Source organism: Balaenoptera borealis, assembly GCF_965194805.1.
Source record: "Balaenoptera borealis genome assembly, chromosome: 1".
Lineage (NCBI taxonomy): Eukaryota > Metazoa > Chordata > Mammalia > Artiodactyla > Balaenopteridae > Balaenoptera > Balaenoptera borealis.
The window spans coordinates 90,794,178-90,864,818 of record NC_138860.1 but is presented as its reverse complement, the minus strand read 5'-3'; the positions used below and the strand labels follow the sequence as shown (position 1 = coordinate 90,864,818).

Below are 70,641 nucleotides of genomic sequence, written 5' to 3'. Positions count from 1 at the left end.
AGCTCAGCTGCAGAACGGGGTTCCCAAGAGAGTGCGAACACCTGTGTCTGGGGTCTCAGGGAGGTCGCTGAAGCCTGCCCCTCGGGCCAGCGTGGCTGAAAGACTGGGATGCGGAAGCCTGCTGGTGGTGAACTGGACTCAGCTGTGAGGAGCTGGACAGCAGAGGTGACAGAGGTGGCAGTGGGGGTGGTGATGCCTTCTGATTCAGTGTCTCCCTGCTCCTTGGCTACGCCTCCGGGAAAGCATGCGATGGAGGCAGCAGGTGAAGCCATTGGCCAGAGCACGGAATTGGGGCTGGCTGAAGATGCTTGCCACCTGGTGTCCCTGTCCGCAGGCAGAGCAGTGACACAGCCGCGCCCAGTGACCGAAGCGGCAGGTTCTGTCGGCAGGAGATGTTTCTAAGGCTCGCTTTTGAGTGCAACGGCTCCCACACTCCTGCAGAGCGTCTCCGCTCTGCCCTGGCTTCTGGAACACCGGGCTCACCTCGCGGTGGGTCCCGAATCACCATTACGTTGCATCTGTATGACACCGGGGCTTGGGGAGGGAGGGGACGGCCCTGACTCAGGTGGAGCCAAGAGCAAGCCTGGGCACGCTGCTCCTAAGCGGCCGGTTCCGGGCCGTTCCTGAACTCCTCTGAACTTCCTTTTGTGCATCTAAACAAAATGAAGACGCTGCTTGTCAAGTCCTTAGTTGGAAAGTTCAGTCAAGGTGAGCTGGTTATGAAAATTCATGAAAAACCTGTCACATCGATGACCTCATTTCACCCTCACGGTAAAGCTGCAGTAGGTATGAGGCAGTCATCGCTATCCATATTTTCGGAGGAAACAAAAGTTCAGAGGGTTATGGAGCCGGCTGGATGGCACATAAGCCCAGGTCTTTCCACCTCGAAGCTGGAGCACAGCGCCCCAGGCTAGGGGTCCCCAGAGAGGCCCTCTGGCTGCTTAAGGTTCAGACGGTGTGAGGTGGGTGAGAGGCGGTGCCCCCCCAGACAGTGGCCTGAGGAGCATTTATAAAGCTGGGACTAGGAGGGCAGAGGCCGTGCCCCCTGCCCGCAGCTTCTAACGGAGGCCGCCGCACTCACGTCCCTCGGGAGCAAAGGAGCAAAACTGCTCACCCTGGGTGAATGGTGGAAACTTCTCAGGGGGGATGTCTGCTTCCCTCCAGGCCACAGCATTGAGCTCCAAGAAAGGAGGTGGAAAGGGGATGTGCCCAGAGCTGCTCAGGAGGTGTCTGGAGGACACCCTGCCCTTGAAAATTCTAGAAAGGCATTGCTCTTCAATAGTGGCCAGCTCCGGAGTTGGATGGCCTGGATTCGAATCCTTTCTCCCGGGTTACCAGCCCTGTGGCCTTGACACGTCATTTAATCTCTCACATCAGGTTTTCCATGTGGGACAAAAGATCCTCCCTCTAGGAAACAGCCCTTGGTACAGCTGCTGGCGCATTAAACAAATGTGAGCTACTGTTAGGAATATCGTTACCATCAACTCCGGCAGCCTCTCCTCCTTTTCAGCTGCTGCTTCTCCACAGCTTAGAGCCAGACCCAGCCAGGAACAAACAGGCACAAGGGTGAGTGTGGAGAAGAGGCAAATCCAACAGAAGAGTCAGGCCAGCTTCGCTCCAAAGCTCTGTAATCCCCCCTCTCCCCGACCCTGCAGAGCCTCTCCTTTCATCAGTGTGACCCATGGAAAGCTGGCCAGATGAAGGGACAAGCCAGGTCAAGCCCTCACCCTCTGACTGACATTGCCAAGTGCCATCTTGGAAACGATGGCCATTAAGAAGCTGGCCCTGGTCTCCTGGACATGCACACAGGGCAGGGGCATGATGGGTGGCACAAACCCATGGCTGCTCAGCCACCCCCTCAGAGCCGTGTCTCCTCTACACAATGCCAGAGAAGCAGGGACTCTGTCAGCACAGTGGCCGAAGGCACAGGTCAGGCCCAAAGCGTGGGTGCCCGGAGGGGCTGTCCACTCTTCCTCTCACCATCCTGGCGTCAGGAAGACCTGGCTAATGGCCTTGGTGCTGGAAACTACGTCCTCATCTTGGGCTTTCTCCATTACCACCAACTCCGCTCTGCTTGGATGGCTGCCCTGGGGAATTGGTTTAGTGCAAAACAAATAGAAATGTATTTTGTACTGGATCACTGGCAACAAGGATGGATTCTAATTGCCCTCTGGCCTGTTAAACTGGAACCAAGACCAAGCGTCATTCTACGGAAACATGAAGGTCAGCTCACCCAGACACACAGGCTCTACGTTAGAAGGTATGGGACTGAGAGATAACCCCCTAGCTGTGTGGATGGGACAAGCTCAGAGACACTTGCCCAAGGTTACACAACAAGGTGAGGGCAAAGACTGGAACCCAGGTCTCTGAACCCTCCCCACCCAGGTCCCCAGCTGGGTTGTGTGGCATAGCCACAATTCTTGGATGTCTGCCAGGGCTTTAGGCTTAATGAGGTAGAAGCTGGCTTACCCTGAATTCTAATGATTAGAAATGCCCTTTCGGGGATTCTCAGATACCATGATAATCACTATTCATAATAAGGACAACAGAGCTTTGGAAGATTTTAATGTAACTTTCTAATGCTTGAACAGTCAATTATTTTTAGCTGAGTTTGGGAGTGGCCAGACGCTCTGTATAAAGTAAATATTCTCAAATATTAATGTATATAAAATCAGCCAAACAGCTGATTCCTACCGTCTCTCAGTGAGCCCAGATATTTGACCACACAGAGTATCCTATTTCTCCAAAAGCTGGATACCAGTTCTTGGAGTACTACTTAAAAAACCAGAAGTCTGAGACCTAAGAGTACTCAGGGTGCCTGTACAGTTGGGATGTCAGCACAGGAGACAGGCTTCCTGCTGACAGGTGGTCTGTTTGGGGGTCGTGGGCTAGACCATGGACCAGGCAATGGAGAACTTCCAGGCAAAGGGCTTGGCCAGTTGAGAGAGAAGGAAGGAGGGTGTGAGTGTGCCTGGGGCGAGGGTGTGTTAGGATTGCCTTGTTTACCAATGATGATTCTGAATGGAGCAGCCAAGGATGGCATTTCTTCAGGACGTTAGAATTACCATTCATTCCTGCAACATGTCCCTTGATAAGTACAGCTCTACAAGTGAGATTTCAGTCAGACTCTATCAATCACCCATGTCCATCCTTCCCAAGCATTTGAGAGCAGCATCTCACTTCATTTATTCTTCCTAATGCCCCAGTGAGGTTGATATGATTGTTCCCATTTCTCAGAAGAGGAAACTGAGGCACAGAGAGATTAGAGCACGCCAAAGGCCGCAGAGCATGCAAGTGGCAGAGCCAGACTATGAATCCAAGCTTACCTGCCACCCAAACCTTCCTCTTAGACCAGGTTTCTTTAGATGTGGTCCATGGTCATCTGGATCAGAACTACTAGGGGTGCTTGTCAAGATCAAAGACCCCTGAGTCCCACCTCAGAGCTATAGAATAGGAGCCTCTGGGGTTGGGACATGGGAATGTGCCTTTTTAGCAAGTACCCCGGGGGGTTCCATTGGTCTCAAAGTTTGAAGAACGATGTCCTAAATAAAGGAGCAAAGTTAATGCCCACAGATGGAATGCCCTCTCTAGGCATTTCAGGTCAAGATGCCAGGGATGGGCTTCCTCCCGGAAGCTCAGCTGATTCCAATCTGAGAGACACACCTCTTCCCTGGGTGACTGACAGCAGGTCTGAGGTGACCCTCCCCCTCCTCACAGAGGGCAGCCTTGTCCCCAGGGTAGGTCCTCCGTGCTGGTGCAGTGCAGTGACCAGAGCGTCTTCTGCCATGCAGTTATACTGGGTCATCCCTCACTGCTGCGACATTCAGTTATCCAGGCTGCCCCAGACCCCACCAGCAAGAACGAGGGAGAGGGGTCACCTCGTCCCGTGTACATGATGACGAACAAGACAGCTCGGAAACAGAGTTCTAAACACTGGGGCAGGGAACCTGCACCCACAGGCCAGGCCGCGGCAGCATCTCACCTGGGGCTTCAGCCACTGTGTACAGATGAGGGCCAACGTGGTTACAAAACCTCAGTACCGTCTGCAAGCACCAGGCCTGTGATTATTTCAGGCTCTTTCATACAGAAACAAGCCCTTTGGGCGATAGGTTAAGACAGCTGCCAGGCCCTCATAACATGATCCCTCTAGCTCTGGGGGTGGCACCGGCTTGACGGGAAAGGATCTTTGGCCTGCGGTGGAGCTGCCCCAAAACAAGACAATGAGAAAGTGGGGGGAGGAAGCAGCCCTGGGCAAGGAGCCCACACTGGTGACAGCTGTGTCACACTGCTGTCCCTGAAGCTGGTGGCCCCATCCAGCTGCGCGACCTCAGGCTCTTGGCCCCCCTCTGCTGTCCCTTGAGCACCTGTGCCTGTGATCCCATCCCTGCGACCTCAGCTGAGAGCACCTGACACAGGGAGGCCACCAGAGGGAAGGCGCCCACATGGTGACAACTGATGCCAACCTGCCCCTCAGACTCTCCCTCTGGGAGTTTGAATTTTAAATAACAGAGGAGTTGGGAATTTGTGGGGGGTGAAGAGTCTAGAAAAGAGAGTGGCCAAGTCTCATGAGTTAACAGAAATCATGAATATACTTCCGAAGGGCAATGAGGAACGTGGGTCGCTAGAGCCACCCTGATGTGTTAGTTCCCACACTAGCACATCCAGGTGTGGGTCTTGGGTGCCGTGAGGTCAGCTCTCCCCTGTCGGGGGTCTCTGCGTGATGCCTGTCTCTCGGGACCCCAGCAACTCTCCATCTGAAGCTTAGAGAGCTTATTCGGTTGCACCCTCAGGGGGTGCACTTTCCAGCTCTAGTCCCTGTTGCAGTGGCAGCTGGTGGACTTGGGCTCCAGAAAGAGGAAAGGAACAGTATTAACACCAAGGCACTAAGGTGCGGCAGGCACTTTCCCACATCGCGTGGGTTATTTTCTGTAATCCTCACAGTCTCTCTGAGAGACGGGGAGGGCGTCCCTATTTACGGACGAACAACGTGAGGCCCAGCAGAATGAACAACACAGTATCTTAGACCCTTGGACCCATGCTGTCTGCACACTCAGCCCCGCTCTTGATGTGCCCACCAGCATGGACAGCCCTGTTTCTCTGCTGCAGTCTCTACACTTAAAACCAAAGCCAAAACCAAACAAACATAGGTGTCTTTCCTGAAGGCCCTTGAGGCCACCTGACAGATGGCCCCTGCGTCATTTCTGAGGGCAGAAGGGCTTCCCTGCAGGAGAGAGCTCTGCTCCAGGCCCCTTGCTGCTCAAGCAGAGAACCCGGCTCCTGTCTCTGCCAAGGGCAGCACGTCTGGCTGGAGGGGACCCTGGACATCCCTCTTCCTTTGTCAGGAGAGGAACCTGAGTCCCAGGGAGGGGAAGTCTCTTGGACTGTCTCTGACATTTTTGGAAAAATTCCTGTTTGCCACACAAACCCACGGTACATCCATTAGCTCATTTAATCCTTGCAACATCCAGAGGCTAGAGGTCCTCTTATTATCACCATCTTGTTATCTTGAGATAAGGAAGCTGAGGCTTAGCAAGGTCAAATAGCTCTCCCAGAGAGACAGGCAGAGCTTGAACCCAGCAAGTCTGATCCAGGAGCCCATCCTTCCAACCATCAGATGAGTCCTGCCCCTCGGCCTGCCACATTCGTCCTGCTTCAGAGAAGTCGGCTTAAATGATCCTCATGATACGTGTGGTGCTGTCCTTCGAGGCCCGCATGTTCCTTTACACTTGAGAAGCTTCGGTTGTTGAGACTAAAGTATCTGATGCTTGGTCACTATGCAGTCAAAGAGGGAAGGAGTGTTTTATTTGGAAAGAAAGACTAGTATAGGAAATGCCTATGTGGAAGGTTTGGAAGTGAAGGTGATTGATAGAAAATCAGGATTGATTATCCTTAAATTGTCAGATTTGACACTCTTTGATCAACATGACAGTCCTACATTTTGTATCTGACAGTATTTGAGTTGGAAAAAAGTTATTTAATTATATCAGAGGCTCTGGTTGCTAAGTCTCAGAAAAATAGTTAAATTGGCTAAAACACAGGGAGTCATGGGCTTCTGGAAGAGAAGAGCTCGGTGGCAGTGTGGTCTTCTGGCTTGTCTGTCCTTGAGTCTTTGGCTCTGCTCTTGCTGGAGTGTAGACCTCATCACACATCAGCTTCTCTCACGGCAGCAAAGTGACAACAATCATCCCAGCACTCACATCTACACATCATCCTGTCCAGAAAGAGACGCACATCTGTGGCTTCCCTTCCTCCAGCCACTGAACATGAGCTTGAGATAACTTCTCACCCCTGACTGGTCAAGGGTAAGGGGTGGAATTACACTGATGGGCTTAGGCCCATCATTAGGACACTGGGGTGTCCACATCAGTTCTACCCGAGCAACATGGCAGCTCCCCACTTGGGGAAGGAGAACTGGATGCTGGACACCAGCCTAGAATGTCCACTACATAGATATTCCCATTAACTCTTCACTTTTAAGCAAGGAACATCAATTACTTTATGCCATCCCTAGTGTTAGACTCTAGCCTTTCCCCATGATTGGCTAAACTTCATTTGCTATAATTCCCAATATCTACCAATTAAAAGGCAATTATTATTATTTACTCCCCATTTCATAGACTGAAAAAAACAAGGGCACCTGGCAATCATGTTTTATAAATCTTGACAGATAAGTAAAATTATACTCTTCTACTGAAAATCACAAAGCTTTAAACTTCCACTCTTCCTTGCAAATGAGATGACAAATATTACCGGTGTGGTCTTTCAACCAGATACTCTCCATTCCCCTGACATGACCTGGACTTGGCCCAGGGGTCCTGGACAATACCAGCAGGGCCCCCCTGGCCATCAGCAGGCCCATGAGGCAGCCAGGGGCAGGGAAGCCCACAGCCCAGCTGGAGCCATCCTCCCCAAACCAAGAAAATGGCCCTTTGACCCCTCTGGGTTCCTTCAGGCTCTATAATTTTCTAGTGTAGAATCTGCCTTACACTGTCCTATGATTTAGGCAAGGAAACTAGTGATAATAAATTTGATCTCATAATCCAGTGGGACCCCCTCCTCTGAACCCCACAGGAAAAGAGTAGTACTGTGGTCCTCAAACTTTTTGGCCTCAAGAGTCCTTCACAGGACCCTGCAGGACCCACCTGAAGATGCGGAGGAACTTTTGTCTATGTGAGTTATGTCTATCGGTATTGACTGTATTAGAAACTCAAACTGAGAAAGTTTTAAAACACAGAACATTCCAGTAGCCTGAATGTGATATCATCCCACGTCATGCAGCCTCTGGAAGCTTCACAGGGTACTCGCGAGAGGATGAGAATTCAAAAGGCAAACGATGACTTAGTATTATCATCAACATAATTTTGATGGCAGACTCACTGGAATAGAACATAGATTTTGAGAAAGTGGGTTTTTGAATCAGACTGCCTGGGTTCAAACTCTGGCTTCACCATTGAACCTTTCTATACCTCAATTTCTGTGTGAGTTAATTTTTCCATGCCTGTTTCTTCAGCTCGAAAATGGGGCTAATAATGTGACCTGCCTCACGGGGCTGTTGGGAGATTAAATGATATAAATACCTATAAAGCACTTAGAACAGGCCAGGATAGTAAACATTATTAATAAATATTAGCTACTACTGGCTGAAAATATTAGCTTTTATTACTAACTCACTATTGTTGGTGTAGACCGCTGTGCCTTCCCCGTGCAGCTTGCCCCTCTGCCTGGTTTAAGATACTGGTGTCGGGCCTCGAAGCGCCCCGTGCGGCTCTAGCCTCCTGGGGGCCAGTCTGCTCGGATTCCGCCTTGATCCCCAGCACTGGGTCTTACGACGTGGAGGAGGCCACACGGGCCGAAGGACTCAACAGCTGTCTCTGCCTCAAAGGACCACATAGAGGGGTCAGAGCTAGCAGACAGGGCTCCTAGCTCACCGGGTTGAGGGTGACACCACAAAGCAACAACTCACTCTTGCACTGTGGTCCAGGAGAGAATGAACTCAGAACACCGCACATCCTAGATCTGCAATTCTAGAAATTCAAAAGCAATCATCGCGTGCATAAAGGCACTTAGGAAAGTGTGTTGGGCAGTCTCCATCTGCCCACCCGGACCCTCCCGCCACCCTTCTAACTCCCGGCTCTGCGTCTCGGGGAGGATGCCTTCTCCGGTGACTGCACCCACCTGCCTTCCGGTTGAGTCGGGACACAGGGAGGCCCAGGCAGGAGGGCAGAGGGCAGGAGGAACGCGCAGTCAGGCGGTTTTCCTCGGGCCCCTTCCCCGCTGGGAGCGGACTGTCGTTGGGCCTGAGGCTACAGCTCCTGTCGGGTGGCCCTTTCCCAGCTGCAGCGAGGCGGGCCTCCCGCTCCTCACCCCTTCAGGTGTAGCGTGGAAATGGCCCGCTGCTTGCTGCTACTCCTCCAGGGCTGCCCAGCCCTTGTTAAGATTTCCCTGGACCTTGCCTATGACTAGATAACTGGTCCCTTCATCAAGCTCTTCTCAGTAGCCATGATCGAGTGTGCCATCTCTTTCCTCTGGGACCCTGACTGAAGCAGGGACAGAATACGTGTGTATGTGTGTGTGTGTGTGTGTGTGTGTGTGTGTATTCACACACACACTAGTGTGGAAGGATAAGCACCAAAGTATTTACAGAATTGTTGCTGTGGGATCAGGGCTCAGTAATGACTTCTTTCTTCCTTTTGCGTCCCTGCACTTTCTGATTTTTATACAATGCAACATGTATTATTTATGTTAAAAAATTGTGTCTGAAATGAATGAAGATTCACAGATTTATGAAATCCAGTTGTTTCTATCTAGGAGGGTGGGGCTTGGGGAAGCCTAGAAGCCCTCGGATCCAGATCCTTCAGGGGCAGACCTGGGCCCTGATCCACTTTGATGGAAAGAAACTAAAGACACTGGCCATTATCCCCTAGATCAGATGTCGTGAGGATTAATGAGGTAAACCGGTCTGCAGCTTGGAATTCTTAATGTGATTAAAAAGAAAATAAGAGGCCCATTATCATTTCTTGGCTTTGGAAGGGCCCTTTAACCTTGGCTGCCTCAAATCTTGCTGCCATCCTGACGGTGTTATAACCAGGCCAGATGAAGAGTAGAAGCAAGAGGGCAGGGCTGCCATGGGGCAGGAGGATGGCTCAGCCTTGTGGTCTTCAAGCTTCAGCATACATAGAACCATCTGAGGATGTGCTAAATGCAGATTCTAAGGCACCTACCCAGTAGGGCCAAGATGGGGCCCAGGGATCTGGATTTTATAGTTGGCTCTCCTCCACTCCCACACACATACACATCATGAGGAACAGAGGTGCCTCAGCCACTGAGTTTGGGGCACAGGTCCTGCCTCCTTTGGTCTCTCATTCCTAAGACTCAGTGAGCAGGGGAAGGGAGAAGGAGAAGAGAAGGAGGAGAGCTGGGTAGTGGTGAAGGGCAGTCAGGCCCAAACCAACCTGGTCATCACCAGGAGGAAACCCACAAGTGGGACGTTGAATCGCCTGGGCGATTAGTGCTCCGGAAACCACGGGGACCCACTGGAGACTTTGACTGATGCCATGTTCTTTTCCATTTCTTCTCTGATTACATTGATCCTGTACTTTTGCTGATGTTGTGACAGTCTAATTATAGACTTCTCGGCTGCTGAGCAAACAGTCGTCCCCTCTCAGTAAATCCGCCTGTTACACAAGCGCCAGCTCTGGGACACTGTCAGTATACGCAGCCAACCCCCTGATGTGCTGGGCAGCTGCGCCACATACCCTTTACCTCCTTCATGACACTGTTGGAGCTGGAGGTGCTGGAGGTAAGCCAGGCTGGGTCCTTTGTTTTTTCCTTTGTTAACAGATGGAGAAACTGCGGCCCAGAGCAGTGGTTAAAGTAACGCAGAGCTAGGAATGAAACCTGAGACTTGGGGAAGGGTGGGTGATGTGTTCAAGGCGCTTTCCTTCCTCCCTCCCTCCCTTTCTTCCTTCCTTCCCTCCCTCCCTCCCACTTTCCTTCTTTCCCTCCCTCCTACTTTCCTTCCTTTTTTTAAAAATTTTTTTGGTTGCATTGGGTCTTTGTTGCTGTGTGCGGGCTTTCTCTAGTTGTGGCGAGTGGGGGCTACTCTTCATTGCAGTGTGCAGGCTTCTCATTGCGGTGTCTTCTCTTGTGGTGGAGCACGGGCCATAGAGCACACAGGCTTCAGTAGTTGTGGCTCACGGGCTCTAAAGCACAGGCTCAGTAGTTGTGGGGCATGGGTCCTAGTCCATGGACTTCAGCAGTTGCGGCGCATGGGCTCAGTAGTTGTGGCACACGGGCTCTAGGGTGCGTGGACTTCAGTAGTTGTGGCATGCGGGCTCTAGAGCACAGGCTCAGTAGTCGTGGCGCACGGGCTTAGTTGCTCCGCAGGCATGTGAGATCTTCTGGGACCAGGGATTGAACCTGTGTCCCCTGCATTGACAGGTGTATTCTTAACCACTGCGCCACCAGGGAAGTCCCCTTCCTTCCTTCCTTTTACCAAACATCATTCACTCAGTGTCTGTTTGAAGAATTTTGAAGAGGAAAAGTATCACCTGGCCAAACAGCAGAGTGTACAGGCAAGGTGAGGCTAGCTGGCTGGTCTCCATCCTCAAAGCTTCTCAAGACTCAGTTTCCTGTTTCTCCAACTTGTAAGCTTCAGAAACTTGTCTGGATCTGTGTTCCAGGGCTAGATGGATCAAAGAATGCTTATTCATTCAATCAATGCTCACAAGAGATGGATGTAAAGACTGGAAGGAAGAGGCACATGTTCTGGCCATCCAGCATCTGAACCTCCTTCCTCTGTTTGGAGAATTCCCTACCTTAAGAGGTAGAGCCCACTTTGCAGAGTCAAAACTCTGAGTTAAATCACATAACCTGATTTTTGAGCCTTCTTTGCAACCAGGGCTTGGGCACATGATCTGGGCTCTGCTGATCAGATGTGCCCACCCAGATTTTGGATCGGAAGCTAGTGATGGGACACAAAAATTCTACCTATCAATGGATGGCGGCAGTGGTGGGAATGGCAATTACATCGTTTCCAGAGGCGGCAGCAGCAACGTGCATTGCCTACATCTGTGGTGATGTCATGGCATCTTCCCTGGACCAGTTCTACAGTATGATTTTTAAGCCTTGTTCCTGGTAGCACAGCCAACTGGTCAAGTTCTGTAGCCATCCTGCTGATTCTGTGGGCTCCCCAATATTTTAAAAATAAATTCCATCTTTCTTAAATCATCCAGAGTCATTTTTGATTGCTTGCAACTGAAAATCTAGACTAATATGTGGCCTGGAAAACAACGTTTGGGGTCCCCTGGGAGGTGAGGTAGCCATTCCTAGCAGGGAGGCATCCTCTTCCTCTGGTAATCTGTGTGGAAATGGCAGCAGTCTCTTCGCCAACAGGCACAGACTCCTGTGCTGGGAGTTTCAGGCGTTATGGCGGCTGGCGAGACGGACATCCGGGACCTAAATGTAAGGCAGGCTCAGAATGGACCCAGTGATTGGTGATGAGATATGAAATGATCAGTTAACAATTTACACTTTCATGGAATTCCTTTTCCCTGAAGGGAGATTTGAAAACTTTAATCCTCAGATAAGAGATCCCAGAGCCCCAGAAGTGAAGGCAGCCGTAGCAAGGTGTTGAGAATTTACCCTCCTCTGCTCTCATCCGACTTGCTTGCCAAGCTCTTCTAACAGAAAGAGAGAAAAGGGCCCAAGGTTGGCAAAGAGATAAATCCTGTGAACAGGGCGACTCTTCTCACATGCATTCACTACCTCATTTGATCAGCACACACCTCCACGAAGCAGGGAGGCTAGTTACCATTCCCATTTGTCGATTAGGGAGCTGAGACTCAGAGGGGCTAAGCCATTTGACAGGGATACCAGCCAACTGACTAAACCCTACATCCTTTCTCAAGTGACACTGTCAGGGTGGTGGGCAGGAAGGGTGTCTAGAGATACTTCCTCAGAGGGGTGAGGTCAGCCCTGCTCATCTTTGGCATTCTCATTTCTCTGGCAGTGCCACCATCACCCCCTTCCCCTTTCCGGTCCCCCATCTTGCTTCATGCTGCCTCCGTGCCCCAGTGCTTCCACTGCCACGTCGTGCTTGAGCCTGCTGTCATAGCTGTGCCCAAAGATGCAGCCCTCTCCCTCCTCCCATAAAACTCACACCTTCTTACTCCAAACCTAGCTCTCATTCTGCAACACCCAAGAAAAATACTGCTCTAAAGAAGCCTGAAAAGAGACAGGGATTTACTGGCGAGAGTTCTAGGTGGGAAGTGGAAAGCTGAGTCATGCCTTGGCCCCCCCAGAGACTTGTGAGGATGTAGAAAATGCCACTGTTTTAAAACAGGTCTGCCAGTGCTGTGGTGCTCCTTAGTTTCTTGATCTGTGTGCGAGTGACAAGTTTGTGAAGTTTGTGAAAATTTATTGAGCTGTGCTCTGATGATCTGTGTACTTCTCTGTATGTCAATAAACATCAATAAAAACTTAAAAATCATTTTAAGACAAGATATTTAGATAAGGACATTTTAATAAATGCTTACCAAGGTGATTCACCTTGGGATAAAGTAATACAAATACTTAAGACTTAAGAAAACTGATAAATGAGGATAACTGGGCACTATACAAAAGGTAGTTTTTGCCTTAAAAAAAGAGGATTAGGGCTTCCCTGGTGGCACAGTGGTTGAGAATCTGCCTGCCAAGGCAGGGGACACGGGTTCGAGCCCTGGTCTGGGAAGATCCCACATGCCGCGGAGCGACTAGGCCCGTGAGCCACAACTACTGAGCCTGCGCGTCTGGAGCCTGTGCTCCGCAACAAGAGAGGCCGCGATAGTGAGAGGCCGGCGCACCGCGATGAAGAGTGGCCCCCACTTGCCACAACTAGAGAAAGCCCTCGCACACAAACGAAGACCCAACACAGCCATAAATAAATAATAAATTAATTAATTAAAAAAAAAGAGGATTAATGATAGAATTTCCTAAGTATTTAAATTAAATCCTATTGAGACACAAAACTTCTTCAGTGCCATGGTGACAGTTGAGTCATGCCTGCATTTTTTTAAAAAATAAATTTATTTATTTATTTATTTATTTTTGGCTGTGTTGGGTCTTCGTTTCTCTGCGAGGGCCTTCTCCAGTTGCGGCGAGCGGGGGCCACTCTTCATCGCGGTGAGCGGGCCTCTCACTATCGCGGCCTCTCTTGTTGTGGAGCACAGGCTCCAGACGCGCAGGCTCAGTAGTTGTGGCTTACGGGCTTAGTTGCTCCGCGGCATGTGGGATCCTCCCAGACCAGGGCCCGAACCCGTGTGCCCTGAATTGGCAGGCAGATTCTCAACCACTGCGCCACCAGGGAAGCCCCATACCTGCATTTTAAAGACTATTTCCTCCCTCTTCATTCCTTTTCTCAGCTTTCCTAGGTACAGATCAGTGAATCAAAGCAAAGGTCTTTAAATCATTTTGAATTGGCAAGGAGGCTCCAGTAATCTCGGAAAGAGTTTCAATATCTGGTCCATGTCCAATGGGCAGTACCTGATGACTTCTCGAGCCTCCTTCCAGTTCCAGGATGCCACATGGGGTAGAAAGAAGTGTGTATTTTAAAAAACAAAACAAACAAACAAAAAAATGGAAATAAAATTCTATAAAAGTCAAGTAATGCCCCAGGAATAAAAAGGGGCTCAAAGAAAAATATATACACACATATGAACAAGGAATTTCTCTTCTGGCTCTTGGCTCTCCCCTCCTCCCTACCACAAAATTGCCTAAGGGTCAGGACGCTGAACAAAATTTGACCTAAGCAAAGGTAGAACTAAATCAGGCTAGATCAAATTCTAGGTAAGAATTTCTGACCCGTGTTCTACCCTGAGGCTGCTTGTGCTAATGGTATCCATGACATACTGAAAAAGTAGAAATGGTCCTAGGGCCAATGTAGTGTAATAATTTGTATTCGTCTTATTGTGATCATGTACCCTGGATCTTTCTGGACAATCTGGATTTTAAGTAACTGGTCACTTTGTTTTCTTAACCGAATTTTTCATTTAATAAATATCTATTCATTCATTCAACAAAACTACTTGCCAATGGTGCTGAGCTAACTGGATATCTGTATGGGAAAAAATAAATCTTGACCCCAGACTGCACAAAAAATTAATTTGAGATGAATCATAGACCTAAATGTGAAAGTTAAGGCAACCAAGTTCCTAGAAGGAAATGAAGGAGAGGACCTCTATGGCCTTAGGCTGGGCAAAGATTTCTTAAACAGGACATTAAAAGCGGTAGTCATAAAAGATAAGATTAATAAATTAGATGTCATTAAAATTAAGAATTTCTGTTTATCAAAAGATAACATCAAGAGAATGAAAAGAAAGCCACAGACTGGGAGAAGGTATTTGTAATACGTATATTGGACAAAGGACTCATCCATGATGTGTAAAGAATTCTCACAGATCATTAAGACAGAAAACCCCCGAGAAATAGGCAAAAGACTTGAACAGGTATTTCACTAAAACGGTATCAAAATGGCCAAAAAGCATATGAAAAGTTGCTCAACATCATTATCAGAGAAATGTAAATATAAATCACAATGAAATATACAACCCCATTTTTAAATTGAAAAGACTGACCATATCAACCCTGGCAAACATGTGAAGCAACCAGAAATCTCACGTCACTGGAATATAAATTGTTATGCCACTTCGGAAAAATGTTTCGCAGTATACTTAAAGCTTAATATGTGTGTACTCTATGAGCGAGCGATTCCAATCCTTGGGTATAAATCCAACATAAATGGATGTATTTCCACCAAAAAACATATATAAGAATGTTCGTAGGTCAGAGGGTAAAAAGGTTCAGAATAAGTTCTGGGGATCTAATGTATAGCATGGTGACTATAGTTAATAATACTGTATTATATACTTGAAATTTGATCTTAATCATTCTCACTGTACCCCACCCCCGTCCCCAAACACACACACACACAAAAGGTAATTATGTAAGGTGATGGATATGTTAATTAGCTTGGCTGTTAATTAGCTTCACAAGGTACATGTATATCAAAACAACATGTAGTACACTTTAAATATATACAGTTTTTGTTAAGTATACCTCAATAAAGCTGGTAAAAAGGATTGTTTGTAGCAGCTTCATTCATGCTAGGCAAAAACTTGATGCAACTCAAACATCCACCAGTGGAATGAGTACATAAACTACTGAATATTTACGTAATGAAATAATACACAGCAATGGAAAAGAATGAACCATGTTATATGCAACATGGATGAATTTCATAGACACGCTGTTGAGTGAAAGAAGCTAGACACAAAAATGCACATACTATGTAATTCATCCACAACAAGTTCAAACATTGGTGATAGAGGTGAGAAGAGTGGTTACCTTTGTGGGACACTGGATGGGAAGGGGCATGAGGAAGCTGGAGATGTTCTATGTCTTGATCTGGGTGGCAGCTACATGGGGATACACGTACATAGAAATTCATTGTTCTGTACACAAAGCACTTTACCGAATTTGTACCTCAAAAACAAAAAGTTAAAAAAAAAAATTAGACCATCTATCCTGATCCCTACAAGCATTCACACTGATATCCTATCTCATTAATATTCCAGGGGACCTCCCTCTCCCCAGGGAAAGCATATATTTGAGAACTCTATCCTGGCAGACACTGAGAACTACATTTATTTCAGGCAGGGATGGAGGGGCTGGGTAGAGAAATACTTCATCTCGGAAGTAATCTTTCCTCCCACAACCTAATAGAAGATCACTACAAGCTCAATAAACGTTTATTGATAAATAATAACAGCTACAACTTGATATAAATAACAGTCACCACACACTTTATATCATGCACTGCACTAATAGCTTTCCATTTTCTTATTTATTACTTATATAACCCTACAAAGCTGTTCCATTTTTAGTCCCACCGTACAGGTGAGGAAACAGAGACTTATGGAGGGTTGGTTAAGTTACTTGCCCAAGGCCTTACAGCTAGTTAGGTGGTGAATGTAGATTCCAGCCCAGGTTAATCTGAATTTAGAACCTGGACTCGAAACCATTTGCTATGGAGTGACTGGACGGTGTCCAAGCCCCGCCTGCATGTTGTATAACATACACGACTGAGCTCTGTGACATTCCGAGTCGGGCTGAAGCTGTCACGGTTGCCAGACTTGGCGATGGATTCCTCACGGCTCTTAGTCCCACTAACTGCACACAGGTGGTAACTGCACCGGAGAACCAACTGTGCCGGCCCTTTCCCCAATGACCTCCAGCCAATTTGCTTGGGGAATCAGGAAGGCTCGACCCGCTCAGAAACCAAAGTTTTTTCCGACTTCAAAACACACGTCGGAGGTAGGCTTGAAGGTTTCACTCCCCACTCCTGGAGAGAGAACTAAAGCGAAAATCCCCAGAGAAGCAAAAGAAAAACAGGCCTGCGCGGGAGCGGAATAGAGACGGGAAAAACTTGGGCGGGGTGTGGGGGGTGGTGGAGAAGTTATGTGATAGGAATGGCAGAAAAGAGCGTAGTGGAAAGCAGAAAGGGAGTCCCAGCAGCTCCAAAGTTAAGGGGGTGTCGACGCAGCCCCTCTCTATTGCGCCTGCGTAGTGCTACCCCCTTTGGCACCCCTGCCCCTTCTAGCCGCCGAAGATTTACTCGTCTCTCGGCAACCATTCACCCGAGGAGCCAATCAGAGGGCACCTTTCGCCCTGCCCTCGCCGTCAGCGCCCAGGCGGAAGGATCCCTTGGGCGAAGGCTCCGCCCCGCCCCGCCCCTCGCTCCCCCGGGAGGGCAGGCTAAGGGGCGGGGGTTGGGGCGGTCGTGGCGGGCGGGGGCGTGGTCAGGCCGTTTAAGAACGGAGGGGGCGGCGGCAGGACGGTTCACTCTGTGCCGCTGCCTGGGGGCTGTAGTGACTGCGCCGCTCCTGCTGGGGGCTGCCCACGCCAAGGACCTGCCTCTGTGGTCTCCTCCGCCGTTGCCCAGGTGAGTCCACGGCCCCCTCCTCTAAAGGTGCGAGGATGCGCGGTTCCGGAGAGCCGCGAGTTCTGCCCTCGGGGTGGTGGGGGGGCGGAAATCTGCCCCGGCCGAGCGGAGCTCCAGTCTTCGCCAAGCCTGGTGGGGGCACGGCGGCCAGAGGGGAGGTGCGGACAGGTGCCAGGCCCCTCTGCTCCCTTCCCCTCCAGCCCCCGCGACGTCACCCCCGCCCCCTAAACAGCCCGCCCCCGAGGGCCAGGCGAGACGCTCCGAGAGGGAGCTACAACTTTCCAGAGACTTCGGCCGGGTCTGGCAAACTTCAGCGCGTTCCTGCTCCGCGCATCGCGCAGGCTGCGCTTTGGCCGGGCGCGGGCCGGGCGGCCGAAGAGTGTGTGATGGGGGCCTTCAGCGCCTTCCCCGGGTCCGACGGCGCCCGCCCCACCCCTGCCTTGCTTGCGGTCTCTCGGGCTCGCCCCGGCGCTCCCGCGGGCGCTCACACCTCGGCCGGTCGGCCGGGCGCGAATTCGACGGCGGCGGTTTCGGAGGGCGCAGTTGGGGACGCAGCGTTCAGGGGCTGCATCTGGCCGGGGAGGGGAGGGGTGGTCCCCAGGCTCGGAACCTGGGCCGGGGTTTTAAGGAGAGGGCGGAGATCCCTAACTTTTCCTGCACTCGCTCTAGACTGGGGACACCGAGAGCCGCAAAGTGATCCAAGCGAGTGACTCGTGCGCTGCGCTCCTCTCGGAAACTTCTCGGGAATACTTCGTCCGTGACCTGGTTCCTCCCCTTTGAGGAGTGAAACTTGCTTAGCCTGTAGTCTGAAAGCCACGGCCGTTAAGTGGACTCGGCTAGCGGGGCCGCGGGCGGCTTAGAGGCACGGTGCCCAGGAGGTGTCGCAGTCCAGATCGCGGCAGTGGGAGGGAGTCGGAGGAGGGGAACGAACCTGACGAGTACAGGTTGGTAGTCTGTACACCTAAACGCAGAACGCCTGCCGGAGAAAAAACGACGCTACCTCGAAGGAAGGGAGGACTTCCGGGGAAATGCCTGGCGAGTTTCTCTGGAGAACGCGAGTTGAGCCGGGCTCACTAGAACCGACCGTTAGGGTTGGACCCCGCGGGAAGGATCAGCTCGGTTCCCTTCCGCCGCCCCCCCCCCCCTTTTTGTTTTTGTCCGGAGGAAGACTTCTGCAGGGCTGACTAAATCTTTGTCTTAAGTAGGGACCTGCTGCCTTTTAACGTTTGTTTATCTGTTATGGAGTTACAGCATGCAAACCGTGGACTGTTCAAGTGCACTTATTACAGTACGCGTTTATAAAGACTTTGTAATCATTTGTATTGTGACAGTTGGTATTCAGGATATTTGGTAGGTGGGTTGGGAGCCTGAACCTCCCCAGGAAATAAAGTGAAGATTATTAAATCCTCCTGAAGTAGACTTCTGGCTTGGCCCAGCTGCCCTGCAGGGGGGATGTGAGTGGCCATTGTTGGCTACACTAACCTTTCAACGTGAGTAACTTGGCAGGGAAGCAAGCCAGACAGCCGTCAGGGTGGTAGGAGCGCTTACCAGGAACTGTGCCTTCTTAAACCCCCAGAGGCGTTACCGAGGGAGTGAGACCCGAACTGGAGACCCCGAGACCCTGCCATCGAAGGGGTTAGGGTGGGGACTAGAGAACGCTGACTTTTCTCTTCCCTTTCAGGGAAGCTCTGAGCTGGACCAGCAGGGGTTCTGCCCTTCGACATTCTTGTTTGTGAAGATGGAGAGCTTAGTATCTCTGGAGTCAAGCTTTTACTTGAGATAACTGAAACCTTGTGTCTTAAGGTATACCCACATCTTTAGAGTCCATTTATTCTCAATAAAAGAGTTTTTAGAAAGCAGATTTTGGTAGATTATATATAATTTTTCAGGTAGCTGTGGGTAAATTTAACCTCAAAGTTAAAAAAAAAACTTTTTTCTCTGCCAGAAGGCCTCTAAATTGTTACCCCAAACAAAGGTCCCTAATTTCATAAGTTAGTGTGTGTCCATAGAGCGAACAGTCGCACTCTTTATGTTGAATTTCTTCCACAAAACCCGCCTTGTATCCAGAGATTTAAGTTGGGGTAACTGAAGGAAAGGGTTGGCGTTTGGCCTGTTTGTCAGAATGACCGTGATTTGGTTGAGCACCTATGGCTCTGCCTACTAATGTGCTCGGCTCGCCTGTGAGTACAAGTAGCCACCGAAATCACATCCTGAGTTGCAGAAGCTCCCCTGCCCCACCTCCCAGTAGTGCCCCACTGAGCCTGCCCTCCCCCAGTGCTCAAGGCCAGGCCAGACTGTGCACATCATGCACGACCCATCAGAACAGAGAAGTCCTCGCACTTCTGAGAGTCCGAGGAACTGCGCCGCAGTAAAGATAACTTAGAGTGGACTGTAGCGTCCTTGTTCTCCCAGTGCCAGAAACTGGGCACATTCGATACTAAATTAGAAAATGCCATTATTTTTTCAACTGCTCAGCTAAGTAGTACCCTGTCTTCATTTTCATCTTTGATGTGTTTTGTGCATGGTGTCAGTCACTAAAGAATGACAAGCCAAGAGCAGCGAACGGACGTGGTAAACCCTTTTTGTGTTGCCGAGAAAACATCTTATGGATGCCCGGGACTAGTTTCATGAGTTAAGTTAAACTTGTGATGCTGTGGTTTGGGTTTCTCGGTCTCACACGGGACTCTGGGGTGTATCTGTTGTTGTTGTTATTGGGGTGGGGGGGGATGGGGCGGGGCTTAAGGGGAAGCAATGCAGAGTCTGAGGTGTTACTTGGGATAAAACATTACTCTGGTTAGATAAGGTTCATTGCTTTTATGTGTTGTCACTGAGGTAAACAAGGCAATATAGAAAAATGCTTTCTGCCATCTTGGTGTTTTGACTGTAACATGTTAAATAAATGGGCATAAGCAGTATTATGATGAAGCAGACACCTCTGTGTTTAAAGAAATGTTCATGTGTTTAAAGCCGCTTGGGTGCAGCAGTAGTGCTGATCTCTTGTGATGCTTGTGGAACTTCTGGTTTCAAACGTTTTTATCTTTTCACTACAGGCATTAATAAGGAAGCTTATGTTTGAAATTTAAATGGTTTAGAGGAAGCATCTTTGTGTAGCCCAACTGTGTAAGGAAGCCTTATGAATTGTTTAGAATTAATAGATTTTGTACAGCTGGGCCCTGTAGCCTGTTCTAGAACTGTTTGCAGAACCTCTTGGAACAATAGGGAAAAACTAATGTGAAGAAATAATTGCTGATGTTAAGCAACTCTCTGTGTAGGATGTTTTTTAGTCTCGGAGCCTTTGGGAGTCTTGGTCACCCAACTGTGGAAAGTGTTTATTTCTTGGATAACAGTGACTGAGTCCGTAAGTGGTTAAGTGCTTCCTAGGTAGTAGTTTGTGCCAGGTGCCAAGCAGGCCAAGGGAATGGTATGTGAAAAGCCCCGTGGAAGTGCTCTGGATGCAAGAGGAGCTGGGTCCGCCTCAGAATGTCCTTGAGGCGCTCGGCTTTTGCCGGTTTGTTGCAGCCAGTGGCGGGTGAGCCCCAGGAAGGCAGGGGTCTGTGCTCATTGCTGAATGCCCAGTGCAGGACCTGGCACTCCGAAGGAGTGCCTGTTAACTGGATCCAGTGCTCTGCTGGCATCCGACTGCCATTCCTCCCAGAGAGGGAAGCACACTTCAGGAGATGGCGTCCTGATGGGCCAAGGTGCTGGCACACATTTTTGGATCGCAAGCTCCGGGCCCAAAATGCTGAGTGGCTTCGGGGCCTTTTTAAAAACGGAGGCCTCAGGGGTGTAGGTTTGGAGCGAGGAGCAGTGACGACTAATTGGCCGACAGCTGAAACTCCTCAGGCTGAGCTCCAGACCCGCGCCCTCCAAGCTCTTCCCGCTGCCCATCCACCCCAGCACGGCCTCACAACGCGCACTCAGCCTTTCTCTCTCCACATTCACTTGGGTGCTCATTCTGCTGAGTCTTTCTCTTTTTAACTTTTTGTTTCCCGCTGCCATCGCTGACCTGGTTTAGGGCTGCAGACAGCAGCTCCACAAGAGCGCTAGCCCAGCGCCTCTCCCTGCCTCTGGGCAGCTCTGCGTCCCGGCACCTCCCAACACCTTCAGGGCTCACGGGAACTGCCCCTCCCTCTAGAAGATGCGCTCCTTTGAGGACCTGTACCTTTCTGACCTTCTCTTCTTTCCTGACCTCCCTTCCTAATTGACCTACCTTGCCTCATGGCATACACACTCAAATATGTGAGCAAGTTAATGCTCCTTCTTCCTCACCAAACTTTATTTTAATCCAGCTTTGGACCCTTCTCAGAGGCGTCTTGATCTTACCCCAACTGGGGATCCCCTTATCCCACGCCTCTTCTCATCAGTACTTCTTTACAGTTCTACCTTGTACCTTATTTTCTAGTTTTTTTCAAACCTTATCTTAAATTGGATGAGCGCAAAAGGTTCCGTATCTGTCTCTATATTTGCTCCCTGTAAACACATTTTGAGAAGAAAATTATCCATGAATCTTGAACTGCTCCCACCCTCTCGTGTTGTCATAAGCTCCTCTCACCTTGCATAGCCCTTACCAGGGTGGGAGAAGGGGTAATCCTCCACCTCGCCTGGCTGGTTACCCCTTATCCTCCAGACACACCCTGTTTATCCCTGAGCTGCGACGGCTGAGGAGGTGGGCATCGGGACCACCGCAGCCGGCTGACTCTGTGTGGGCTTGGCCAGTCCTGGGAAGGCTGCTGACCCACATGCAGAGATGAAGTGGGCGCTAACTGAGCACCTGCTGTGTGTCCAGGTGCCGGCCCTGGGGGTGTTGGGTGGGGCACTGGCGCTGCTGCTTATCTCCCTTGCCCAGACCCTTTGTTGTCTTCATCCTTACCCCCTCCCTGCTTCTGAGGCTGCTTTAGTTGTGAGGACACTTGGGTTCTGGTCCTGGAAGCGCCACTGCCCCTTTAGGTTCTACCTCTTCGGTTTCTTCATTGTAAGAAGGACAGTAGAAATATGAGTCGCAGTTAAGTTTCTAGTAGTCACATTAAAAAGTAAAAATAAGCAGGTGAACATCATTCTGTTTAACCCATCATGTCAAATACTATCTTTTCAATTTGTAATCAATATAAAAATATTAATGAGTTATTTTACTTTTTTTCCCCTCGTACGGAGTCCTCAAAATCCAGTGTGTATTTTACGTTCACAGCACATCTCAATTTGGACTTGTCCCATTTCAAGCGCCCAACAGCTTGTGGATACATAATTGGGTGGCACAGATCTAGACCATCTGCAAAAATGTTTCACTGTCAAATCCCGATTCTCCTCGCGTGGGAGGCAAGAGTTAATAACACGAGGTTTTGGAGGGAGAGTGTGAGCTAGGATCTAAGCTCTTCAGGGGCAGAGATCTTGGTCTCTTGCTTCCCGATAGACCGTAAGCTCCTAGAACAGTGCTCGGAATGTTGTAGGTACTCAGACATCTGACAGAACGAAAGGAAGCTCAGTCGTTGTGGCCCCCCTGCTGATAATCATACACTGTGTGAGTCAGACCTGACACTGAAACACAGGATGTTTGAGTCCTAGTCCAGTGCTTGTTCTCTTGTTTTTCTGTAGTTTCTTAGAGAATAATCATAAGGTAATAACAGAATTTCGAAGCACTGAAGATAAAATCTTCTGAGATTGGCAGGGGACCAGGACTCTTAACAATTTACCAACAATTAAAACTTATCAACAATTAAACTTTGAAAATGGGAGAGAAAATAACTTTCATGTGAAAGGTGTCTACAAGATGCCTGATAACAGCAGCACGTGACTTGGTAAATGCTAATTTGGTGATAAGCATCCCAGTGAGACACATGCACGGCTTGTACGGCTCACACAGGTGAAGACGCCGAAGACAAGGCGGTTTGGCCTCCTCATGTGCAGTTGGTGCAGAAGTAGCTGCCACTCCATGGTCTCGCTCCTTCACTTTAATCCTACCCCTCCACTCCTTCCCCCCCTCCCCTGCCCTCCTACCCGAGTTCCTGTTCTTAGCAGTATTTGTGATGATGTCAGAAGGACCACTGAGCCTGGTGATGTTCACTTGGGCTGCCGCCGTGCTCAGTACCTGGAGGTCAGATCCCTGCTATGCGAAAGTTAACTCTGCAGGGAAGGCTCTATGCAAAACTAAAACTGGGATGGAACTGTCTGTAATTAGCATCCTCACTGAAATGGAGGCAGCTCATGCTTAGGTATCGGTAAAGGGGGGTATATGGCCAAAGTTGGAGAAATGCTACATTTGAGCAACGGAGAGTGCTGGTCCCTTTCCTGATAAGGCCCACGGGACGCTGCTGGTGATGAGGTGGGGCCTTTAGCTGACTGAGGTCCTCCTTTTGGACAACTAACAACAGTTCAAAGCTCTAAACTGGAAAGTTAGATGGTAAATTAGTTTGTGGACACAGCCCTTGATAAAACCTGGAGGCTGTCAGCCCTTAAACCCTGTGGATTGTATGTAAACTTGTTCATCTTTACGGTAAAGTCTCCTAGGAATTGTCCTATTTTTCTCAGCCTAGTCAGTCTCTAAAACTGTAGGGCCAGCTCTGGGGATCTCTTTAAATGAGTTCAGACTGGTAACATCTCTGATTTAGAAAGAGGCATTTGGTAGAAGGGAGAGAGGTACCCAGGAGCAACAAGGATTATTTCCAGTTCAAGTTGAGTGTGTAGCACTTAATCATGCTGACACCTTGGAAAAATCAAGGCTTCTATGCCTCTCTCCCATCCAGAGATATCTGTGTTCTGACCTTGTTAATACTTACATTTGCAACGATTCAGGGTATTCCTTTAAGCACTTGAACCTCTGTGGTGTCCCTGTTACAACATCCGGGACAGTGTTTTTATTCTGTCTCATGCTGTTTTGCTGCCACAGCATGAGTTCTTCCAGCATTATCTCTCCAACCACACTTACTTAAGCGTCCTATTTTGAAAGACAGGAAAGAGTTTTCTGTTTGGAGTCGTCTCGGGGCGGGTGTCTGTGGACGGGGCCCAGGCATTGATAACCGTGAAGGCTGTATGTTGGCATCAGTGGGGAGGGAGCGCTTGTGAGGGCCCTCCCACTGGGAAAGCCTGGGCAGAGCGAGGGGGCACTGGCCCCTCTTCCCGCTTCTGCTTCCGTCCGGGACACTCTTTGCCTTTGGCTCAGGCAGCATCCCCATTGCCCTGGGAATTGAACCAAGTTTTTAGACTCTAGTACACATCAGTGCTGAATGGCTAGGAGGATACTGATAACGCTGAGAAAACAGGTTGAGGCCTCTGGCTGAATGTGCTGGAGCTGAGTGAGAAAAGACCACCTGCGGGGTTCGTTGTGTCACTGACTGAGAGCAGTTTTCCCCAGGCACAGCTTTGTGGCGTGGGGCACTTATATCTTTGGACTGAGGTAGAGTGTGTTTGTGGGTGTTTGAGCGAGCAGCTGTAAGCATAACTTCTTGCAAAAAGTTAACAAAGAATACATTTTCTTGTCCTTTTAATAAACAAGGCATCATTTTATCTGGTTCTGTTGCTTTGGGCTGTCTACTAATCGAAACTCTTATTCCAGGTACATGAACCACAGGTGTGCGTCTCAGTTATCTGTGACTCTGTAGTGTGTTTGGGGGCAGTGGGAGAGTCTCCAGAATGTGGCCTTCTCCCAGGTGGTGGGCCAGGGTCCCTGCCGAAGGGCTGGCAGCTGGCAGACAAAAGGCTTCCTCAGGCTGCCCTCTGGTCCTAGATGACTTCGACCTTCACCTCCCTAGGAATTCAAGGAGTAAGGGAGGATTTCTCTGCAGAAGGCTGAATCCCTGTTGACCCTGGTTTTTCTCCTTTTTGCCCACTTATCTGCTGCAGTGTATATCAAGTCCATGGTCCTTCCAAGTCCCTGGCTCTCTCTAGAGGGTGAAAGGATCTCAAGCGTCAGACTGCACACAGGTGGGAAAAGGGGCAGGTGTCCAGTCTTAGGTTCAACGTGCAGGCCTTCGTCAGTCTGTTCCAGGCTGTTTCTGTTTCAAGTCTGTTCCAGCTCTCCTTCCTGTGCCAGCCCCTGGGGTCCTGATCACTTCTTGCCAATCTACCTACCTTCTCTCTGCAGCTCCAGTTGGGTTATTTGTTCTTGGATCTGATAAAGTTACCCTCTTGTCTGCAGGGAGTGTCTTGTTCTGTTGCTTCATCCGCAGATTCACAATCCTGATCTTCCAGCCACCAGAGTGACTCCCAGCAGCTGTTCCTTTATTCTGTGAGCAGGGCATGTGCCTTAGTTGCAGATCCAGACCAGGATCAGCCCATTCCTAAAAGCTCTCTCCTGTGCTATTATTTTTTCCTCTTAATGCTTGCCCGGTAAGCTGACTATCTCAGCTCCTTCCACTCCTGGCTTCTCTCTCCCTTCAGGACTTGCTTTCTCTGAAATCACCACTGCCTCCCAACCTGGCTGGTATCCTGGAGCTTCCTCAGAAATGAGGATCCTAGGCCTTCATCTTTCAGCCATTGTTCCTTTACAACAAACATTCGCATGACTATACTTAATTATGTTCATTCTGGTGGCTCCCATCAGGCTGGATACACCCCCAAATCCATGATGGTTTTTTTTTTTTTTTTTTAAAGAATCAATTTTATTTGTTTTTTTAAATTTTTGGTTGTGTTGGGTCTTCGTTGCTGCGTACGGGCTTTCTCTAGCCGCGGTGAGCGGGGGCTACTCTTCATTGCGGCGCTCGGGCTTTTCATTGCAATGGCTTCTCTTGTTGCAGAGCACGGGCTCTAGGCGCGTGGGCTTCAGTAGTTGCGGCACGTGGGCTCAGTAGTTGTGGCTCACGGGCTCTAGAGCGCAGGCTCAGTAGTTGTGGTGCACAGGCTTAGTTGCTCCGCGGCATGTGGGATCTTCCCGGACCAGGGAGTGAACCTGTGTCTCCTGCATTGGCAGGTGGATTCTTAACCACTGTGCCACCAGGGAAGCCCCCTGCATGATGGTTTTGAGGGAGAGAGTTTCTGTACTGACAGTTGTTAGTTACTTTCATTCTAAATGCTTCTGCCTTGCTTTCGGCACTTGCCGTCTGGCCTTACTCCATGCAGGGGGCCTTAACACTTCTAGCCAACTTCTTTCCCACCCTCTGATAACAAAGCTTCATACCTTTCTTCTCTTTTTACTTCTTATTGCTATCTCCTTCCTACAACTACCTGAACAACCAGCTTACCTTCAAAGCCCTGCCCTCACCCCAACACGTATACCAAAGCTGTCTGCCACCTAGGAAGCCTCCTAAGTCCCATTTCTGCCACTGCCCAGCAGTGCGTCCTTGGACAGTTAACAATGTGTGTATCCTCTTTGTTCTCCAGTTTCCCCACCTATGAAAGTAGGGAAATAGTATCTCCCTTACAGGATTCTTGTAGGAATCGGATGGGTTGATCCAGATGAACTTACAGCACTGTTTCGCTGCCTGTTTGGGACATTGTCAAATAGTTTGGTGGCTCATAGGGCACCTGGCCAAACATCTAGTCACATTTGGTGTCCCCTGGCTGTGGCCGTCTCTACAGGAAGAGCCTGCACTCAAGCAGGCAGTAAAGGCTGGTTGACCGAAGCTTTGCTGTCTTCAGCGTGTACAGTGGGGATAAGGGCCGATGGGAAGACAAGGCGTTGCAGTTGTATAGTTGGCAGAAGGTAGCTCCATTTTTTGGATAAGACCAGTACAATTTCTGTTTTAGAAAAGATCACTTTGGTAGCAGTAAGCACTGGTCATCCCAGTGTACGTGTGGGTTTGTAGCTGAAGAGCTTATTGCCTTCTCCCCAGCTGCCGCCCACCAGTGGCAGAACTTGACCTTGGTGGAAGTTGTTTCCAGTTCCAAGAGTCAGAACATTAGGTCCAGAGCTGAGGATCTGGGGTCAATTTGCTTAATCTTTCCTGATCCTTATTCTTTGTGTACAAGGGACAGTTGTCGCTTCCTCAGAGCGCTTGTGAGGATTAATGGGAGTGGACGTGAAGTGGCTTGTACTAAGTACTCTTCTGTCTGCTTGCCCACACACCTCTACACCTTCATTTTGTAGGAGAAAAAGAAATAGGCCCAGAGCTGTGGTTTCCATTCCCTCAGCCAGATGAGGGAAGAGGTGGGATGGGATGTTATGACCAGTGTTGCCATGTACTTTCACTTCTGCTTAAATTCTCTAAGCTTTTATAGGCAAGGAAGTAGTTTCTTTTTGCTTAAAGGGCCCTCAGTTGTACACGGAGGAGAAGAGTTTGTGTGGAAGATCGCAGCCACGGGCGCATGGGTCCCCCCGGGCCAGGAGCCGGGGACGGCAGGGGCCTTTGTGCCCCATACACACCTCCCTTGGAGTCTGTCACCAGTCTTAGTCTACCGCGCATGGCTGGGTCTCTGACCCTGAGCTGGAAAGGGTCACTAGGAAGATCGAGGCCGTTGGGGTAACATCCGGTGAACAGCATGTTGTCATCAAAGGAACGCTGTAACGTGTTTGAGTTTCTTTTGTGTTCTTAAGCCCACAGCAGGGTCAGGGGAAAAGGGTGCCGCTCAGTTGTCTGTGGGCAAGCTGGGCTGCCGTAGCTGAGAGCACCTCGTTCACCCTGCAGCATTTCCATGAAACCTTCTGGAGCTTCCATGTCAGATGTCACAGACCTAGGCTTAAATTTGTACCGTCTTTAACTTCACGGATGTACATCTCCACACATGCCAAGGAGACTCTGGGCATTTCTACAACTACTGCCAGGCGCCAACAAATCAGTGCCGATTTGACCCCAGCCCTCGACCGTGAGGCCTAGACGTATCACAAGGGCTCTTAGCATTCACCTCCAACCTGTCCGTCTGCCTGTCCTGTTGCCCACCCGGAGGCCCCTCATGCTTTCGTAGCCTCTGTCACTCTTGCTTCTGGGATCTGGATAAGGTAGGGAGCGGGACTAGAAATAACTTTTTTTTTCTTTTCAATGAGGGCTCAAACTGGTTTTCAGATCAACCTGCCTTGAGTGTGCCAGGCAGTGGGAAACAAAGGTAAGTTAGTGTGCTCAGGGAGCTTGGTTTACTCTTTGGGCTTAGTTTGTCTTTTCCTCTCACCTTTTGCTGCCATCTCTACAAACTTGTTTTCCACTAATGTGTGCATTTTATCCTCCTGCTGCAGCCAGATGCTAAAAGAAAAGGGAATCCAAGGGAACCTGAGATAGTCGTTCATCACAAGTCAAACTTTTTAGAAGATTAAGTAGCTTAAACTGAGCAGGCAGTTGGCCATCCTCACTTGTAAAAAGGTGCCTGAATTTTCACATCAGTGAGAAATCATGGTTCCCACCTTTCCCGGTTTCTAGTGCAAAATACAATGCATCTGCTTCTCAGACAAGTAAAGGGAAATCAAACACTTTAGTTTGAATTTACCAGGCTGCAAATTAATTTTTTTTCTAGTTACTATTTTGTTAATTCTGCTAATTAGAATTTGCCTTTAACCAGGGCCTTTCATGAATTGAGACTGTGTGTTTCACGTGATTCTTTTATATGGGGATTATATCAATGTTGATCTCAAGTGGTTAATTAAAACTAAAACTGTTACACTAAGCTCTGGTGTGTTATCTAAGCACTAAGGGCCTATGACTTGGATTTATTCTGGTAATACCACGTTTGTCTAAGCAACCTGTAAATGTACTTTTGATATTTGAAATTGTTTGGATGGGTGAGGGAAAACAAAGGATTCATTTCTAATAGGCATCGATAACTTATTTTGGGCTCTTCTAATAAGCTAAACAACAAATATAACTCAGCCTAAATTTGAGCCTTCAATAGCTTCAAGAGCTGCTCCAGATCTAAGTCACAGTCAATTGGGAGAATTAAAAACTATACCATGGACTTGGCACATGTTCTGCACTGTGCTTTCATGTAGACTACTTTTTTCTAAGGGTTAACTCCATTATTCATACATGTGTCAGAAGTTGTTGACATGGAAAATGCCAACTATAGGCATCTTAGGTTCCTGAAAAAGTGTTTACTGCATTTATTAAGGTTCTTGCAACTGTAGCCAGTAACCAACAGCACCATGAGGATAGCTGTAATAATATGTCTGAAATGAGAAATAGTAATTCTTGTAAAACTACAGAAAACATTTTTGGATACTAAACATAGAATGACACTAGATGAGATGACTTATCCATTGTTTTGAAAGTTTTGGGGTTTTTTTGGATAAACAATGGACATCATCTTTTAAACACCACAAAAGTAGAAAATTGACTAAAAGCCATTCCAGATAAACACTGTCCCTCCTCCTCTGCCTGCCCCACTAGAGATCAGTGTTTAGGCTTGGAGGGGAGGCTTCTAAGTGTATTTGGTTTTGGCACGTGGATACAGGGATAGTGGGGAAGGCTAGGAGGAAAGGAATTGAAGGAATTAAACAAGGTAGCAGATTAGAAGGCTCAAAGGGGAGAGATTTTGGAATATGGCTCATAAGATTTTAACTTTTTTCAACTAATACATATGTAGGTTCCAAATTCAAAAGAGATAAAATAAGTTTTCTTTATACCCTATACCCCAACCTAGCAGTGGTATTTGGTGTAAGCTGAACTACTTGGATATCCTTCCAGAGATTTTTGATTGTGTAAGCATAGACTTGTGCTTTTACACACACAGTTTCACACTTGCTTTTTTATTAATCAATCTTGATAAGCATTTCATATTCATACAGACAGAGCAGCCACCATTCTTTTGGACAACTCCAGGCATTCGTATCCTGTTGTATACATGCATCAAGTCATTTAACTTTCTTTACCGATGACTATTTGTAGCTTTATAAATAATTCTTCAGTGAATATCCTTGTGCATACTTGCAAGTATACTCACAGGATTAAATCCAAAGTGGACCTCCTAGAAGTAGAATTGCTATGCCAAAGGGTATGTCCACTTAAAGTTGAGAGTCCCATGTTGTTCTTCAGAGGGAACCCACGGGCAGTGTACCAAAAGTGTCTGCTTCTTGGTCTTTGCCAATCTGATAGATAAAAATGATACATTGAAGTCTAAATTTGCCCATCCCTTAAGGTAAGTTTGAATATGTTAAGTGTCTGAGCCACTGTTCGTGTCCTTTGCCCCTTCTTTTATGTTGGGGTTCTAGTATTTCTGATGTGTAGGAGCTCCTTATTCATTAAGGAAATGACTGCTTTGTCTAATGTTACAAGTATTTTCCTGGTTTTGTCTTCTCACGTCTTTATGGTGTTTTCACCATGTAGACGTTTTAATTTTTATATAGGCAAATGTATCAATTTTTTGTGACTTCTATGTGATTTAGAAAGGAATACCTACTCTATGTAAATTTACATAAATTTCATGTTTTTCTAGTATTGTTAGGGTTTCATCCTTTTACACTTAAGTCTTTGATTCATCCATCTAGATCTTAGATTGGCACAAGCTAAGGAGCCATCCTTGCTTATTTTTAAAATCTAGATAACTATCCAGATGTCTCAAAAATTTCCCTTTACTATTTTGAATGCCTCCTTTTTATACACTAAATCCCCTTATGTACTAGATTTTCATTCTAGATTTAGAAAATTCTGTTTCATCTATTTGTCTGCCTTTTTCTGCCAATATCATTGCTGTTATCAGTTATTGTAGCTTCATAATGTCTCTTACCAGGCTAGTAGACACCATTCCAATTTTTAATAACTTTTCTGGCTATTCCTGCCCCTCCTCCCATTAGAACCTTACAAATTTTCAGTCTAAAATAGATTCTAACTCTGAATCTACTACAATTTCAGAGATTTTAAAATATGTGAAAATTTTCATGCATATGTACTACACCTCCCACCCTCCACCCCCGCCCCAATAATGAGTGATAGCTTTCCTCAGATTCTCCCTCATCTTAGATGTCCCGCTTCTAATGTTAAGAGCCACTGTTCTAGAGGTGGGAGTAGTCCTGACTTTAGATGACTTCTTTTTTTAACAAGTCCTTAAAAAAAGGCACGAGTCAAAAGTGATTCCTGCAACTATTCTCCTCTACAACATTATTGAGTTTCTTCCTAGAGATTTTCTTAAAATTAATTGTTCCTTCTTTTCCAAGTACTGACTGAATTGCAGCTCCTCTGTTGCTGTGACTTCTTATGCCCATACCAGAAACCCGAGCCTTGGAAGCACACTAACAGCTGATACACAGAGTAAAGCAAGTTGTATTTTTACAGGTAAATCAACACACCTGGCAGAAATCAATGTCACTAAATCATAGTTTAGCAGTGTTTCAAAACAAAGCTGGAGCCATACCTTTCTGTAATCATTTGAACTTAATTGTGTAGTGCCCTACGCAGTGGGTACAAGTGTAATGTGTGCTACGCTCATCATTAAAGGGGCCACAAAGAACCAAGTGTATATAGAGCACATTAAAAAGAGATCTCTACTGTCCCAAACCTGACTTGAAACCAAAGGCCAGCCACAGTAAACATCAAGTATTTCATCACAAATTTTGCTTGGTATCCTTAACTTAGAAGTGCTTTGGTAGGATCATCTAGACAGCCTAGGGCTTTCTAACGCTGTCCAAACAGGTTTGAAGGAAAACGTTTACCTTCCCTTTGGCAAGTATTCTTCAGTAGCAAGCAGAAGAGTGCCCATCCCCCACTGGCCTTCCTGGAGCCTGCTTTAATCACGTGATCTACTTTCCCATGGCCAACTAAGCAAATTCAGTCCCTTAACCTACATACTACAGGGAGCCTGTGATCTGGCTTGAGAAGAGGCGCATGATGGCCGGACTGGACAACTCGTCAGGTCTCGGCTGCCTTCTGCCCCTCAACCCCAGCTGAGAGCTCTTGTTGCCTTTCTGTCGGTTGTGTCCCCGCCCCATAAATGAGCTCCTCTGTGGCCTTCCTGTTCGCCCCGATCAACTGACACTTCTTCTGCCTTCATAGTACATTTTCTTTCGCCGACACACTGCCTCATATTGAGACATTGTGTTCTCACCCTCCTCCTTGATGGCCAGCTCCTGGAAAGCTCGTCTTGGTGTGTCCAGTGGTGCCCCCAACATGGATCGACAACCATCCCATTGATCTGAGCTCTATAGATAAGGCGAGGGTCCCTGGCACCAGTGCAAGACTAAAAACCCAAGTTGGAACCCCAGGACTATGCATGCTGGACGTGCTTTCAAAGGCAGTCGCGTCCAAACAATGAAGCTGCAGGTCATTGGGATGGATTTTGTGTGTCTAGCAAGTCAGAAGAGTGAAGGGGGTGGCAAAACTTCCTGTTTGCAGTGAAGTCTGAGGACAGCACCTCAGCCTTTTACATCCATCTAGCTAATGTGGGACCCACATGGATCCACAGCACCTGGACTTTCTAATGTATCCGTTTTTGTTATTCCATATTAGCATTTCCAGGGAATCTGTTGTTTCATTTTCTGAACAATATAACTTAGTTGAAAATTACTCTGGTAACCTTGTGGTTCTAGCCGGTGATGTGCGAGAAGCACGTTTTTCTCCTAGTACTGAGTGCTAACTTTGTTCTCCTTGGGTAGACTGAAGGGATTCTTTTGCAAAATACAGTTGAAAAATCACACTGCTCTGAGGAGTTTTTCCACATCCTGTGTGGGGCCTCCTTGCTGGGCAGAGCGGTTCCACTGCTTAGCTGATCTAATCCTTTGTTACTCAGGAATTTTGTCATTCAGACACCTCCTTGGTCCTACCCTGGATAACAGGATTGTTTGTTACGGGGCAGACAGCTCCCGTAAGTGAAGAGGATATGGGCGTATTTGATTCTAGCAGGACTAAGCCCAGGGCTGAGAATCCACCTGTTCACGAAGAGAAGGAAGCTTCTCTTGTGGATCCTGTGTTCTGTGTGGGCACTGTAGCCGAGGTATCAACCAGCTCAGGATGCAGTTAGGGAGCCAAAAGCAGGAGAGGTGATTTCCGTGGAAAACAAGGAAAACTAGCAAAACCTATAGACCCTCTGTTGAATAATGTTGTGTTTAGGTTACTCGGTTTAGTAAGTTTGTCTGCTTCCCTTCACACAAAGGCTCCACCCCCGACCCTACCCTCACGCGGACAAAACGGGCAAAACAAACAAACCCCACAGAAAACAAAAGTGCGAAGTTGTCAGATTTGGTGTAGGGTAAGTTTGTGTGTGTATTGTCCTTACTCCACGCAGGCGCTGTTCTTAACATGTTTAAACTCATTTAATCCTCAACGGCAGCAGCGGGCAGTAGGTGCTCTTTGCCACTTTGCAGTAAGGAAGGTGTTCAGAGAGAAACCAGCATCACCTCTGAGTCCTGGAGCTGCTTTGCCACATAGAAGTGAGTCCTAACTCTGTTTCTCTTCCCTCCCTTTCAGTTTCCCCAGCAAGAACATCCCCCAAGATGGCAGAGGAGAGCAGCAGTACCAGCGACTGCGTGTCCTTCAGCGTGCTCACCTGGGACCAGGTGAGCCGGCTGCATGAGGTCCTGACCGAGGTCGTACCCATCCATGGACGAGGCAACTTCCCCACCTTGGAGATCACGCTGAAGGACATCGTGCAGACGGTCCGCGGCCGGCTGGAGGAGGCGGGCATCAAAGTGCAGGATGTCCGGCTGAACGGCTCTGCGGCCGGCCACGTCTTGGTCAAGGACAACGGGTTGGGTTGCAAAGACCTGGACCTCATCTTTCACGTGGCTCTGCCCACAGAGGCCGAGTTTCAGCTGGTCAGGGATGTGGTCCTGTGCTCCCTCCTGAACTTCCTGCCAGAGGGCGTGAACAAGCTCAAGATCAGCCCAGTCACTCTGAAGGAGGCGTACGTCCAGAAGCTGGTGAAGGTGTGCACGGACACTGACCGCTGGAGTCTGATCTCCCTCTCCAACAAGAACGGGCGGAACGTGGAGCTGAAATTTGTGGACTCCATCCGGCGTCAGTTCGAGTTCAGTGTGGACTCTTTCCAGATCATCCTGGACTCCCTGCTCTTCTTCTACGACTGCTCCAGCTGCCCCCTCTCCGAGCACCTGCACCCTGCTGTCATCGGGGAGAGCGTGTACGGGGACTTCGAGGAAGCCTTGGCCCACCTGCGGAACAGACTCATCGCCACCAAGAACCCCGAGGAGATCCGGGGCGGGGGGCTGCTCAAGTACAGCAACCTCCTGGTGCGGGACTTCAGGCCCGCCGACCAGGACGAGATCAAGACCCTGGAGCGCTACATGTGCTCCCGCTTCTTCATCGACTTCCCCGACATCCTCGAGCAGCAGAGGAAGCTGGAGACCTACCTGCAGAACCACTTCGCGGAGGAGGAGAGGAGCAAGTACGACTACCTCATGACCCTGCGCAGGGTGGTGAACGAGAGCACCGTGTGCCTCATGGGCCACGAGCGCAGGCAGACCCTGAACCTCATCTCCCTGCTGGCGCTGCGCGTGCTGGCCGAGCACAACATCATCCCCAACGCCACCACCGTCACCTGTTACTACCAGCCCGCGCCCTACGTCAGTGACGGCAGCTTCAGCAACTACTACGTGGCCCACCCTCCGGTCACCTACAGCCAGCCCTACCCCACCTGGCTGCCCTGCAACTAACCTTGGGACCCGAGGGTTTCCACAGGGGGGACCCCCGTAGGGCGAGGGCTCTCAGGTTCGGGGAGCCTCCTTCTAGACGTAGGTGTTTGGCTTTTAAAGGGGAACTCAGCTCTGACTCTGCTTTTTTTTTTTTTTTTTTTTTTTTCTTTGTGCGCCCATTGGAATGGGTCTCCAGTATATCATGAGCCAACCCTAAAGGGACCTGTGATTCCAGTGCCACTTTGGAAAATGCTATAGGAACTATGACCTATCCACATCTTTCCAAGACAGACACTAACATGCCGTGTTCCAAACATCGGCACGGGGACGTCTGAGCTCCGTGCGGTCGTTGAGATTGGGAAACACATGGGCAGTGTAGAAGTCTCCAGCTGCTGGGCTTCTCACTGGAGCCTAGGGTAGGGGATGTCGGCCCTCCCCTGGAATTCTCAGCACTTACGTGGAAGTTGTGCGGATGGTCTATTTTCTTGTGTCAGTTTTAGTCCCGCAGAAAATGGTAAACATGAGGGTGCTCTTGTGGCTTAATTTTTGTTCAAGGGACTAAATTGCTTATGTTTAGTCTCTGTCAGCAGAGCTGAGGATTTCTCTCCTCAATAAACCAAAGCCAATAGCTGGAGAATCACGATCTGGTTGGAAGTGGTTTATGGTTTAGATGCTGTGCTATCACGAGGAATTGTGAGATATTGCTGAGAAAAAAAAAAAAAAAAAGACCTTTTCTTGAAATGTAACTTGAAAATAAAATAAACTGTGCAACATAATGTTCAGTAGAATTGTGGTGGGGGATTGTAAATAGGAACCGTGAATGTTCAATTTTTCTTTTCTTTAAAGTGAGGAATTCTTATTGAATGACACTTTTTTGTTTCGCTCATCAGTTGATCACTTTTGTTTTGCTCTTCCCAAGACTAAGGATTGTGCCGAGTCTAGAGTCATTGCCGTAACTGATGTGAGGGTCTTCCCATGTTTTAATCGGAAACCCATTTTGGTCACATTCCAAGTATGACTGGCTGTGTTTTCTGGAGTACTTTGGCTGATTTCTGTTTTTGTTTTTTCAAAAATAGTGGTTTCCTTCTCCAGGCTTTTTTTGGACAGCAGACAAATCCAGGGATTTCAGTAGATCTGAGTGACCTGTGGAATGGTCCGCGCCTGCGGGCAGAGTTCTCTGGTTTAAAATTGCTTTAGATTCGCACCTGCTGTCCCTGTGCTGTGTGTGACGTGGACGCTCCTTCCATCAGTGGGGCCTCGTGTGTGTCCAAGCCCCCAGGGCATCCTCAAGAGGATTCCTTGTGGTGTATTTGGGAAGAATTGAGAGAATGAAGAAGAATAATCTTCCTTACTCTGGTAGATGGACCAGACTTGTTTATACTCTGCACTTTAGAAGGCAAACAGTGTTAATCTCCAGTCTGAAGCAAGCTTAGCAAATGGGAGAGTTCTAGGCTACTGTTGCTTTCCCAGTAGGATAAGGGACTTTGTGTTTTGAAGCTTTTTGTGGGATCTCTTAGAAAGCATCACTTTAGGGTATCAAGGGCAAAGAAACTCCATATTGCCAGCCAGCTTAGTTTCTTGAGTGATTTAATTAAATCCATGCTCCTGATTTTTACTTTCTCCTGTGGCCATAAAAATCCCAAGCCCTGAGTGATTGCTTTCTCCTTGCTTGAAGCAATGAAGTTACCTTAATGCTTAGTAGAAAAGGAGTGGTTTACCTTTTTCTGAAGATTATATTTTCAGGTTTTTTTCTGGAATACGTTGTCTTGGTCCTCTTGAAAGCAGATCGGGCATGACTGAAACCCAAGGCTTAGTTGGTATCCATGCTGTTGTGGACTAGTTGAATAGAAGTCACTTCTTAGTGTAACCAGCTTCTATTTCCCTGTGAACCAGTAGTTATATTTGAATTCACTGGCTTTGAGTCGAGGCTGGTTCTACATTGAGGCGGGTCCTGGGGTGCTTCAGTGTTAAAAAGGGCAGTGAAGAGTGAGCCCCAACTTTAAAAACTCTGTGGTCATCCATGACCTTAAAAGGCTGCCATTGTGGTCAAATGGCAACATGTTTGCACAAAGATGACAGATCTGTTTAACCAAAGCTCTGAAATATGACAAAGCCGCCAGCATAAGCACTTGCTCACAGAAGTCAGTGTTGCTTCTACTAGAAGGCTTGTGGATCAGGGTAACGAGGGTCCGGATGAAGATGGGATCAGAACTGCATCAAGTAATTAAATTTCCAGTTTGTCCTTGGAGTTCTTTCTGCTTATATCTTTTTCCTATCTGGTACTAGTCCTCCTTTAAGGATGAAGGGAGGCACAGAAGTTGCTAGAAATCCCCAGCCCCCCAGTTATTTACCACCATTGCACGATGGCCATCTCGACAGACTCCCTTCACCCGAAGTTCTTAGTCAGCCCAGCTGTTTTGAAGTTTGAGAGTAGACCTGTGTTCTAGAACCATCAGGGTAAAAAGCTGCACTCACCCAAAGCTGCACTTTTAAATACCACCCTGGTCTAGTGGTGTCTCCATCTGCTCTATGAGCCTCTTGCCTGCCTCGGAACAGGTAACCTTGAATTTCAGGTGTCTGGAAATTCTAGCTGGAACCTGCCTTTTGTGCTGCTCACACAAGCACCAGGTACTCTGAACTTGTACTGAGTCCAGTGGTTCCTCTTCTTTGTGTGTTGAGTAATATGAAACTTGGCAGTGGCAAAGGGCACTAAAGTTCAAGTGCAAGTTCTAATATAAATGTAAGCAGCCTCATTTGCTTCAGGACTCTGAGCAGTTTTCTGATGCTTTCTGCAGGCATGCAGTTTGTTACCCCAGCCTGCTTCTTGGAATCAGGTTGAGCAGCTGTGAGATTAAAGCTGTACCTTTTCCCCCATGTGTTGGCGGAAGAGGACACACTAAATTCCTGGCCTCGAGCTTAATCTCACTTTTAAATCTTACCTTGGCAGTGAGACACTATTCCTCACTCAACAACTTCAACTCTGAAACTAAACTACATCGCTGACACCTTCAAATCAGGGTTCCTGCTGACTGCACATGGGAGGTGGCGTGGCTCACAGCTGGGAGGACCTAGCAGGTGGGGAGAGGTGGGTAGGAAAGATGCTGGGTTCCTGGTGTGTGGTAACAGATGTGGTTTGGCATTCAAGGGTTTCCCCCCCACCCCCGGTTTGATATTCTTTCCCCCCTGGGGATTTGAGTCACAGAGAACTGTGTGTGAACGTGTGTTTTGTGGTGATGCAATAATAATGAAATTGCTAAAGCCCCGAATCTGCTTGTCCTTCAGCCTCTCTGCTAGCACTAGCCCCTTACCTTCATGGTAGATTAGGATTTTAACCTAGTACTGCTTTGTTAACTTTGGAAAATGGTGCCACTCGAAAGCAACTTCCTAACTTTAGGAATACCTCCTCTTTAGTTAACTTTCTGGTACCAGTGCCTTGTTTTAGGATGCAGCTAGACTCTGAGCTCAAATGTCCTCTTCCAGAGAATAAATGATAGTTATCTAGTTGTGAGCAGAGACCCTAATGCTCCCTGGGGCCATTGCTTCCCGGGTATCTGATGGGCTCCACACTAGGGAAGAACCCTTGGGGTAGATTCTGTGAGGTGAAAGAACATCCAGTTGCCAAGGTTAGATTCGATTTTCAATCTGGCAGAGACCAGAAGGTCACAGCTGACCTTGGAACATACTCCAGTGTGGCCAGTTCCATTCAGAGGACCAAGGGAGGGGTGCGTAGCAGGGGATGTATTTAAAAAGACGTGGCAACTTTTCAGGATTATTTGTGGAGACTTCCGAAGTGAGGATCAGGAAAGAAAATGCTTTCTTCTGAGTTCAAGTTCTAAATCTTGTTTACCTATCACTTAAAGAATAGTTTAAGTGGAAGCAAAAGAAAATGCTTGGAGTTTTGCCTGGGCTAGTGAGGGGTGGTGCAAATTGTCATGTGTGTTTGCATAGGAAGGTGAGAAGACCATCCGCTAAAGAGGAAGTCGTTAAATAATATGGATCTGTGGGTGTTTTAAAACTCAAGCAATCTGGTCTTTTTTTTTTTTTCATGAATTTTTAAAAAAATCACTGCTTTAGGAAAATTAAGTTTTTATCCATTAATTTCCAAATTACTATAGATGAAAAGATACAGATTAGACTAAATTGGAAGCTTTTTTGTTATTCTATACTTGCATAGCCTTTCAAATATTAATTTCCTAGGATATGTGAGGTTTCCTCTTTGGTGTAATGGCCACTGACCTTCTTATGGGATGCAGGTGAAATCACTTGTCAATGCAAAATGTGTTAGAACTTGATGAAATAAAGCTTTGAGTTTGAGAAATAAAGATATATTTAAAAAGACCATGTCAGTTCTGCTCATTTCTTTATGTCTCTTCAATGGTGAACTTATTTTAGGTTTCAGGAAACACGTTGCACAGTGGTAAGCGGTTATCAACATTATCAGCCTTGGATACTTGCCTGAAAGATGGTGTACTTTTCTCTGTGTGGTTACCTTGGGGGCTGCAATTCCCTTAATATTTGGATTTAAACTGAGCTTTGTTATCGACCACAGCATCTCGGCTAACGTTTACATTAGGTGGTGTGGTCTTGAAATCCACCTTCTCTGGCACCTTGTTTGATTCAGTGCTAAAGGCTAGGTTCTCTTGAGCTTGACCTTGGCCCCAGACCTATTTCCATAAGAGAACCAAAATAACCTCAACTATACTGTGTACAGCTGCTATCATGGTTTCTTCACATTGGAAAAGAAGTATAGAAGTGATCAAGTGATGCCTGAGTGGTTGTCTTTAAATGTGTAAAATCCCTCATCCCCCTTGTCTTCAACCTGCCTGTTGCTGCTCCTTCTTAGACCTTCTGGTCTGAGGATGAGACTTATCTGCAGTCCAGTATGCAGAGGAGTCCTTCCAGATCACTGCTTTGGCGTGTTTATCTGGTGACACTTTCTCTGAAGCCCGGAGTCCCAGCCTGCACCACCTCTGTTGCCTCCTCACCCCGCCCTTCATCCTGGCGCTGTCAACATCCGAATCAGTGGCCTCTTCAGCCTTACGTTGACTACCTCCGTTCTGGCCACCTACTCACACGGGCTGTACTTTGTGGGGACCTAGAGCTCCTCCTGAAGTTTGGAGCAGCTCCCTCCATGGCCACAAGAATTAGGATCCATCAGAGAGCAATTTTATAATCTTTTATGTTTGCCTACAAGTCAATGCCAGGATCCTTTTCCTCCTCGTTTGTACTGCATGTTCCTTCTGAAATGTTTGACTCTGCCTGTTTTGGTGTGGCCTTCACCTCTTGCCTGGGTTATTTCATGAGTCAGATCATTTGTCTCTCCTCCATTTTTCTCGACTCATCCGAGGGATCTTTCTAAAACAGACTTGCCCGTGCTCCTCCCAGACATTAAAACCTGCTTAAGGCTCTGCTGTGCAAGGGCAGATGTCAGACTTAAACCCATGAGGAGTCCTTTGCAGGCAGCTCCAGCCTTATACCTCCCCTGCTAAGCAGCCCTTCTTCCAGTCCCAGGGCTCACAGGTCCTTCTGTGCAGCGAGCCCCTAAAGTCAGCCGGGCTGTCGCACCTACCCTGCCTCCCAGGCCACCTTCCCCGCTTCTGTTTTGACTCCTGTACTTAACTGTGTTGCATCAGCTCTTCACCTAGATTGTGAACACCTGCTTGTTTCGTTTCCCCCAGCCTGCCTCCCACACAACTGTCAGAGATTGAACTTGTGCAAATGTTGAACTTGTTGTTTTTGCCCGTCGAGAACTTGGACTGGGGCCACTAGCAACCAGGAGGCTGAATCCTGGATACTAACGTGGATGTGCTATCATGCCTCGTTCTCGTGCTGGGAAACATTTTAGTCCAGGCACCGTCCAGACCAGTGTTTACAGAGCAACTGATGTGGGCCGTGGTGGTGCTCAGTTCCCCAGAATGAGTAGTTATCTCCTGGACGCTGGAACACTGTTGACCGCAAGCTCTCGACCTCCTGAACAAGGTCAGTACTTACGGCTGCAAACTTCACACTCTGTTGTATCTTCCCTAACTCCCCACCCACCTAATACCCGCCCCCACCAGACTTTCCCTTCTGGTGTTTTAGTAGAACTCCTGAATCACCTCCGAGGGTTAATTCCTTGGCATTGGAATACTGCTCCCATCGCCGCCCAGGATGTCCAGGAGCACACTTTCAATTAGTGGGGAATTTTTTTTCTCCTTCACTGTCTAAGTAGTGACTTGGGTGGGAGAGTCACATACATGTGATTTGGGATTAACATCTGCTGGCAGATGCTCAGAACATTCACAGGACCTGAGAGGGTTTATTAAACAACCTCTGGGAGAAGCACAGGCCAAAACTTCAGTGTGACACACCCTCTACTGCCTTACCTGGGGTGGGGCTTCACCCTCTCCAGAGGCCTTCGGCTCCTTGTGCACCTTATGGCAGGTAGAGTCGAGAGGCAGGTCAAGGTGGGACATAGTAAGGAGCTGGAAGGCACTATGGTGGGGTGTCTGGTACCCCACACCTCCCAAAAGCTGAGGGGGAATTGATGAGGTCAAGTGACTTCCTGCCCCAAGTGACAGCACCAGAGCTGGGCCCACGGTGCTGGCTTCTTGCCTCCCGGCCCCGTGCTTTCTCCTGTACACGGGGCTGTGTCCCTCTCCCGAGGGTGAATGCTCTCTAGTAGAATGTGCTGGCCTGGCAGATGAACCACATGTCTCTCGGCTGCTTGAGCGGCATCCCTCTCTTGAGCATGTTTCTGTGAGCGCCGCCAAAAAGCCAGGGAAGCTGGGCCATGGCGGGAGGCTCGGCTTCATGCCTGGGAAGGTGATTTCCTCACCTAGCTCAGAGCGAGCCCGCCGACCTGTTCCGGCCAAAGCTGCATCACAGGTTTGTTTCATCAGAGTCACCACTCAAGTTGCCTTTTACTGTAAGAAGTTTCTTACAAGTGGTCCTAGGGGAAGGCATGAGAAGCAAGTGTCACCTGGCTTCTTTTAGATGCTTACCTGGGAAGGAGGGGTCTGAAGCTGTACTGTGTGTGTGCATGTGAGAGAGAGAGAGAGAGAGAGAGAGAAAGCAATGGAGACCGGCAGCATAGCAGTGACTCTCCTAAACAGTTCACATCTGTTCAATATGGATAGCGTCTGAGCCTTTGCTCAAAGGGTCTGTTGGAAGCTAAAGCCATGAGAAAATGGAATGACAGTTGCTCATATTTGACTAAGGCTTTAGAGTTTACCGTGTCCACGTTACATGCGTGTCAGCTTGTGGACCTCAGAGACCTGGGAGATGCGGAGCACTGTTCCCGTTTTGCAGACAAGGGACCGGAAGCTCCCAGCACCCCAAGGTTTCATATCTTGGGAGAGGCAGAGCCTGTGCACAACGGCCAACTCCAAGGCCCCAGTCTTCCCACTCTTATGCCCCCAAAGGCACTCAGTAAACCATAAATCACCGGACAGTATTAGTTGTTATGCCAGCCTCTCGGGGCCCAAGAGCCGAGGAGGTGTTGAGTTGCTTGGTAATAGATCCGCTTCCACTTGTGCAGGAAAGGAATTCCTTGGACAGGCCAGCAGCTTTTCTCAGACAACCCTCCCTTTGTGAATCAGGTGGGGAACGGTGAGGGGTACCTACTGCAGGCTCACTGACATGTTCCGGGAACATCACCGAACGCCATGTCCTGTGCTGTGTTGGCACTGACTCTCCCGACAGCTTGGAGATAGGACAATTCCGTTTACAGAGGAAACCAGAACGTCGTACAGCCGGCAGAGCCAGGACTAAGCTATGGGGCGTGGAACTTTGGGGCTCAAGCTCTCAGCCCTTCTACGATATGCTGTTTTGCCTTCAACCTGTATTTTACAGGGTAGCACGTGGAGGAGGTACAGGAGAGCAGGTATCCCGCCCTCCAGCAAGAGCGTTTGGAGAGCGAAGAGCACACGTCCCGAGTCTATGGTTAGTAAGTGGTATTAAATGGAGGCCAAAGAGACCCACTAAACTGATTAGCTCAAAACAAAAATTAAGCCAACTGACTAAGCTGAAATAAGGTGCCTCTGTTGCATTGGGGTTGGCATATAATTTAACATCAGAATTAAAATGGAAACAGCATCTTTTTTTCCCCTTAAACAAGAAGTTACATGACACAGGAGTACGTAAACTACCTGCAAGCTGGAACACAGGGTACGGGAGTGCGGGAGGACCGTGCGGAAGTCAGGAAACCAGCTTGCCCACAGGCATGGCACAATGAAACCCACAAGGGAGGGGACTCAGAAAACTAATAGCAAAACCCGAAGCAGTTCCCGGAGGCAAACACCTGTCGATTTTCATGCACTAAATATAGTGGTAGTTGGGTCACCTTATCCCTAAATAAACACCAGCTAGGTAAAGACTTTTTAGAAAAGAATCTCGCCATTGGCTCAGGCAAGCTGGAGGCTGGGAGAAGCAGCCTCCTGTCAGCCTCTTACTCCTCTGCCGCCCCTGCTACTTCAGATTCCCTCTGTGCTTCTGCCCTTCTCTTAGGTTGGCTCCACGTACCTGATTATCCTTGTGGCTTTTGTCCCTTCCCCCAAGGTGAGGGATCGGTTTCCTTGGCCTTCCCACGATCAGCACGGGGTGGGAGAAACCCCCCGTCTCTCCAGCGCAGGCCCACGGGCAGCTCTCCAGCAGAGGCTTATTTTCCATCCCACTTCAGACACTACTGAAAGGAAAATGATTCTTCCCTTGCTTTTGCCTTTTGAAGTTTGGCTGCTGCTGAATCGGGTGCAGCCCCCATGTCAGGAAATGTCAAACCAGAGGCTTGCTGTGTGCGTTATGCTTCCAGCCTCTTGCCCAAGCGCCAGGCCTGTACCCAGCAGGGTACAAGGGACCCGAGGTGAGGAGCAACCCAGAAAGGCAGAAGGGCCAGAGCTCCAAACCCAGCACACCTCCCCTCCTCCCCGCATGCTCTCATAAACTGCTCGCAGCCCAACTTTCCTCGAGATGATGTAAATGAAGATGGTACACACTTTGGGGTTGCTGAGAATTAGAAAAGCAAGTATTTGGTATAAAGCCCCAAGCCCAATACCAGATGCTCAGAGATGGTATGTATTCCTTGATATCCTCTGCCTTCCAGGGGCTTATAATCTGCTTGGGGAGCGGAGAGAGACTATGTGAAAGCACTAACACGTGTGCCACAGATTCTTCAGCTCTGTTGGACATCAGGAAGTAAATAGTAACGCTAGCTACAATTTATTGAAACCTACAAGGCCAATTAAGGGTGTCACCTGTACTATCGATAATGCTTATGACAGCTCTGCCAGGTAAGTGAGGATAGTCTCTCCCCCCATCCCACCTCCCGCTTAGCTGATGAGGAACCAAGGCTCAGAGAGGTTAAGCGACATGTCACAGCCCACACAGCCGCAGAGGGATTGAGCAGCCTGGGCTGAACAGTTTCATACCTGGAGCCAAGATGGTGTGGACCATGCCCAGCTGTTGGGCTGAGCCCTGGGGCGCCAGCCAGTGAGTGCTCTGTCCTGGCAGACCACCTCATTGCCCATTGACCCATGGGTGGCAATATCATCATACTTCCTACTAGATAATCAATGAGCCTCACTTCCGACCTGTTGCCAACTCACACAGTTCCCCGGAACTTCAGACCTACTTCCCCCACCCCTGTGCTGGGCGGTCAGCAGAGAATGAAAGATACTGTTCTGGACGACCACAGTGAACTCGCTGTACAATGAAGTCATTTTGTTCTTTCACTGAACCACTTCCCTGTACCAGGAATTAGAACCTACCCGCTGAAAAAGCCCAGAAACCTCCTGCTCCAGTGTGGCAGGCTCTTTTGTAACTGTGTGACCCACTGGTTTTGCTGGGATGTGCACATTTCTAATAATGGTGATGATAAACAAAGAGGACTTTGCATGGCAGGGGCGTTTCCTCTCTCCAAAGCTGCTGTTTCAGATGTTCCTCCGCTGCCTGAGCCCCAGAGCCAGCCCCCTCGTCCCCCACCAGGGCCTGCTTCCCCCTGACCGGGGACCCAGCAGCTCAGAAAAATGGCAAAAGCTGGGGCTTTCCCTGCCTGAGATTTCACACGAACGCTTTCGCCCCACCCCGCTCGATTGTGTTTTCTCTGCCAGACAAGGGCCTCCCCCGCCCAGGGAGCAGTCAGTGGCTTCCAGCCGGGTCAGCAGTCAGGGCCTGTGGAAAAGGGCAGGTGGAGGGGGGACACTGCACAGCCACGTGGGTTCAGCTGGGGTGAGTTTCTGATCCGGCCATCGTGGAAACCAATTGGATAAATATCTTATTGGGGACAGTATCAGGATTTTTCTAGCTCAGGGGTCAGCAGTCTTTTACTGTAAAGAAGCATTTAGCAATAATTTAGGTTTTGTGGGCCACATGGTTTCTGTCACAATTATTCTACTCTGCTGTGTTTATCACGAAAACAGCCAGAGATAATATGTAAATTAACCGTGTTCCAATAAAACTTTATTTCCGGACACTGGAATTTGAACTTCACATAATTTTCATGTATCGTGAAATACCATTATTTTTATTTTCCCCAACCATTTAAAATGTAAAATCTATTCTTACTTGCCAGCTGTAAGCAAACAGGCAGCAGGACAGATGCGGCCACTGCCTGTAGTTTGCCGGCTCTTATTCTAGATGAGAGGCTGCTTCACAGAAAAACACTTCTCTTTTTTGTCCCCCTTCCAACCCTGTCCCTCACCCGGGTGGAACTGCAGCCTGCCAGTCCTGTCACCCACATGTCACATTCTCCTTGCGAGCTCCCTGCTCAGGGTCTCGTTGCGGTGGCCCGCTGTACCTGCCAGCGTGAGTTTCTGTCACCACGACTCTGAACTTGAGCCCAGAGATTCTAGCCACGTGGGCACCACTGCCCTCTGGCCCCAGATGGTCCTCTTGGTCCACCTTCCACCATACCTCTCGCTCAGCGGGGGAAGCCCCTCTCCCCATGAGGGTCACAATTTCTTCCATGTTCCCAGAAAGGCTGGACTCTCTCTCTCGGTTCTTCATAGAGCCCTCAAGTATTACAACTCCTATTAGGCAGGCTGGTTCTACTCCTTACAATTCCTCTCAGAGACCTTGGGACGCTTTGCTTGGGACTTTCAAGTTGTACCCCTCAGCGTTGAGTCAAATGAATCCTTCCTGCCCACATCCCCCAGAATCCTGAGACACTTGTCTAAGGCCTAAAGTGAGCCCTTTGTTCTGGCATCCTGGGGGGTCACTCCCAGACTCCAGAGACCTTTACCACTTCTCTCGGGGATCCCTGGGGCTGCTTGAAAGTGCAGTAGCTGACTGTACCCCCAGGCTGGGCATCCAGCAGGGTCTGTCCCACCTGGCTCAGACCTCCCTGCCCCAGGAGCTCAGCCTGCACTTTTGCAGCAGGCACATGGGTTGTCAGAGATTTGGAGAAACAATGGCCTGACATACAAAATGCTCAAGGAAGATGGAGGTTCCAAACGGGAAAACTATTGACCTTCTCCCTGATGAGTCCAGAAGGGGATGGGGAGGGCGCTAATGACATCAGTAACTCTACGGGCCGTTCAGGTGTTCAAGGGACAGAGTGATGGAGGGGCCATGATGAGAGACCGGGGCTCAACCCTGCCAAGGATAAGTCAAGAGGGCTCAAAGACGTGAAGAGAGTATCTGAAAGACACTGGGCTTCGCTAAGAAGAATGTGGAGGGCACACGCCTGGGGAAGGAGAGGATGGAGCCCACGATGTCATGCAGCCAGCCCACACGCTCGGTTCCTCCTGGGCGTCTGTCTTTTCCCATTCAAGAGGGAACAGGCAGTGAGAGTGAGAAGTGGGTGGGGGCCGAGGAGATGGATGGACTTTGCACTGCCGTTTCCCAACTCCGTGTCCTTTGGTCAGTTATTTAACCTCTTTGTTTCCTTGGCTGTAAAAATGGGGATGCGTACCTGCTATGGTTAGTATAAAGATTAAAGGAGCTAAAGTTAGTATAAAGATTAAAGGAGCTAAAGTTAGTAAAGACCCTAGCGGTAAACAGATAGTTAATAAATGATAGCCTGTGTGTGTGGGCACATCTATTTTTTGTTTAAACAGGGCGATTCTTCAGTAAAGTCGTGGCTTTCATTTTGGTCCTCAGATTATCTGATAAAATCACCTGGAGTGCTAGTTAAAAATTCAGGTTCCCCAGATCCCATCCCAAGATTCTGATTCAGTAGGTCTGGCGTAAGGGCAGGGAATCATCCCCAGATAATTCTCACATGCTTGGAGTTTGGACACCACAGCCTTAAAGGTTGAGGAGGAGATGTACCACAGGAGCTGGGATGGCCAGAGGGTCCTTAGGAGCTGGAAAAACGGGGGCCCAGTCCCCGAAGATGACATCCCAGGGCGCAGAAAACACTTGAAAATGGGATCACATGTCACAGTTCTCAACAAGAAAAAAAGACAACCAGAAACATCAAACCAATAAACTAGATGTCCACACCCTCAGAATTAGTTTGAATTTTTAAACGATTGCCCGCACAGATTCAATGAGAGAGACCAATCCGCCTGTCTTTTTCTTAGGCTTCCAGATCAGATGCAAAAAGACTGTTTTGTTTTTGTGGTTTTAGTTGACTATTGTTAATACATTGCATTTTAACTTCAGATTTTGAAAAAAAAAAATCATTGTTCCTGGGGAGGAACTGTGTACTGAATGGTAATAAAATCAAGGGGATTTGTGATTTGCAGAACAAAAGTGAGTCCAAGAATTGAAATCCACTCAGAGGGTGGTGGTAAGAGGTTTTCACTTCCCATGATAAAATCCCCGGTCTTTTTTTATAAATTTATTTATTTTATTTATTTATTTTTTTGGCTGCGTTGGGTCTTTGTTGCTGCGCGTGGGCTTTCTCTAGTTGTGGAGAGCGGGGGCTACTCTTCGTTGTGGTGCGCGGGCTTCTCATTGCAGTGGCTTCTCTTGTTGCACACCACGGGCTCTAGGCACGTGGGCTTCAGTAGTTGTGGCACAAGGGCTCAGTAGTTGTGGCTCGCAGGCTCAGTAGTTGTGGCACACGGGCTTAGTTGCTCCGTGGCATGTGGGATCTTCCCGACCAGGGATCGAACCCGTGTCCCCTGCATTGGCAGGCAGATTCTTAACCATTGCGCCACCGGGGAAGTCCCAACATCCCTGGTCTTGAAGGTTTAACTCTGCAAGGAGAATGTTCCCGTGGGCAGAGCAAGTGACCAGCAGCTCTTCCCACCCCTCTGGAGCCTTCACTCTAGTGACCTGGAGAGCTGCCCCCACTCCTGGCCCTGCATGGGCACCACCAACACCCTTGGTTCCCTGGAGCCAGCTGAGACAGTCTGGATGTTTTAAAACAACACTTTACTACATTTTAAAAGAGAACAAAAAGAAAATAAATATAGAAAGAGCAAGGAGTATAACCATAGGACAAGGTGAAGAGCTTTGCTCCTGGTGCTCCCCGAGGTCAACTGGTCCTCGGGGCTGCAGCCCACACCATCCCTGGCTGGCCAGTCCCGTGCTCCAGCTCCTAGGGGCTGGCTCCCCGTCTCAGCCTTCACTGGTGGGACCCACAGTTACTGTCACTGCTACTCCAAGGCCACATCCTTGACCTCTTGACACTTCCTGGGTCCAGACCACAGAATCCAGGGACAGACTCCCTGCTGCCGTTTACCGAGGATCTTCTCTTCTGATTATGACCTCTTCCGAGCTGAGAGAGTTTCCAGCGAAGGCCTCTCTGTGCAGGTGAGACACAGCCTGCCTCCTTCCTGTGCACCTCTAGCTGTGGCGTCCATACATCAGGACCGATCACTTCTGGTAACCTCACTGGTCCCTGGTAGACTGCATTTCCCACCTCTTTTCAATGGGAAGCCCTGTTCCAATCAAGTCAGCCTGTTCTCAAAAGCCTTCAGTTGTTTCTCATTGCCTGTAGAAAGGCTCCAGATCCTCCACCGTTGGTCTCGAATCACCTTCAGGTCTCTCTCCCATCCCCACGCCCTCCACTCAAGCTTCCCCACTGGTGAGAAGGGAAGACAGGCTGGTGAAGCTTTCACTTTATCTATACAATACTCACCAGTGCCCCACTGGTCCCATTGAACCTGGTGTGAGAGCTGGCAGGACACTGACCTGGAGGCCGGGAGACCATGTCCTAATCTGGCTTGTGAGGCCATGTTTCTTCAAGTCAGGCACTGGACCTCGCTAGGCCACAGTTTCTTCATCTGCAAAATGCAGATGTTGGACTAGCCCATCCGTAGAGGCCTTAGCCCGCAGGTCTAAGCTGAGCCTGATGCCACAGTGACCTTGTGACTCAGAAAAGCTGTGAAGGACTCGGGTGCTCAGAGGAGGCCTGACATGATGTAGGGCCCATGCTCTTGTTGGTCACAGAAGTGCCCTTGGGACCTTTCTTTGAGCTCAGCCTTCTCATGAGGAAGAAATGGGTCAACTCTACTTAGTAGATGCTTGAGGAGTGCTTCCCCCGTGCCAGGCTTGGTGCTGGGCACTGGAGATCCAAGGACAGATGAGAAGCAGTCCCTGCCCGTGAGGAGCTTGTGGACTCCTGGGAAACAGTGCATAAAAGCACACAAGAGTCACACTGTGGATCATACTAAAATGGAGGGGTACAGTGTTAGGGTCTCATTAGAAGGAAGGACTGGGAAAAGCCCTCCAACCTTGGAGCTGGGTCTTACAGGATGAGTCAGTTTGTCTACACGTGCTCTGGGGACCGGGGAGGCATTGGGAAACCACTGAAAGCTTTTGAGCCGGTGAGTGACACCATCAGATTTGCGTTTGAGAAAGATCACTGTGGTCACTCTGCAGCAGATGGAGGGGCAGAGGTGAGACTGGAAGTGAGGAGAGCTACAGGGAGCTCAGCAGTGGTCCAGGTGACACAGGATGAGGGGGTGTTGACGTGAACTTGGGCCCAGAACAATTACAGAGACCTTTACAAATGTAAGCATCACCAAAAATAGCTTTATAGAATTTGTTCTGTGGACCCACGGGCATGTGGCGTACTTGTTTATGTTAATCAGTCATTGTATTTTATCCCCTGGAATGTTCTCACTTGTCTCCATTCTCCCCAAATCAGCTGTCTTCTCTCCCTCACCCAACACACCCCCCTCAAAGCTCATGACTCCCTCTCAGCCCCACTTCAAGCATAATCAGTCTCCTAGCAAAAGCCAAAGAAAGTGTCTAAGTCACTATTTCTCAGGGGTGTGCTTTTTGGATTATGGGGAGGGCAGTTCTTTGTTGAGGGACTATCCCATGCACTGCAGGACACTTAGTGTCCTGGCCTTTGGGGAACTAGATGGCTGTAGCAGCCCTTAGTAATTATGACAGCCAATGTCCCCCTATACTTCCAATCTCCCCTTAGGGGGACAGTACTTGACTGATGACTGTTCATGCCTCCACACATGGTCCTGTCTCCCAGACAGCTGCTGTATACAGGTGTGTCTCTTGTCTGCCATCCCCTGGAAGATTGGCTTCCGGAGACATCATTAATCATCCCAGCCCCTCCAATCAGGTCAACTAAGAGGACAGAGTTCCCACCCAACCTACTTGCATGCCTGAGATATCTTTATTCTACCCTCATATTTGGTTGGATTTAGCTGGACATAAACTTCTAGGCTGCAAGTCATATTCCTTTAGAACGTTGAGGCATTTTTTTCATTGCTTTTTGCCTTCTACTATTGCTGTTGAGAAGTCTGTTGCCACACTAGCCCCTTATCCTTTGTATGTGACCTGTTCCCATTACCTGCCCTCTTAGGGTCTTCTCTTTGGAGGTTCTGAAATTCAGTGATAAAGTGCCGTGTGTGTGTGTGTGTGTGTGTGTGTGTGTGTGTGTGTGTGTGTCTGTGTGTGAATTTACATTCACTATGCAGGGTACTCCATGGGTCATTTTAATTGAAAGTCATGTCCTTCAGTTATGGGAAATTTTTACTTTATTATTTCTTTTAAAAAATTTTCCTCATTTTCTCCTTCTGGATTTTGATTATTCAGATGTTGAACCTTCTGGTCTAATTCTCTAATGTTACTGTTTCCCTCTGGTTTTCAGTCAAGTTCTCTGTCTCTCTGTTTCTGTCTCAATATATATCTATATCTATATATTTTCCTTAACTTTCCGAGTGGTATCCTGAACATCCTGAACATACTTTCTAAATTTTCTGTTGAATTAAAAACTTTTGCTATCAAGTTTTTAACTTTCAAAGGTTCTTTTTTAATACTCTTTTTTTTTTTTTTAGCTTTCTACTCTATTTCACTGATGCAATAGCTTCTCTTATCACCCCAAGAATAGTATTTATACATTTTGCTGATATTTTCTCATGCTTCTTTACTCTCTTTTCTCCAAGTTCCTTTTCTCTGTTTACGTATTTTACCCCATCTTTCATTTAGAGACTTTCTTCACAAGGTAGAAAACCCTTGGCTGTTCATTTTTATTTGGGAATGAGTCACTTTAATATTAATTAGAAGCTCTAGTCAGTGCATGAGGCATACTTATAGTTTCCAGCCTTCTCTGTAGAGGGATGGGCAGATACTCAGCCATGTTTTGTTGGGTGACCCCCAATGTGGATGTTTGTAGGTACTTTCTCTTGGGCTGGCCAGTTTTTCCCAACAGGAATCTTTTAGCTGTACATATATCTGGAGGCACAAGCCTGACTCACAGTCAAGTGTGTGGACTTTCACTTAATCTTCACTTAGGGAATAGTGTCTCAACCATCCCTTAGCTAGTGTTGATATCCCCCAATCCAGAGCCTTTTCAATTCAGCTCTGCAGAGTAAACCTCCCATCTTCTACCAATGTCTAATCTGCTCTTGTTTCCATCCAGGGTGTTTTTCATTTCATACCTTATAGTTGTCATCTCTGGAAGTTCAATTTGGGTCTTTTTATATCTTCCACTTCTTTACTTACATATTCAATCTTTCCTCTTTTTGAAAATATGGAATAGAGTTGTAACATTTTTGTACTTTATGTAGTTTTTTTCTAATTAAGAGACTTTTTAGGACTTCCCTGGTGGCGCAATTGTTAAGATTCCACCTGCCAATGCAGAGGACGCGAGTTCGAGCCCTGGTTTGGGAAGATCCCACATGCTGCGGAGCAACTAAGCCTGTGCGCCACAACTACTGAGCCTGCACTCTAGGGCCCACGAGCCACAACTACTGAGCCCACGTGCTATAACTACTGAAGCACGCATGCCTAGAGACTGTGCTCCGCAACAAGAGAAGCCACCACAGTGAGAAGCCCGCGCATCGCAATGAAGAGTAGCCCCCGCTCGCCGCAACTAGAGAAAGCCCGCGCACGGCAATGAAGACCCAATGCAGCCAAAAATAAATAAATAAATAAATAATTTTTTAAAAAAGACTTTTTAACAGCAGTTTTAGGCTTATAAAAAAGATCGAGCAGAAGGTCCAAAGAGTTTCCATATATCCCCTCTCTCTCTCTTCCCTGCCCTCCCCCACTCATAGTTTCCGTATTATTAACATCTTGCCTTACTGTGGAACATTTGTTACAACTGAGTCAATATTGATAGATTATTATTATTATTATTACTAAAGTTCATAGTTTACATTAGGGTTCACTCTTTGTGTTATACATTCTATGGGTTTTGACAGATGAATTGCAGGATCATATGGTAAGAGTATGTTCAGCTTTGTAATAAACTGCCAAACAGTCTTCTAGAGTGGCTGTACCATTTCGCATTGTTACCAGCAATGAATGAGAGTTCCTGTTGCTCCACATCCTCATTAGATTTTGGCTTTGTCAGTCTTTCAGATTTTAGCCATTCTAATAGTATAATAACTTTTTAAATGTTCTTGTCTACTAATCCTATCATCTATGTCAGTTCTCCACCTAATGCCCCACAATGTCCCATGGCTGGTGAGAGAAGGAACAGTTCCTGGATCTGTGGAACACCGGGGGTTGTTCCCTCTAGTCCTTTAGGGTGGTTCTTTCTGCAACCCCGAGTAGTTTTCTCTAGATGTATGTGCTGGTCAGGGCTCAGCTGAAGGTCTGCAGGAGACCCTCTGCAGATCTCTGGAGCTCCCTCCCTATGCAGCTCCCTCCTCTCTGGTCCTCTGCCCTGCACTCTCCCAGATTCCCAGTTCCATTTCCAAAATTCAGCTTCCCTTGACTTCCTCCTCCTTATCTCAGAAACCTGCAAACTCTCTCTAGCCAGTGAGCTGAGCCAATCAGAGGGCTCAATTCCTTGGTTTCCCATCTCTCAGGAATCACTACCTTCCACTGCCTGACACCCAATGTCTTTCATTCATTTTGTCTGGTTTCAAGTTTTTTCAGGCGAAATGGTAAGAATGGCTAGAAGTGAAAGCCTAAAGATTTCTTTTGAATTGAACCAATTATTAATTTTTTAAAAATATCTTTATTCCTGCCATGTTCAGCATAGGTAGAATCCACAGCAGTGGTCAGGAGAGAAATAAAATCCACCAAGCACAACTCTTTAGCTTGTGGTCCGGTTCAGTTTTGATGGAGCCACCCGGGAGGCCCATGTCATCTACCCACCTCTTCCTCAAGAATGGGACCCGCAGTGATGGGAGCCAGTGAATCAGCAGTGGAGGCTGTGCCTGATTTCACCCAAAGGCCAGAAGGCCAGTCTCTGTCTTTGGAAAGTATAGCAGAGGGATGGGGGTGGGGAGCAATGAAACTATCAGAGAAAGAGATCATATGCTGTTTTGCTGATTAAAAAGCTTCCTCTAACTGATTGTTGTTCAATCTCTTTAAGACCCTGGAGGGAGGGGTATTGCTAATTAGGGAATCTATTTTGGCAATTTGAGAAAGATCAAACAAACCCAGTGACTCCCTGGTCCTTTATCTCTCACTGCAAGTGGCCTTAAGGTGCCGCACCTCTGGGTTATCCTGTCCCCCAGGCGATGGGAGTGCTGGGCCAGCTGGTTTCTCACATACCCAGAGATTAGCCCTTGAGTGCCAGCATTTCAAAAAATTTTACCTCCTTGACTGAACTATTTCTAAAACTCACTGCATACTTTTCTGCCTTAGTAAGAGTGATAAAATGACAATACCAATAATAATAATAGCACAATGAGTTTGGCAGAGTTTTCAGTGCTTTACATATATTAATTAACGTAATCCTCACAACAGCCCTGTGAAGTATGTACAAGTGTTATCACCATTTTGTAGTTGAGGAAACATACACAGGAGACTCAGTATTTGTCTGAGGCACACAGATCACCAAGCACAATTGTATCTGTTTTTGGCAACTCAGGGATATTGCCAGGATCATCTCATATTGGACTGTAGCCATAAATGTAAACACACATATAGAAGGTCTAGAAGTTTGAGAACTGACCTGGGGTCCCCCAAATGAGGTTCCTAGGGGGCTCAGTGAGGACGACCCTAGGCATTGGTGGCATTTGTTCTACATGGGGCCCTGCAGAGAAATGAGCCATGGGGGCGTCCCTAAGAAATGAAGGTCAGGGGACCATAATGGGGACAGGGGGAGGGGGGAACTGGGAACAACATTGTGGGGCAAGCGTGGAGAGGCGTTGGGAGACGTTGAGGCCCACAGGTGGCGGCCACGGTGGGCTTGCCCCGTGCATGCAGCAGCGTGATAGCTGTTGATACTTCGGTGGATTGGATGGGGGTCATCAGACCTGGGTTCACCTGTATTGACTCACTAATCCTGACAGCTACCAAACCTCTCCATGGACTAGTTCCCGCATCAATAAAATGAGAAAAAATACTTAACATGTAGGGAGGATTGACTTGGATTGACCCAGATATGTACCTAAAGCACTTAATAGAATGCCTGGAATGTAGTAATAACTCAGTAAATGGTCTCAGCTATTTTTAATAATGAAGTTCTGGAGTGAGTCCGAGATGAACAGTTGCCTTTGGTTACATAATACATCCTGTCCATGACTTTGAATGTAGCCTTGGAGCCACAATGGGCAAGTTTCTCTGGAGGAAGCTTGTTCTCTGAATGGCAAGTGGCTGGGCTGGCGCTCTGTCCAGCAAGCTTCCAGCCCACGTTGCTACCCTCCTGGGCAGGCTTTCTGAGCACAGCCCGTTGCATTCTGGCTCCCTGGGCCTCGGCTCTGGGTAGTCATATGACTGGTTCTCTCTGTGCTCAGCTCGCTCTAGCAGGGATCAGGCAGCCTGCAAGGTTAAGGACTCCTATGTCAGCAGCTCTAGAAGCCGACAGGTCAGAGGGGAGGCCAGAGGTCTTATGCTGGAGGCTCCTGGAGGCCTAGCAGCAGACAAGTCTAGACAGAGACATTAGACCTGGCAGCGCATGGCTTAGCCCCATGGAATCCAGACTGTAGTGGCTGCAACTGGTCCGCAACTCCCTTCTCCTGTGGCCCAGCTGTGCACCCTGCCCAGTGTGGACTGGGGGACTCCACCTCCTAGAAACCCCACCTTCCCTGAAGAAGACCACTGGGTGAGCCAGCATGGCCGACATTGGCCCACCGGCCCCAAGGAAGCAGGCTTTTCCTCAGCACAGAAGTTGGGGAGAGTGTAGCTGGAAGGGGTGAGGTGGGGAGCCTGGGAGCAGAACCTGGGACCTCAGGGCCCAGGGTCCAGAGGGAAGCCTGAGGAAATTTTCTTAGTGAATAATCTGGAAGGGAGTTTTTTTAAAAAAAAGAAAAGTAATTTTAGTATTTCTAAATAGTATGTCTGTTACTGAAGGGAGAACTGATACCCCAGGGATTTTCTACATTTTTCTTTTGACATCAAAACCCATTTTTAAAATGAAATCCCTTGTGGATACCCGATATGTAAAACACTGGAAGGAGGGCAGCTGTGCTGCAGCTGATCTGGGGCCTGGAGTCCTGCTTGGGTGCTGACCACTCCCTCAGGAGCCCTCACTCACCTGCACAGAGCCCCCCCAAGGACAACACTTCGAAACCCCTATAAAATAAGAGGAAGATGAACTGAGGCACCGCCAGAAGAAGCAGAGCCCCATAATAGCCCATGTCTCACTGTACCTCCAATACCACAGCTCAAAGTTTCAACTCTCAGAAAAATGACCCGCTCCACCTATGAACACCCACTGATTCTGGACTGGTGCATCCAAATAAATGAGCTTTTTTTTTTTTTTTTTAAATTAATTAATTAATTAATTAATTTAATTTTGGCTGTGTTGGGTCTTCGTTTCTGTGCGAGGGCTTTCTCTAGTTGTGGAGAGCGGGGGCCACTCTTCATCGCGGTGCGCGGGCCTCTCACTGTCGCGGCCTCTCTTGTTGCAGAGCACAAGCTCCAGACGCGCAGGCTCAGTAGTTGTGGCTCACGGGCCCAGTTGCTCCGTGGCATGTGGGAATATTCCCAGACCAGGGCTCGAACCCGTGTCCCCTGCATTGGCAGGCGGATTCTCAACCACTGCGCCACCAGGGAAACCCTAAATGAGCTTTTTAAAAAGTAATGTTTGAATCAATGAGATGAGAAGATGTATACCTCGCTTTTCCTTATTTGTATAACTACCACCCAGTTTAACCAATAAAACCTTGCTGGTCCCTCAGAAGCCCCGCCAGAGCCCTGCATTACCTCACTCTCCCTGCTCCCCAAGGGTGCTGCTCTACTGACCTTTGTGACACTTTGTTTTCCTTTTCCTTATAGTTTTATCACGTGTGTATGTACCTCTAGGTGCCGTCATTTAGTTTTGCCGGCTTTTGAACTTGATAAAAGTGAATTTATAATTTCATTCTTTTAGGACATGTTTCGTTCATTCAACAAGATGTTTGTACGATTCAACTATGTTAGTGAGTAGAATTTTTTCTTTGCAGGGGATTTTGAACATGTCATTTTCATGTCTTTGGACAAGTCATTTACCTTTTCTGAGCTTCAGCTGCCTCATCACACACTATGGTTCAGAAATGGTTCAAGAACTTCCTCCAAATTCCTGTCTTATTGGAGAAGAGATAAGATAAATATAACACAGGGGTCATAAATCACTAATGGGATGAAAGAAAAGAGAAGTAAACAAGTTTCTATGAGGAAAACCCACCTCTTCGTTGCACAGAGAAGTGAACATATCTTTGGGAGCAAGGTGATTTCAAAAGGAGAGAGAGATTTTCCCATATAATTGGAAATTTTATTTTTTAAATTCCAGAAGTGACTTTCTCACTTCAGTAAGTCAGGAGGACCCCTAATAACAGACCCTAAGTGGACAGCCCTGATGGATAATAAGACCTCATCTTCTACCACATTCCTTTTTTTTTATTAAGTTGCCATATAAAAACCGTGAAAATTACATATAGAAATCACAAACACAATTTGTTGGTTCTCTACAGTCACTTGAATTTTGTAGAACGGGAATTTGGCTGTAATGACCACCTTTTACCCACCATATTCTGTCTACCCCAGCCTGAATGCTCCAACCTTTTCTGTTGAGCATGACCCCGATACCTCCCATCAGTACCCCCGGCCCACACCTCCTTTTCCCCATGCATTCAGTCCAGGAGATCGTAAGCTGCTTCTAGTTGCCACAGACCTTTGTTGGATTTGGTGGGAAACCATCATGAATACACAGAACGCTCAGACTGCCCCCAGACCACATCCTGTGGTCCAGCAGCTCCCTGATGTCCCCACTGAACTCTCCCGGGGTTAACTCGCAATCACTGGAACCCAATGTGATTTTATCGTGTATAGATTATAATAGAATCCCAACAGCTTTTCTGCTGCGTTTGGAGAACGTTTTGGGTAGGAGGAGGTTGGGGGCTGCGTGCACTGGTCTCACTTAGACTCGTTTTAGTGAAGCCAGCATAGACATGACAAATTACAACTCTTTTTCTAGAGCAGCACTGTCCAATAGACCTTTTTGCAACGATGGATATGTTCTCTACCTGCTCTGGGCAATATGGTAGCCGTGTAACACTTGATTAGCCACTTAGCTCAGTAGCCACTTAGCGGCTGTGATTAAGGAGCTGCATTTTTAATTAATTTTCATTTAAATAGCCACATGTGGCTAGTGGTTCTCTTATTGGACAGTGCGGTAATAGAGCATGCCTCTCCTGTATCATCTCTTCTGGGCACGTATTGAACTTCCATGTTTTCAATGCAAACGAAACAAGTGCCTCTCAATCTCCACTGGCATTTGCCTCATCTCCATTTACTTCTGCAGCCTGGCTTCTGCTTGGCCAGTGCACAGAAATCTCAGAGATAAGGCCATGCATGCTCTCAGTATTGCCAAATCAGTGATCGGACACCGTGATTCGCTTCTCTCTTACCCCCTGCCTTCATTCCTTCATGCAGTATGCTTTTACTGAGTGCCTATGTGCTGACATTTTGGGTGATGATAAGAAAGAGGACACCGTCCCAGTTCCCATGTTCCATGTTATGGTCTGTGGTGCTCATTTTATAAATTGGTGACATTCAAACTAATTGGACCACAACTCAGAAATATGTTTTACCTTGCAACCTAGTGCACATATATGTACGTAGATATATTCATAACAAAATTTCAGGGAAAGATTTTTACCTAAATAACATGCACCAACAGCATATAATCATACAAGGCACAGTATTAATTGTAGACTTGACTGAAAATTTACAGGAGGAGGTAGTTATATCACAGCAAATATATATCCAAAGAATACCCAGGACGCCCAGTTAAGTATGAATTTCAGATAAACATGCCCCAAATATTTTTTTTTTCTAAATCTTTCAACCCTAACAGCAATGCTGTTAGCAACTTCAAATTGAACATCAGAAGTTCTATCCTTGGCCTTTCCCCAACTGGGGGTTTCTGGTGGCCTGTGTCACCTCTGTGGTCCCCAGCTGCCACATCGCATGGGCTCCCGCGCTCTCCACTGTTCCCTGCCTCCACCCTTTGCTCTACTGCAGGTCAGGTTACATATCCTAAACCATCCTGGCTCTGAGCGCAACAAAAAGGCCCTTCATTCGCCCAGATCTGCTCTCCTGTGAAGGTAGTTCTCCCCACTTACATAAATATCACATGATAGCACTCTTAAAGTGGGCCACTATGGTGACAGCAAGGCCTTGTCTTCTACTCAAGGTGGCTACAGACTCCCTCGGTGGCTGTGGTGTTCGTGGTGGAGGAGGTGTGCTGCGCTGAACTGTGCACGCATTCGGCACACGTTTATTGCATCCCTATGACGTCATAGGCCCTGGGTGTACAATGACAAATGAGATGGGGGGGCGCTATGTGGTGGGTGAGACCTCAGCACAGGCAGCCACAGGACATGGGTGGAGGGATAGATAGCAAGCCGAGAAATCCCACAGCAGGGGTCAATCTCAGAGGGTTTCATGGAGGAGGTGTCATTTCAGTTAGTCCAGGGATAAGTGGGAGATCACAGGTCAAGAAAAGGGGCAGATATTCTAGGCAGAGAAAGCATGGATGAAGGAAATGATAGAAAAGTAGGTATGGGGGACGATGTGCGGGAGAGGCCAGTGAGATGGGCTGGCCCCGTGGGCTTGGGGCACCTCTGTTGGGTGTACACCCTGCTTACAGCAGAAGGAACTCACCTCCATTTGTTCAAACAGGCGAAGAGCCTGTAAATGTATTCATTTCCTATTGCCGTGTGCTAAACTATCGCCAACTTAACACCTTAAGACAACACACATTATTATCTCACAGTTTCCGAGGGTCGGCAATCAGAGCACAGCTTACTTGGGTGCTCTGTCTCAGGGCATCTGACAAGGTGGCAGTCCAGTCAGGGTGGCCAGGGCTGGTGTCTCATCTGGGGCTGGACTGGGGAGGAAGCCACTTCCAAGCTCACACTGCTGGTAGAATTCAGTTTCTTGCAGGGTATTGGACTGAGGACAGTCAAGAGGCAGGTGTAGAACTAGGAGAACCAGGAGAGTGTGATGTCCCAGGAGCCAAGGCGGGGGAGGGGGGGCAGTTGGCAGCGTCAGAGGTTGGCATGGATTAGATAATGGACACAACGCATCACTGTGACTGCAGCGGGAGGTTCAGGGACCAGAGGGGGACAAAGCCCTATCGTACGGGGCTGAACGGCAAATGGGAGGTAAGGACCACCAAGTGCAGATGCTGTCTTTAAAGAAAAGGCAGTAAGGCTTAGTAGGCAAGAGCGTGGGCTTGGAGTGCTGGTTCCACAGCTCACCAGCTGGGTGGCCTCCAGGCAAACTGCAACCTCTCTGAGCCTTGTTTCTTCAAGGCTACCCAGGCCCGGAAGAACAAGGGTAATAACAGCCACCTCCTAAGGGTGTCGTGAGATTTAAGTGAACTGTTGCAATAACAGCACATTGAGAAGCAGCTCAGAGCCTAACTTTCGGTTTCTGCCCCTGCTCCCGTCAGCCTATTCTCCGAAAATCTCCTTTTAAAAGTGTCTTGCTCCCCAGCCCAAATGTTCTCCCTGGATGTAGGATAACATTCAAAACCCCCGTGTGAGTTGGCTTCTTTTTATCTCCCCATCCCCACTGAGTGCCTCTCACACCCTCAAACATGCGAAGCTCCTTCAAACCTCAGGGTCCGTCCACGTGGGGTCTCTGCTGCCTGGGACACACCTCTCACCCACCATCATCTGGCTGTCTCCTCTCCATCCACCCTTCAGGTAAGTGATGGCTTCTTTACTCTCACCCTCTGGGGCTGTCCTGTCTCAAAAGACAGAGCTGTACATTCGTGCCTTTGCTCTGAGGTCAGAAACAGGGCTAGGAAGGGAAAATGACCTAAATGACTCTCCAGGTGTCCAGCTATTTGCATCTCCAGAGTCTAAAGGGCTAAGAAAAACTAGGTCTCGCCACTAGAAACTTGGTGGCGTGCAGGTGCAGCTTTCAAGAGAACCGGAGAGTGGTGACGTGTGTAGATGCTACAGGCACACGATGCCTAAATGGGCTCACCCAGGAGCTCATTTAACGCCCAAGGCAATTCTGTATGGGAGTGTTTACAGATGACTAAACTGTAGACATGCAAAGGGACCTGCCCCCGGCTTGCAGCTGTGATGGGCAGGTGTGGGCTCCGACTAGGCACCAGCAAGCCCTGATTCCAAAGCCACACTCTCTGCCACCCCGACCAGTCTGCCTCCTGCCTTTGGCTCTGGGCCCCCTGCCGCTGGGGGCTCCACTTCCAGGCTACTGGTGCTAACCCCCCTCAAACACGGCCTTCAGGAGCCCTGGCCCGTGCTGAGAGAGGCTGGGAAGATGGAGAGTTTTCTAGAAACTAGAGGAAGCACAGCCTGCGATGGCTGATGGGATGCTCCAGCTGCAGGTCCCGGCCCAGCGCTCTTTTTGCATGGGACAGAGGTCTCTGGAGGAAAGCAAAACATGAGTCAGAGGACAGAGACAAAACAGGTCCCATCTGCATATTGGCTGCCTGGGCATCACAGTGATCGTGCGGTGACTAATTCTCGAAAGCTGACAACCTAAAATCTTTTTGAATAATGCCCAGTTGACAGTTTCATTAGCCCGAAGACACACCTCCCCTCCCCACACACACTTGCCTGGGCTGTGGGATTGGAGCGCGGAAGGTAGCCCTCTTCGAGCCCAGTGTTTCCCAAAGCACCTTGATGTCAAGAATCATCTGGGGTATTTGCTTCAATGACAAATTCCAACCTGGATCCCACGCCGGGCCTCCAGAGCCAGAACCCTTAAGGGAGGGGCCAGGGAAGCTGGACGTTTTACAAGGTTTCCAAGAGATCTTTATCACCAGGAGAGTTTGGAAACCATCTGGACAAACTCCTTCATTTTACAAGTCAAGTTCTAGCCATCTAGAGAGGCCCTGTGGCTGCCCAAAGTCACGCAGCAACTTTTTAGCAGGGTGAGCCGTGAACCCCCAGCGCTGGGTCCTGCCACGTGCAGGAGGAAGGCTGGAAAGGAATCACAGTTCTCGAGCACCCACCACAGATCGAGGTCTGGGCTGGACCACTTAGCAGTAAAAGCAAAGACCTCCTGGTGCCGGGGTCTCTGCTGGGTGCTTGCCTGCGTGTGCTGTTGTTCAGTCCTGCGGCAGTGCCCTGCTTGACCCGTGGCCTCCTCGTGTAAGGGATGAGGAAGCAGGCACACAAGGGCCAAGTGTTTCCCAGGAACCCAGAGTTATAAGAGGCAGAGTCACGATTCCAACCTGGGGCTGGGAGAACTCAGCACCATATTGGCTCTCAGAGTCACTTTATCCGTCTTATTTCATCTAATTCTCACCCAAACCTTGTGAGGTAAGCAGTTTCTCTTTGAAAGGTGAAGAAGTTGAAGGTCAGGACGGTGAGGCGAGCTGCTTAAGGTCAAGCAGCAGTAAACCACGACGGCAGGATCCAGCCCAGCTCTGTCTTACACCAAAGCCCACACAATTCTCAGCCCGCCGGGGTTGCAGAAGCTCCTCCTGGGGCTGAGACCACCTCTCCTGACAGCCCCCTCCCATTGCCCCCACTGCACCTTCACCCTCTCCTGGAGGGGGGGGCGTCTCTATGTCACCGCCCCCTTTCTCACCCCTGTGCTGCCTGTTCCTCCACTTCTGCTTGTCCGTGAATCCTCTTCTGATCCCCATCTGCTCTGAGGTCCTAGAGCAATTCTCGGCACACTTCCTGCAGAGGGCTGGAGAGTGAACAGTTAAGGCGCTGCCAGCACTGCTGCAACAAGGCAACTCTGCAGGTGCAGCGTGGAAGGAGCCACAGACGGTGCGTGAACGGACGAGCGAGGCTCCGTATGAGTCGATCCTGTGGGCTGGAGTTTGCCCACCCCTGTTCTGGAAGAGTGCTGGGGCTACATGTTGGGGCAGATTCACACTTGTTTCTGCTTGGTATGGAGAGAAAACGTGTCTGCGTGAGAAGAGCCCCCATGTGTCTGGCCATCAGGAGCGTCATGCCTGAAAAGTGAGGAGAGTGTGGAGACCTCAAGGTCTGTCGCTTGCTCACTCATTCATTCATTCATTCACTCGTAGAAGGTTTTTCAAACACCTGCCATGTGGTGTAGACATTGTGCTGAGTCTTGGCAAGACAGGCAGATAAGTCCCAGCCCTCCCAGGACATATAGCTAGTGGAACCCGGGGCTCCCCTCACGTGAGGAATGATGGCCAGGAGGGTAAAGCAGGGAAGCGATGGCCAGGGAAGACTTCCCAGAAGAAACAACATTTAACATGAGACCTGAAGTATGGCTGGGAATTACCCAACTGAGGGCAGGGGCTAATCAGGGTGAAATCGACACAGGGAAAGACAGCTCAAGTGACAGGCTTCTAAGGCCATTTGTGGAGAGTGTGTGCACTGCTGAGTTGACCCTTTGGGGGATATGATTCTTTTAGACAGTGGGAGCATCTGAGTTTCCCACAGGCGGATGGACCTGACTGTTTTTTGATCCTGTTCCCTGATACAAAGGGTGCAGTCTCCGTACTGGGAGAAAGACGGGGTGTAGCTGATGTTTTGTGTGAGTTGGTGAGTTGACACAGATGTGGACACAACCCTGCAAAATTTCCATTTGTTTCTTCAGTTTAACCCCTGACCTGAATCTCTCCCACCATTCCAAAAAAATCCAGATCACAGACTCTGGTAGGTAGAATGTTATTTCTAAGGCAAATGCTTAAAAACTTGACATTTGTAAAGTAATCATTATTTAAAATATAAAATGATTTACTGCCTTTTTACAAAAAAAGTTGAAAAACCTTGCCTAGTAATTCCTTGTTCCCTGGGTCCAAAAGATTCAACTTAGTTTTTTAAGGAATCTGAAAGAAATGCCAACTATATGAGTAAGTTAAACTGATATTTGATTCAGACACTGATTTTTATTTTTATTTTTTAATATGCGTTCCAGAACTTGTGTAGTCTTGTTTGTGTCTGTGCTGTTGACTCGGCTCTGAGCACAGGAGCTGTTGGATGGTATTTGTCACTTTATGCGGATAGCCTCTTTCCCCAGCAGGACTGTCACCGCTGCAAAACAGAAGCCGTGTGCCCCAGGCAGGGGCTTACCGCAGGTTTGGGGAGGATGACAAAGATAATAAAAAGTGTTTGGGGCAGTGTTGACAGCACAGCACAAGTGACGATAACGCGGCACCTGGCCTCCTCCTTGTACCCACGCTCCAGGCTCCCTGCTGGTCACGCAAGGTCCCCTGGAAGGATGCTCTTGGCAAGTGTCCCCCCAGGCTGCTGGCTGTTGACATCGCCCCTCAGCCCTGAAACGCACAGCCCAGGAACTGAAGAGACTGCTGAGGGCATGGTGCCCCCAGCACGCAACAGTGTCCCGGGAAGCTGAGCTTTACCAGTGAGAAGAATGGCTGAAAGTCAGTCCCTGGAGCAGCTTGGTGTGGAGTTTCCAAACAATCTCACATCCAGCAGCTTTCAGGAAGGTCATTGAAACCTGGCCATTTCTAGCGTGAGGGTGGGAGAGGGTGGGCACGGAGGCAAGGGGGGGCGGGGGATGCTGGTATGGGGAAGGGGAGGGCCACAGCCTGCAGCCTAGAATGACAGGGACCTCAGAGGAGGGACTCAGGGTCCTGATGCAAGAAGGAGCCAAACCCCTGTGTGGGGAATGGTGGGGGGACCCTGGATTGGAACCTCAGTGTCTCCTGTGCTCCTGTGGGCATGATTGGTTTCCTGAGCTGAAAAGCATCTCATTCTCAACACTGGGCAATAGGGGGCCCGAGTCAGTGAGGCAGGCAGGAAGGGGCCCCTCAGCCCCCCCCAGGTGTTTGCTTTTCTCCCAGTTACAGGTTTCTAGTGTTCAGGAGCTTTTGTTCATGCCTTCTTTACCAAACGTAGTACAGAAGCCCAGCCAGAGCACCCACCCACGGTCAGGACGGCAGAGAGGTTCCATCCTGAGTGCCCGTTCTGGCCCCGTGTGGCGGCTGTCGGGGCGGCTTTGCTGAGACAGTCCTGAGGCTGCTCCTGGTCTCGAAGGAGAGGGGCTGTGATCGGTGATTGATGACCGCCGCGGGGGTGCCATAGCCTCGCCGCCTCTGCAACTCACTTGTGTTTGTCTGCTTCCTAGACTCACGTGTGCAGTGCTGGGGGTCTTCATTAATGTTGAATTAAATTGAATCCACCTAGAACTTCTCTCCTCTTGAGCGGCTAGTACATCCACACTTCCTTTGATGGCTCTGCAGGTTAAAAGGGACAATTGCCCGTTTAGTTATCCCAGGAAATCTTGTTGTTTGGGCAAAGCAGGAAGGAGGGGGTAAAGGTCTTCATATATTCAGCAGCCGATGGTTGAGTTTCCACTGTGGGCTGAGCAATGCGTCACGGGCTGAGGGTGCTCGGCTTGCACTGGCGCTGGGGGCAGAATTGAGGCCGTCTCTCTGCCAAGACGCCTCCCTGCCCGGGAGAGTCGGAGAACTTCTGCTACAGGTCAGAAGCCTGCTTCCTTGTGGCTGAGGGGTTGCGTGAGAACGTCCTCAGCCAGAGGCCCTCTGGCTCAGCCCTTTGCAGAAATCTTTACCCCAGTCTGCCAGTCCTGACAGGTGGCCCTTCTTCCCACTCTTGATTCCCTCTGGGAATGCTGGCAGCATCAACTGGGATGGTAAGCTCTTCTCTTCAAGCCTGCGAACACTGGCAGAGGACTTGAAGCACTTTCTAAAAATAAGCTGCTTGCCCCTATTCCCTATTCCCCAGTGGGTCCCGCTGGGTTCTTTCAGTTCCCGAAGAAGCAGATAAAGAATGCGGGTCTTCTGGCTTGAAATATACCAGCCTGTCTCCTCTCTCTTCAGCCAGCCAGGCCCTCCCCTAAGCCTGCTGGTCAGGTCTGGTTTTCCTGGCCTCAACACATGCCTGCAACCCCTAGATAAGAATTTCCAGAGAACCTGACCAGCAAGAGTTTAATTACTGCTCACTTGAGTAAGTCATGATGTATGTTTCCTTGCAGTTGCTTCCTAAGAACTCAGAATCTGCCACTTTGTGCACTTTTAACGATTAAATAAATAGTACGAAACCCCAGAGAAAGTTAAAATTGCAAGTCACATCCATCTTTGAAGGCCATCTTGTAAACCAAAGCAGGAGCTTTTTTTGGTTTGGTTTTGTTTTCTGTGCTTTGAAAAATGAAATAAATGAATTGTTTACCTGTGGAAACATGCTTCCTGATCTGTTCATACACGTGCTGATGCTCACGTCCATGCCTGAGCAGACACACACGCTCACATACACACATACAACCACACACACACACACACCCTCAGCCTCTCTTCTGGTTTCTGATCTTCTGCCATGATTGGTTTGTAAAGATTTGAATATCCCACAACACGTGGGTCAGAAATACACAAGTATTAGCTAACATATTTTTGTTTTTCTAGACCTCCTCCCATTACATCACGTATATGTCATGAGTACTCTCAGTTACAAATTCACAGGGACCCAAAAGCTTCCCCACGTGTGTGTCTCCTCTTTGTAGTTTTGGAGGCAGTGTGATGTGGCAGACAGAACACCGCCTTTATCTAGACATGGGTGATGAGTTGCGTGACCTTGGGCAAAGACTTGATCTCTGGAGACTAGGTTTCCTGATTAATGAAAACAGTGGGTATGAGGATGCCTGCTTCACAGTGTGGTGTTTAGGATTAAATTAGATGATGTGTATAAAACCAATGCCACCTACCTGGCCTGGAGGGTAGTCAGGAAAGGGTCATCAATAGGAGAATTCCATCTATTGTGAATAAGAAGGAGTCTTAGAGCTCGTGGCTAATCCCCACCAGAGCTACTCTGGTCCCCTTAGCACCCCACCCTGAGCACCAGCACCAAGTCTCAGCCAACAGCAAACCCTCAGGGAAGGATTGTAAGACCCAATTGGATTGAAATCCCTGGTTGTGCAGCCCTAGGAACGGGGAAGGAACTTACTTCTGCAGGAGGGAGCCCATTATTGTCAGACATGTGAAGTACTTGGAAAGCACTTCTGGAGAGATTGGACCAGAGCAGCCCAGGGATGGGTGGGGCGAGGGGCGGCTGTCTTGGGAGGAAAATGACCTGCAGAACCACTGTGGATGCCTTGTGTTTGTGCCCAGGATCAGGAAGGGGCCATGAGGCACCCACTGCTATCCCTCACTTGCTGCGTGTGTTGCCAACAACCTCTTTGCAAGTGCAAATTGAGGTCACGGAATGTATTCTCCTTTTCCCCTGGATGCTATGAACTGAGCACTACTGTGGATCAAAGCCAAAGTCTCCGCCTCTTCATGTTGCTTCTGGGCAGCAACTAAACAGATTCAAATGTGAACTTCAAGTACACACATTTCTAGAAATCTAGTATCAGAAGCCTCAAATCTCAACTACTCATGCGAATGGGCATTAGTGTCTGGTTTATGGTGACTTTATGTTGCTATCTGATGGCTTACTGGAAACCTGCTTATTCTATGTGGGAGAAGGAAGAAGAAATGACACTTTGGTGTTGTCTTAGAAACTATGGCTGGGACTTCTCCCCATAGGAACACACATGAGTCATCTCAGAGAACCTGTTTTAGCACAAGGCAGTCATAAGGAGGCCATGTGATATGGGAAAGTTACGGAGCTTGGGTTCTAATCCAGGTTCATCTTTGAAATGGCTGTGGGATCTTAGGGAAATCACTTCTCTGAGTCCTGCTTCCCTCACATGTAATGTGAGGGGGGAGATAGAACGTTATCTAAGATTTTTTTCAGCTCTGACATTTTGTAATCATAGTGCAAACACAAAACTCACAGATCTGCAGGACCTTTATCTGTCTATATCTTCATCATCTTCCTTCAGAGCCACTAGGACATTCTGCTAACAGGACTCGCTGTCTCCTGCTAGGCCAGGCCTTTCTCAGTGGTCCTTAGGTCACTGGCTACCTGAGTGGTCCTTCTGAAATACACAACTGATGCCTTTTCCCCCTATTTAAAAATTTCCATTGGGAACCATTCACTGCTTTTCCTCTTGTCCACAAGTTGCATTTTTCTGTTTCTTCACATGTCTAGTGATTTTCTATCATGCACTAGACTTTGTGAATGATCCTTTGTCGGCAGCCTGGATTTTCTGGTCTTCCTTGAAAGGGTACTGAGTTTTGTTCTCTAAACAAAAGGAGACAGTGAGCCCCACTCCCCCAGGCTCGTGTTTGGCAGGCAGGGCGCCAGCAACGTTACAGCCTTGCCCCATCCCTCGGAGTCTCGCCTCCTGTGCATTTGCTCTCTTCATCTGTCTCTCTGTGTGTCTCACAAATTCATTCAGTTTTGTTGTGGAGAATCCAAGAAACAAAAATGCTCAGTAGTTTACTCAATTTCTAACAAATATTCCTGGTAGAAAAAAGTCTAAACAAAATCAAAGCGATAATGGCAAAAATTATACTTGGTAAAATTGATTTTTAACTGAAAAATAAATAAAAATTTTAAAAATCCTGGACCATCTGGAGACTGTGAGCCCTTAGAAGGTAAAAATGCACTTCCACCCACCTTGACACTGGTTCTGGATCCCCAGGATCCAGTAGAGTTTTTGGTTCAACACATATTTGTTGAATACTGAACACGTTTGTATGAAGTCCTGGTCTGGGCGCTAGAAGGAGAGAGAGATGCACAAAGGTGAAGAGACCCAGCCCCTGCCTCAGGGAGTGCGCTGTCTGGAAGCAGATGGTGGAGTAAGTAAGAGAAAGAGCAATGGTGAGGCCACACAGCCACCAGCCACCGTGCCTGGTGGGGGAGGAGCGCAGGACCAGCTGAGAAGATCTAGGATTTCTTTCTTAAAAATACAGTGGATATTTCCCCTGCATTATAACATGAAAATGGAAAAAATTCAGAAAAAAGGAAGAAAACCACCCATATTTCAATCATGTAATAATAGCCTTTATTTTCAGGATTTTTAATTTTTTTATTTTTCAGGATGTTCATTTTTTTTCTGTGTAAGTTTTGGGGCTTTTAAAACAAACTTCTTGTTTTGAAATAATTATAAATTCATGGAGGTTGAAAAAATAGAACAGAGAGGTCCCAAATACCCTTCAACTAGTTTCTCCCAATAATAATACCTTACATAAATATAATATAATATCAAACTCAGGAAATTGGCATTGGTACAATCCACAGACCTGATTCGGATTTCATCAGTTTCACATGTTATGGTTATTTTGTTAACACAGGTTTGTATGTGTGGTCTAAATTTTATTTTTATAACTAACTTGATCTCACGGGGCTTTTTAAAAACTATTATTGCCTAGTCTTCATAGCCATCGTTTATAATGTCTGTATAATGAACATCCACCCACTACGTAGAGCAGATTGCCAAATTCTTCCTCCTCTTTTGAAGCTTACACTGCCCCCAGTTTCGCTCTTATGAATAGCACCATTCTATATTTTATATTCTTTTTGTACTATATACACACTTTCTTACTTCTTATTCTTCCTTCTTGGATACATTTCCTAGAGAATGGAGGCAGGGAGATATAGGGTGATAAATGTATAAGGGACTACATAATACTTTTGTCTTAAGACAGGAAAGATTTAAATATATTTTGGGTTGGGGTCTGATCAAGCAGAGAGGGAGCAGCTGAAGACCCAGGAGGGAGGATCTGACGACCACACAGAGTATGGGAGAATTTGGGGATGTGGTAGGTTAATTTTATCAAGGCCCCAATTCTTCTTTTTCATTTTTCTTAAATCTTCTATATCCCTATTGATTTTTTAAAAATTAATTAATTAATTTATTTTTGGCTGCGTTGGGTCTTCGTTGCTGCACACGGGCTTTCTCTAGTTGCGGCAAGCGGGGCTACTCTTTGTTGCAGTGCGCAGGTTTTTCACTGCGGTGGCTTCTCTTGTTGCAGAGCACGGGCTCTAGGTGCAGGGGCTTCAGTAGTTGTGGCACTCGGGCTCAGTAGTTGTGGCACTCGGGCTCAGCAGTTGTGGCGCACGGGCTTCGTTGCTCCGCGGCATGTGGGATCTTCCTGGACCAGGGCTCGAACCAGTGTCCCCTGCATTGGCAGGCGGATTCTTAACCACTGTGCCACCAGGGAAGTCCTCAAGGCCCGAATTCTTTACCCAACCTGTATCCAGGCCGTTTGCCACGTTCCTCCCCTTAGAGCACAATGTCCCCTGCTCCATGTGGCAAACTTTGGCCTGTAGAATGAGGCAGAAGTGACAGGGTGCCAGCCCTGAGCCCAGGCTCCGAGGGTCCTTGAGTATGTCATTGAGGTATTCTGGTTGTTTGTTACCTCACAATTTTGTAACAAGACCTAACTGATAAAGGGCCCCCAGGATAGAGGTAGAGGGAAAGAAGGGAAAGAGGGTTCACGTCCAGATAAGTCCAGATATTCCAGAAAGAGCTGCACGAATTTGGTGCTGTGCTTCACAAAACCCATTTCTCTTCTGCTTCAGGTGCTGGGTAAGCAGAGGTTGATGACACATCCCGAATGAACCACTTGACTTTATATACGGAATTCAGTTCTTAAGGGTTCCCGTCTCAGCTGTCAGGGCTGAGAAGTCACAAGAAAAGAGAAGCTAGACTTTTGTTTGAGGAAGCATGAGACAGGCCACTCTAAAGACCATGGACCGTTACGCAGGCTGTGCCCTGCGTGGGGGCCTGACCATGACAGTGTGAGGTGCACGTGAGAACCATGAAGCTTGTACATGAATAGAGAAGAGACCCCACTCCCCACCCCCTTCTTTCAAGCTCAAGAACAAATCTGCAAGGTCAAAGTGCGGCTTACATCTGGGGTAGGAAGAAGAGTTTCAGTGACAAGCATGAGGGGGAAAAGAGCGCACAGAACTAGATACAGAATGTCCTCAGCATCAAAAAACCAAGTGGGGGCTTCCCTGGTGGTGCAGTGGTTGAGAATCTGCCTGCCAATGCAGGGGACACGGGTTCGAGCCCTGGTCCAGGAGGATCCCACATGCCGCAGAGCGACTAGGCCCGTGAGCCACAACTACTGAGCCTGCGCGTCTGGAGCCTGTGCTCCGCAACAAGAGAGGCCGCGACAGTGAGAGGCCTGTGCACCGTGATGAAGAGTGGCCCCCACTTGCCGCAACTAGAGAAAGCCCTCGCACAGAAACGAAGACCCAACGCAGCCATAAATAAATAAATAAATAAATAAAATTAAAAAAAAAAACAACCAAGTGGTTTCTTTACTGAGGCCCTTGAGATGCAATAAAAACTAATTACTCACCCACAGAGAAAGTTGGTTTAATTCTGGTTAGCTTAGTGCCACCAAGAGCTGGGTGTTCCTTAGGTAACCCGATGGGAGAAAGTGAACAGAAAGGCGCTTCTCCTTACAGAATGGCTTTCCTCTCTGTATGGTGGAGTCATTCTTCATCTTCACACTCTGGGGGCGAGGATTCCCATGATTAAAAACTCCGAGGTCAGAGCCACAGAGGAAGCCACGTAAGGAAAGGGTCCCTGGCAGGGCGGGCATGGGCAAGTCTTCCTTGAGTTCGTGTGAGTCAGAGAGTCTAGGTGCTGCAAGGACCTCAGGGTTCATGCAGGTGACCTTTTCCTGTCACATATGAGGAAAAGGAGGCCCAGAGAGGTG

General features: G+C 48.3%; 1 protein-coding gene and 2 long non-coding RNA genes across 5 annotated transcripts; 1 reads left to right on the top strand and 2 right to left on the bottom strand.

Moving 5' to 3' along the window:
- Window positions 1–14,882: 14,882 nt before the first annotated feature.
- LOC309617557 lies at window positions 14,883–16,344 on the bottom strand. The gene is made up of 2 exons (XR_014238031.1): window positions 16,115–16,344; window positions 14,883–15,452 (listed from the first exon to the last, which is right to left on the bottom strand). It is a non-coding gene; the product is annotated as an uncharacterized lncRNA (long non-coding RNA).
- Window positions 16,345–16,833: 489 nt separating this feature from the next.
- Window positions 16,834–35,188, top strand: TENT5C (terminal nucleotidyltransferase 5C). Of its 3 annotated transcripts, XM_082369471.1 has the most exons (4): window positions 16,867–16,978; window positions 18,660–18,781; window positions 32,912–33,007; window positions 33,226–35,188. In XM_082369471.1, exon 4 carries the CDS (start codon window positions 33,252–33,254, stop codon window positions 34,425–34,427), a length of 1,176 nt encoding a protein of 391 aa, XP_082225597.1. In that variant the 5' UTR covers window positions 16,867–16,978; window positions 18,660–18,781; window positions 32,912–33,007; window positions 33,226–33,251; the 3' UTR covers window positions 34,428–35,188. The 3 variants fall into 3 exon arrangements, with proteins under 3 accessions (XP_082225596.1, XP_082225595.1, XP_082225597.1); XM_082369469.1 differs by lacking the exon at window positions 18,660–18,781 and having other exon boundaries at window positions 16,840–16,978; XM_082369470.1 differs by lacking the exons at window positions 18,660–18,781; window positions 32,912–33,007 and having other exon boundaries at window positions 16,834–16,978.
- An 11,983-nt stretch (window positions 35,189–47,171) lies between these two features.
- On the bottom strand, window positions 47,172–65,457 carry LOC309617549. The gene is made up of 2 exons (XR_014238027.1): window positions 58,936–65,457; window positions 47,172–56,209 (listed from the first exon to the last, which is right to left on the bottom strand). It is a non-coding gene; the product is annotated as an uncharacterized lncRNA (long non-coding RNA).
- Window positions 65,458–70,641: the final 5,184 nt, after the last annotated feature.

What these genes read in the sequence shown, in the direction of transcription:
- TENT5C (XM_082369470.1), top strand. Translation starts at nt 33,252, where the DNA reads ATGGCAGAGGAGAGCAGCAGTACCAGCGACTGCGTGTCCTTCAGCGTG.